This window comes from Nansenia antarctica (genome assembly GCF_963989245.1).
Source record: "Nansenia antarctica genome assembly, chromosome: 16".
Lineage (NCBI taxonomy): Eukaryota > Metazoa > Chordata > Actinopteri > Argentiniformes > Microstomatidae > Nansenia > Nansenia antarctica.
This window is the reverse complement of record NC_137686.1, coordinates 18,843,860-18,915,948: the sequence shown is the minus strand read 5'-3', so window position 1 is coordinate 18,915,948 and position 72,089 is coordinate 18,843,860. Positions and strand designations below refer to the sequence as shown.

General features: G+C 42.8%; 1 protein-coding gene across 1 annotated transcript; it reads left to right on the top strand.

Annotated features, from left to right (window-relative positions):
• Nucleotides 1-30,083: 30,083 nt before the first annotated feature.
• Nucleotides 30,084-42,861, top strand: LOC308172063 (apical endosomal glycoprotein-like; the record flags this gene model as incomplete). Its single annotated transcript, XM_080546974.1, has 23 exons — nt 30,084-30,087; nt 30,550-30,681; nt 30,829-31,038; nt 31,729-31,848; nt 32,230-32,370; nt 32,593-32,672; nt 32,877-33,038; nt 33,230-33,403; nt 33,608-33,740; nt 33,981-34,103; nt 34,384-34,483; nt 34,682-34,853; nt 34,960-35,050; nt 35,155-35,298; nt 35,433-35,614; nt 37,142-37,307; nt 37,606-37,818; nt 38,087-38,268; nt 38,448-38,673; nt 41,031-41,190; nt 41,527-41,641; nt 41,967-42,087; nt 42,719-42,861. 23 exons carry the CDS (start codon nt 30,084-30,086, stop codon nt 42,859-42,861), a joined length of 3,294 nt encoding a protein of 1,097 aa, XP_080403100.1.
• Nucleotides 42,862-72,089: the final 29,228 nt, after the last annotated feature.

The following is a 72,089-nucleotide window of genomic DNA, read 5'->3' as shown; positions in this document are numbered from 1 at the left end:
AATTCGGAAACCTCTGAACCTTGGTGCTGTCTGGCGAACGAGCCCGCGTTCATACCAGTGTAACCTGAACCATCCGCGTCATCAACGCTGGGTGATGAAGGGGCGGGATAAACAAAACAATTCACAACTAGATGGCAGCTACTTCACTGGAAAAGAGGATAATATCTTCCACTACTACAGTATCTGAAATAAACACAATTTTCTGTGAAACAAAACAAAAGACACTTTCTATATGCGTTCTTTTACTAATCAGCTGCTCCATTACTGGAATAGAAATGGCTTACGAAATTCGCGTTCGCGCATGTCCGCGCGCGTGTGCGTGTGTGTGTTTGCTGAGCATGTGAGGAAGATAGAGAGAATAATGACACTTTTGATATTGTTTTTGATCACTAATGATTAGATTTAGATTAGATTACATTTTGTCTACTTCCTCCTTGCTGGTCTCTGCAGCCTAGAATAGGACACACCCACTGACGACGTGACTGTTCTACGTTTTGGTTCGCGCTTGAGAACCACTATTTTTTGGTGCCCGCTGCGAACCAACTTTTCAGGTTCCGAACCAATTGAGCTTCGGTCTGAACGCGCCGGCCGGTTCCAGACTTGCTTCGCGAACGCGAACCGGCACGGTTCTTTGCCGGTGTGAAAGCCCTATGAGAGAAATAGAAACCAGACAGACTTCAAAGCTCCCGGGAGAAGAGTTGAACGCTCGGCCTGAGGCCAGTCTGAATACTCCCTTGATTATAAAGGGGAAGATCTGATTTTCGTTGACTCTCCTGGAATTTTGCGACCATAATAACAGTCAGTGTCAATGTCATCCCACTCATGATTGTGCACACAGAGGGAGGTAGAATGAGTGTCAGGGAGCAATGAATGTGTATTGATTCTTAGTTTATGCGGTTACCAAATAAAAAGAAAGGGTTATGGTCATGTATATGCAATAATGTGCTATTCCTCCTGTCCCTACTCAGGTGAACGTGGACTACACAGAGAAGAATGTTTCCATCAGTAACTACCCACTCTGCTGCTCTGACCTGTGCCAAGATGTGCTCTGCTTTTGAGGAGGTCTGGGGCGTGTTGTGATGAGGGAAGTCGGTACCATAGCGCCGCTCCAGCAGAGACGGCACACAACATGGACACTGTTTTCATGGACAAGGAACGGATTGGACTGTATTATAAAGGAACACTGTTCAGAGACTGTCTTAACTCCAATGATGTCCTGTGGACTATGGTTTGACACCCTACTGTGGGTGTTATTGTCTGCAGTCTTTTGGGTGTAAATGTTGCTAAAACGTTTCAGCCAAGGAAATGTATGAATATGTATACTGTCTGTGTACACAATGTTAGGACATTTCACCAATTATAGACTTCTTCTTCCAAATGCATATGCATTTCCTTTTTTACATGTATTTACTATGTTTCCCATAAATATACAGTGTGATTAAACTGTATAGCCTAGTTATGGTTAAATTGTAATGTTTTGTGGTCCTTGTCAAAGTCGGTTAAGAGTATACAGATTCACATTAGCAGGAAACAATATCATTGAAGGCTCATGGACTATCCTAAAAACAAACTGCAAACATTCAGGGATGAGAATGTGCAAGAGGCAGGGAACACAGAATACTCCAAAACACTCAGAGGAAAGTAAAGTTTAATGTCACAGATAGTAGGTTAAGAGTATACACATTCACATTAGCAGGAAACAATATTGAAAGCTCATGCAAGGGCAGGGTATTTTTTTATTTTTTTGTGTTACAGTGGCTTTGGGGGTTATTTTATTCATTCCTTTCAAGGCCTTTCCTACTGGTTTTGGGGATTTTTTTTGTGTGATTTGGGTGCTGTTTTGCCACCTTTGCCCACTTGTTTTGGTTCATCTCCCATTGCCTTCTTAGCCTTTCCTGCTACTTTTCTGCCTTTGCCTGCTGGTTTTGATGCCTTGCCGACTGGTTTTGATGCTTTGCCCGCTGCTGTAGGTGACTTGCTCACTGGTTTGGCTGATTTCACTCCTGGTTTCAAAGCTTTTGTTGTTGGTTTAGCAGCTTTCACTTGACCTCTCGCTGGCTTCACAATCCGCTTTGGTTTCTCTGCTGCGCGGTCTCTTATCCTCACTCTCTTCTCATCTGTCAGTTTCTTATAATTTTATAAAGACAGGAGAAACATTAATGACATTAACTGTTGAAATATGACAAGATAAGATGTTGATTGCCGGTGTACCTACATCACAAACACATTCAGGCAGCACCACCAATATGGCCAAACATAGAACACACTAGTCTGTGTGTGTGTGTGTGTGTGTGTGTGTGTGTGTGTGTCTCTACCTTCTGGTTGAGTTTATATGACCCAGAAGCTCCAGATCCTGTGGTCTGCACCAGTGTCTCTTTGCTCACAAGACCTTTCACTGCCAAATTGACACGTTTGTTATTCTTGGTGACATCGTAGCCACCAGCGGCCAGGGCACGCTTGAGCTCCACCATGGAGATGCCACCTCGGTGCTTGCACTGTGAGACCACCCGAAGAATGAGGGTACTTCCAGAAGGCTTTGCATCATTGGTCTTTGGTGCAGACGCGGCATCCGCCTGGATCAGGTACTTGAACAGGCGGACTGGTGTCTCTGGATGCAAGATAAAGAGATAGAGGTATTTGGTTAGCCATAATGGAATATGCTTTTTTAAAAATTATTATATTTTTTTTAATATAAAGATCTTCATTTAATAACAAAAAAACAATTTAAAAAAGAAGCTTATTCCACACTAAATGTATGTTTCTTGTAAGCCAGCAAGCAAACAGCATCTATGCAGAGAGGTACAAGTGCAAATCAGAATTTGACAGCTGTCTCTCGTTGCAAACTTAATGATGGTACAAAGGTAGATCTGCTAACTACTAACTTGGCAACAGCACTTTTTCGTTCCCTGTGACATTCTTCTTGTCTTGGATGGCACGCATCAACAGCTGACCCAAACGTTTGGCCCCTGCTTTACCAAGGCCTTGTCCTCCTGGGTTTTTGACTGGTTTCGCTGCCTTCTTCACCACCTTCACTGGCTGTTTCACCGCCTTCACTGGCTGTTTCACCACCTTTATAGCATGAATGAATGGACTTTATTGTCATTGCTACAGTACAGGTACCAAACAACGAAATTTAGGAGGGGTGGCTCCCCTGGTGTTAGGAAAAGAAAAAAAAAGAAAAAAAAAAGCATAGCATAGAGTACAGCACAGTGTTTTATTTGTATAGTATAGTATAGTGGATAGTGTACATAGCCTTTATTTATGTAAACCAGCTATTTTCCCTTCTTGTTTTTAGTAAAATAAATAAATAATCCTAGCACCAGGGGAGCCCCCCCTCCTAAATGTCGTTGTATGGTACCTGTACTGTATCAATGACAATAAAGACCATTCATTCATTATTCATTCACCTTCACTGGCTGTTTCACACGTGGCTTAACCGGCGACTTGACCGGTGATTTTACCGGCCGTTTGCGTTTCTCTGGTTGTGGCCCGTTGATTACTGTTCCTTTAGATTCGATATTTACTTTCTTTTTCACCTGTCGTTTGGCATCTTTCCTGTTGCGACCTTTTCGCGGCATATCGTCAACCTTTTATTAGATATAAACGTTGAGGTCGGCAAGTAGCTAAAGATATTTGGCTGACTAGCACGTTGCTAGGGAAAGCTGCGATGTAAACATTGATTGACCACGTGACGTGTCATCGTATGATCGAAAAATAACAATTCTACTTTTCCAACGGTTGATCGAGAACGTTTGAACTGAGCTGTTCTACGCATGACCCCGGAGGCAACGTGATTGGGCACATTCATATTTACAATGTACATTTCATTTAATTTATTTTTATTTTTATTTTTATTTATTTTTTACAACATACCATGATCAAAAGCCTAGGCTTCATGCAGCATTTTCAATGAGAAATGCTCTCCCATAAGAATGACAGAAAATTACTTTCACCTCAAAATTAACTTTATTTTTGCAGAAATATCAGCCACACGTACAGTTATACAATATTGTACATTGATGTTCATTTACATATTTACACACACACACACAGGGCCGCTGCTGGACATTTGGGTGCCCAAATGGATAGCGCTAGCACTAATGGTGGTCTAAACATTTTCTAATGGTGCCTATTGTAGTTGTGCTTCATCTTAAATGTAAATAATTAATCATTAAGATTATTATGATGATCATTAGGTTGTTTTGGTGCCCCCTCCGGGCACTTGGTGCCTTACGCACAGCGGGTAATCATAGGTGTATTTATGAATGAATGAATGAATGAATGGTCTTTATTGTCATTAATATAGTACAGGTACCATACAACGACATTTGGGAGGGGTGGCTCCCCTGGTGCTAGGAAAAAAACTAAAAACAAGAAGGGAAAAGAGCTGGTTTACATAAATAAAGGTCTCTCACCCTCTTCCTGTTGCTCACAGGAGTTGGTTCATTCCTGATTTGGGCTCTGCGCCTCCTGATAGGGTTAGCTATCCTCCTGCTTCTGCGCTGGGGGGAGCCTCTCCTCCTTCTTTGCTTAGAGGCCCTTGATCTCCTAATGCGGTTGGCCATCCTCCTTTTTCGTAGCTCAGAGGCAGCTGGTGGAGATCTGCGTCTCCTGATAGGGTTGGCCTCTCGCCTTCTACGCTGAGGAGGGTCTCCTCTCCTCTCTCTTGGCTCAGAGGCTGCTGGTGGGCAAGGAGGAGCGTCCCTCCTCCCTCTCCCCTCTCTCCCCCTTCTTAACCTGGTCAGATAGTTTCTGGCCTTGAAGAGACGTCGTTTCCTGCACCCCCTACGCCTCTGACACACTGGGAGGCAAACAGATCAAAACTTGTGTAGATAGATAGATAGATAGATAGATAGATAGATAGATAGATAGATAGATAGATAGATAGATAGATAGATAGATAGATAGATAGATAGATAGATAGATAGATAGATAGATAGATAGATAGATAGATAGATAGATAGATAGATAGATAGATAGATAGATAGATAGATAGATAGATAGATAGATAGATAGATAGATAGATAGATAGATAGATAGATAGATAGATAGATAGATAGATAGATAGATAGATAGATAGATAGATAGATAGATAGATAGATAGATAGATAGATAGATAGATAGATAGATAGATAGATAGATAGATAGATAGATAGATAGATAGATAGATAGATAGATAGATAGATAGATAGATAGATAGATAGATAGATAGATAGATAGATAGATAGATAGATAGATAGATAGATAGATAGATAGATAGATAGATAGATAGATAGATAGATAGATAGATAGATAGATAGATAGATAGATAGATAGATAGATAGATAGATAGATAGATAGATAGATAGATAGATAGATAGATAGATAGATAGATAGATAGATAGATAGATAGATAGATAGATAGATAGATAGATAGATAGATAGATAGATAGATAGATAGATAGATAGATAGATAGATAGATAGATAGATAGATAGATAGATAGATAGATAGATAGATAGATAGATAGATAGATAGATAGATAGATAGATAGATAGATAGATAGATAGATAGATAGATAGATAGATAGATAGATAGATAGATAGATAGATAGATAGATAGATAGATAGATAGATAGATAGATAGATAGATAGATAGATAGATAGATAGATAGATAGATAGATAGATAGATAGATAGATAGATAGATAGATAGATAGATAGATAGATAGATAGATAGATAGATAGATAGATAGATAGATAGATAGATAGATAGATAGATAGATAGATAGATAGATAGATAGATAGATAGATAGATAGATAGATAGATAGATAGATAGATAGATAGATAGATAGATAGATAGATAGATAGATAGATAGATAGATAGATAGATAGATAGATAGATAGATAGATAGATAGATAGATAGATAGATAGATAGATAGATAGATAGATAGATAGATAGATAGATAGATAGATAGATAGATAGATAGATAGATAGATAGATAGATAGATAGATAGATAGATAGATAGATAGATAGATAGATAGATAGATAGATAGATAGATAGATAGATAGATAGATAGATAGATAGATAGATAGATAGATAGATAGATAGATAGATAGATAGATAGATAGATAGATAGATAGATAGATAGATAGATAGATAGATAGATAGATAGATAGATAGATAGATAGATAGATAGATAGATAGATAGATAGATAGATAGATAGATAGATAGATAGATAGATAGATAGATAGATAGATAGATAGATAGATAGATAGATAGATAGATAGATAGATAGATAGATAGATAGATAGATAGATAGATAGATAGATAGATAGATAGATAGATAGATAGATAGATAGATAGATAGATAGATAGATAGATAGATAGATAGATAGATAGATAGATAGATAGATAGATAGATAGATAGATAGATAGATAGATAGATAGATAGATAGATAGATAGATAGATAGATAGATAGATAGATAGATAGATAGATAGATAGATAGATAGATAGATAGATAGATAGATAGATAGATAGATAGATAGATAGATAGATAGATAGATAGATAGATAGATAGATAGATAGATAGATAGATAGATAGATAGATAGATAGATAGATAGATAGATAGATAGATAGATAGATAGATAGATAGATAGATAGATAGATAGATAGATAGATAGATAGATAGATAGATAGATAGATAGATAGATAGATAGATAGATAGATAGATAGATAGATAGATAGATAGATAGATAGATAGATAGATAGATAGATAGATAGATAGATAGATAGATAGATAGATAGATAGATAGATAGATAGATAGATAGATAGATAGATAGATAGATAGATAGATAGATAGATAGATAGATAGATAGATAGATAGATAGATAGATAGATAGATAGATAGATAGATAGATAGATAGATAGATAGATAGATAGATAGATAGATAGATAGATAGATAGATAGATAGATAGATAGATAGATAGATAGATAGATAGATAGATAGATAGATAGATAGATAGATAGATAGATAGATAGATAGATAGATAGATAGATAGATAGATAGATAGATAGATAGATAGATAGATAGATAGATAGATAGATAGATAGATAGATAGATAGATAGATAGATAGATAGATAGATAGATAGATAGATAGATAGATAGATAGATAGATAGATAGATAGATAGATAGATAGATAGATAGATAGATAGATAGATAGATAGATAGATAGATAGATAGATAGATAGATAGATAGATAGATAGATAGATAGATAGATAGATAGATAGATAGATAGATAGATAGATAGATAGATAGATAGATAGATAGATAGATAGATAGATAGATAGATAGATAGATAGATAGATAGATAGATAGATAGAACTGAACACATCAACATTTTGGAGTGGAATGCAGTGATTGAAACAGGAAAAAAGTATTGAACACACTAAGAAAAAGCAGTACACCACCATAAGGAAAGGCAAGGAACCAGCAGAAAACCATAACTAATTAGGAGACAACTCTACCTCCAATATGTGCTAATTAATGTCAGCTGGGTTAGAATATATTGATGGGCTATAAAAGTTTTTTTTTGTTACTAAGGTGCCACACAACAAACATCTAATGATGGGTAAAAGCAAACTGTCTCAAGACCGCAACCAGATTGTTGCAAAACATGAAAATGGAATTGGCTACTATACTATTTCACAACTTCTGAATCTTCCAGTAAGCACCATTGGGGGAATTATCCGTAAGTGGAAGCAACATCACTCCACCATCAACCGGCCACGCACACTGTGTGCACTGTGTGTTCCAACAGTTTACCGCACAGCTGATTAATCAATTAAACCAATAGAGTGAGACAGGATATGTTCATCCCAGTTGCCTTTCAGGAAGTAGGGAGATTGTGCACCTAGTCTATTGGAAGCATCTGAAGATTCACCAGATTCACAAGAGGGCCCCCCGCAATCTTCAAGATTTAAAGACAATCTGTGTAGAGTGTAGAATACTGTAGAATCTGTGTAGAATACTGAGGGCGATTAGTTACTTTATACAGAAAGCGCCTTGAAGTATTGAATTCATTTCAGTTAGTGTGTTCAATACTTTTTTCCTGTTTCATTCCACTTTATTACACATACCTTTATTTACATATGGACTTGAAATGTTTAGTTTTTGTCTGGATTGTTTGAGTTAATAACAACGTCTGGTGTAAATTTCATTTGAATAGGCTCATTGGAAATACATTAACTGGACAAAATGTTGATGTGTTCAATACCTATTTCCCCCACTGTAAATGCTCTGTTTACAGTTTACATTGTAGCAGTTGACGCAGCAAGCATATAGTATGCTTATAATATGCTATGTGTACATGAAAATTCTTATTTGTTTTTCTTCGTTTGAACCTTGGAGTAGATATGTCCATGAGTATCAGTATGTACTTGTTATAATGTAGCTAAAGTATCAATTCTAATTGTTGAGTTTCTATTTGTTGTTTTAATGTTGTTAGCCTCTCAACTTAGAAGCTCATTCAAGCATTCAGGTGCCCTAGGCGAGAGTATGATTTGATGCCCCCCCCCCAAAAAAAATTAGGACAAAAAAGGACCCCAAAAAAAACGGTTTACCATGATTTAGCTAGCTGAAATGAATTAGCTAGCATCAAGTGGGCTAAAACCATCTAAATTAATATCATACAGTAATAGCAAGGTGATTTGTTTGTTGTGAGCAGCAGGGACAAGCTAATATAAAATAAACATCATTATCACATCAACAGAGCTAGCTAGCTATGTTGCAGTGCAGCAGTGGGTAATGGAATGATGCTAGCTAGCTAGCGATTAGCGAATGTTTGCATAGCTTGATATTAACCAAAATAAGAAACGAAAATATTAATAAATGGACATGACATAGCCTACCTCTGTTATGTGTAAGTTTCTCCTTCTCCTTCTCCTTCTTTCTCCGCTTCCTCCCCTGTGCACCCGAGGGCTTAGGCCTCTTCATTCTTGCTGATGTTTAATTTGCTAGCTGCTAGCTTGTTGTAATTATCAATGAACGTTCAGAGAGGGCACACGTTAGTTGCGGGGGGGGGGGGGGGGGGGGGGAGGGGAGGTTCGCACGAGGCGAGTGTCGCGAAGCGTAATAGAGACAGTAGGCTGAGACATGTTTTCATAGAGACATAAAATTCATTTCATCAGAGACTAAATTATTTAAATGAAAATAACTTGGAGCGTTTGGCGCCCCCCGGGCATTTGGCGCCCTAGGCGACCGCCTAGTTCGCCTATGCCTAGGGGCGGCCCTGCATTCAAGTTTACGTTATTCCTGCTATATCCTATGTATCCATACCTTGTTTCAATGTAGCCTACATGTTCTGGTTTACCTACCGGTACTTACCTGGATAATTACACAACATACTACCTGCCACGGACTGTTGGTGAATTCGACGTCCTCCAAGGTGCCGCACCTCACGACTCACTGTCCCAACAGCCTCGGCCTTCTGTCTAGAACCCAGAGACATTCCGGCGTCACAATCAGCTACAGGTGCGATTGTACAATCACCATAGTAACACCTTCATTGTTTTTAGAGGTCCATTCATTGGCTGCGTTCGTAAATTTGATCTGAGAGCGCCGGAGCGCACACTGGGTTCAACGTCATAAAGTGACCAAATAAATTGATTGGACAAGAGGCATTCCATGAGTGCTGATCAGATTTATAGAGCGTATTTACGAACGCAGCCCATTATCAGAATTGGATGTGTAATAGGCTAAAAGGCGCGTGTTTAGACGAAAGTTGAAGGGCCAGTGTTTTTCTAAATAAAACAAGGGTTTTGGGCACGTTATACAAATTCAAAATGCACACGCATGATTATTCCGAAACGAGATGTAGTAGTCAGGTCTACACTTTCCATTGAAATGGTTCACTGTGAACTTTACGTCGTGGATGGAGTCGGACGCTCGGTCGAATTTCACTGTCCGTATTTTCAAATATCGTACGGAATCGATCAAATGCAACATTACGATATACTCGTGTTCATGCGCAGCTGTGTACATCGTGCAACATAGGCGTAGGCCACTGTGATTTAGACAGTAGCTTATATAGTTTATATACTGCAAGGTTTACCTCTTGTGTGTAATTCAGTGTGCATTGTGCACTCAATAAATAATGATACAATGTCCTAATCAGAGAATTAATGGTCATGATGACTGTGACTTTACTTAAGTTATCCTACACCTACAGTATATTAAAATAATATTACATTTGCATTTACAATATTCGAAATTATATTTGACTGGCATCTTTTGCTTACACATGGCTGCATTTGTGTCCATACAAGTTAGTCTCCTCTACATTCAGCACGCCATCAATACACGGCCCAAACCTTCTACAGAAAATCTATCAATGACTGCTGTTCAGTGTATGTTGCTGGGGGCATTTAACTTGGATCAAAAACAGTTCCTGCGCTGTTTTAAATCAACATATTTACGATCAAACTCTAGGAAAGTGCATGATGAAGATAAACAGATGGGATATCAAGGAGCAGACTCTACGGTTATGTAGTCCATACTGTAGTGATGGCATGCATGATAAGATATGCACGTAATACACTGTGGACCATAAAGCCAAGAAAAGGAAGTGCACTGTAAGTTGTAAGTGCAAGGTGTCACTGAGTTGACTAAGTGCACAGTGGACTTTACATGGTACATGTTGTTGTTGATAAGAACAAGCTGGGGCCTTGAGCTGCCATTCATCATCAGAGTTCATTCTGTCAGTAGAGTTCATTCTGTTAAGCAGCTTACCCCTTAAGCCTCTTTTTCTTTTTCTTGTTTTCATGTTTTGCTCAAAATGAGAAGATTACTGGTTCTCCTATCAGGTAAGGGATGAAATACCTTTCCTTAATGATTCGCCATATTAATCTGTTTGTACTGTCCTTGACCAGCTGATCATACGCACACATACACACATGGTGATGTGAAGGAAATGGTATTCAAGGGTCATCAGTGAAAGGGGCTTTATTTGATTGACAGGTGCATAGTGGGAAGTCCTGTGTGATTAAAGGAGGGAGGGTGGAGGGGCTTTCAGTATTCAGGAGATTTGAATGGATACAACTGTAATGCATTGATGGACTTTCCTTGGTTGGTTATAAGGGTACATTGTTTTTCTTCTCAATGTTTCATGTTGACATAATAGAATTATGAAAGAGCCATAATGGTGGAAAGATCCACACCCCAACACAAACTTCCAGTAATTATGAGATTTGAATGGCTACAACTTTTAATGTGGTGCCCTTGGTAGAGGTGCAGCAGTACAGTATAATACATGTGTGTACAGTATGTTGGGAGGGCAGCATTCAACAGTATGCACATTCATTTTTATTCTTTGCATATTAATGTTTCTAGAAGACATACAGTAATACCGTTGTGAAATAGCCATAATGGTGGAAAGATCCACATCCTTACACAAACCTTTCTAACAAGCATCACTCTGTTTTCAGTCTCTTTGGTCATTGTGTCCCCTTGTCCTGCTGGACAATTCCAGTGTGGGACTGAGAAATGTGTCCCCAATGACGTTGTCTGTGATTTCAAGAACGACTGTGACGATGGCTCAGATGAGGACTTTTGTGGTACGTCAGTGTCCCTGGAATTGATTTCTAAAGCATATCTGTAACTCTATATCTGACTCTAATACGACACACTATTAATTCAATTCCAAAAGACTTTCTGTCTGGTAATCAAGGACATTCCCATTCCTTTCAGTCTCTTTTGTGTCTCTAATGTATGTGACTCTCTGCTTGTCCCTCTCAGGATCTTGCAACTTTGAGCATCACACCTGTGGCTGGAACGACACCAGTAAGGGAGATTACCGTTGGAGACTGGAGAAGGCTAACGTCAGTTTAATACCTGACCATACCACAGGATCTCCCTCGGGTAAGTCACTCTCATAGCGGCATAGGCACTCTCTTCAATCAATCTGTCAATAAAATGTTATCTATATGGCATATTTCATACATCAATGCAATGCAATGTGCTTTAAACTGTTAAAGTAAGGTTCATACACGATGGTAAAGTATAGTCATAGTCATAGATATGAAAGTACAAAGCAACTGAAAATGTATTCAGGGAAGAAAGGGTTCTGTTCTGGTTCTACGGGCGAGAGTAGGGTTCTACTTAGGATTCTATATCTGAAGATCCCTTTTTGGTTCCATAGAGTAAACCACCTTTTTTGACACTGAACCAGGCTGAGTGTGCATAACCTGGTTGTGGTAGGATGTTACTGTCGCTGGCTCATATCTCCAGTGTTCCAACTGCCCATGTGCTGCCTTGTTGATACTGTATGTGTCTGATTCTGATTCAGATTCAGGAACTTGCTTTGGCATTACAGTAAGTGCGTTTATGCTTTTTTTTGTGTATACAAAAACAAATGCAAAAAACAGGACAACACAGGACAGACAACAGTGCATTGGATAGTGATTGATTGATTGATTGAAAACTTTATTAGAAGATTTGCAGAAGTAGGTACATGAAAGTACATATTACATATAAGGTCAACTAAAAGGATAAAAAACCCAAGAAAGCCACTGGCTTATTTCAATTGGGGTCCTTGATTCTCAATTCATCGTTACATGTAAGACAGACAAAAAAACTAGTACTATCTACAAGATAATACAGACAAATAACTATTACTATCTACAAGATAAACATACATCCATCATGGGAAGAACAATACAACAAAACATAAGGTATGTACAGCGGGTAGGACAGGTGGGGACATACACCACAGGTGGGGGCGGGGGACAAAACACAAAGTATGTACAGTGGGTAGTTCGGGTCTTTTAATCAGATTTTTGATTTAGAGGGTCCAGTTACGGATTGCAGCCTCCTGTAAATGTGTTTTGAGAGTGGTTTTGAAGGTGGGCAGTGTTTTGCACTCCTTTAAGATTATAGGAAGGGCGTTCCACATTTTTACTGCATAGTTTGCAAACGAGTTTAACCCCTTGTTTGTGGTGCAACGCGGTTGAACGTGGTTCGTGGAGCTTCCTCTGGTGTTGTATGTGTGGACGTTGTTCACTTTTTGGAAGTATGTTGACAGGTACTTGGGTGTCTTTGTGGTGTAGCGTATCTTGAAGACCAGGCCCAGTGCAAGCTGCTGCACTCTGTCAACTACTCGTAGCCAATCAAGGCTCAAAAAATGAGCAGCGGTTAGATGTGTCCTAGGGTTGAGGCCTAGCAGAAGCCTAACCAGTTTATTTTGGGCTGTCTGGAGTCTTGTTTTATGGGCCTTTGTGGTTCTATAGTACCATGATGTTACGGCATAGTCGAAGTGACATTGAATGAGAGCTCCTGATAGGGTCCTCAGTGTGTTTTTACTGACAAGTGAGGATATCCTGTACAAGAATCTAGTTCTATGGTTCACTTTTTTGATTACTTTTGCTGCCATTTTATCTCCGGAAAGATTTGCCTCTAAGATGGAGCCCAGGTATGTAATATCCTCTTTTCTTGTGATATTAATGTTACCCACTTTTATTTTAAAATGTTCAGCCTTTCTGAGTTTAGATGGGGATCCGTATAGGATGGTTTCAGTTTTACCTAGGTGTATTGATGTATTGATGTATTGATGTATTTATTTATAGGTGTATTGATAGTTTATTGATACATATATAAAGTGCAGTGCAGAGTTTTTACAGTGAGTCCAGTGCATATTCAGTCCTGGGCAGACTTGGGGGCGGGGGGGGGGGGGGGGAGCCAGAGTCATTTATCAGCCTGGCGGCTGAGGGGAAGAAACTGAGCCTGTGGCGGGCCTTTGCAGTTTTAGGCAGCCACAACCTTCTTCCAGAGGGAAGCAGGGTGAGGAGGCCGTGGCCGGGGTGGGAGGGGTCGGCCATGATCTTCCTTGCCCTCCTCAGAGCCCTGGTGTCGTGCAGGGAGTTGAGGGAGGGCAAGGGACAGCCGATCACCCTCTCCGCTGAACGTATCACCCGCTGCAACTTGGTCTGTTTGTATATCACAGGTCAGGTAATGCATGTGGAAGGAGAGGGATCTCATATGATGTCAGAAGCCATCTTGGAACATTTTGTTGACAAGCCTGTTGCCCTGGGATGCCAGATCAGGTAATGGGGCATCCATTGTCTAGTGATTTATGGCATCAATGTCTCTCTTAGTAATATCGTGAGCTTAGAGTTATTAGGTTCTATCTCCGGTTAGGGTAGGTCAGAGATATTGAGCGTCAAAGTTTTTACATTCCATTATGTTTTGTGAGATGGAAGCTTTGTATTTTATTAAGTACTAACTAAAAAATGTAATCATTTTAAAAATAACACCACACAGGCATTAATAAATACCTAATGGATCAGATTATGTAAAAAACTAAATTTTGACAAAAATGTAGATAGAACCTTATAATTCTAACGTCACAATATCTCTCTTAGTGAATAAATAACATACCTACCTTTGTCAAAGGTGGGTGTCAAGGGTCAATAACCTTATGTTGAAACAGATTAATAATGTTTACTGTGATGTAAACACATTTTCTATTAATTTTTTTATTTTTCCCTATGGGATAGCTTTCCATGAGGTTTTTCTTTTTTAACAAAAGTTATCTTGTGGTAATTGATGTGTTTCAGCTTCTGGTTCCACCTCCCTGATGACACATCACCATCTGATCTTTATCTGACTATCGTCAAAGGCAGTTCCACCAACCGGCTTCTGCACATCTCAAAGTTCACTAATGGGTGGGAAAATGCCACGGCATTCATTGGTAATCGTCCAGGAGGTTTCAAGGTTAGCATTATGGCATTACAAACTATACTTGTAAAAAGCACATTCATGTATTCTACATATTGGCACTTCCCAACACTAACTATTCTAATGTTGAACAAATATGGCTGTAATGTTAAGAAATAGTTTTGACCTGTAATAAATAATAATTTTAAGTCATAGTGAATGAAACTATTAGACACTACTAGACACTCTATGTGTCTATCTGTCTTTGCAGTCACTCATCTAAACATATCAACATCTCTCTCTCTAGCTGGTGTTTTCTGCGGAAGCTTCATTCTTTGGAGAACAGGACATCATGCTGGATGACATCAGTTTTGAAAACTGCGGGGAAGGGGACGTCCCTGCAGGGTCCGACCTACTTACCTGTGACTTTGAGAAGGACACCTGTGCATGGTACCCAGACCACACTGCTGCCCTCATGTGGGGACGAGGCAATAAGTACGACGGACCAGGATATGACCACACTACTGGTTCTGGTGAGTGTTCGCTAACCTGAGAAAGATGACTCAATGTCTCTTGATGTACTTTGTTGTTGTTCCGCTCGTCAGAACGCTACATAGCTTAAGTAGTACTGAATGTCTCCTGACAACCAGGCCGCAAAGCTGTGACAAAAAATTGTTAAAATAAGGATTTCTCTGGTCCAGGAGAGGAGTGGGCCTGTCTTTTCAAAAGAGATAGTACTACTTTAGCTAAGAAACGTTCGGGAAATTCACCCCAGGTCTATCCATTGTTCCCACTTTACAAAAAAAAAATGTATTAGTCATAGGAGCATTTGTGTGATTTCTCCTTACCTTTTATGTTTGTGTTATACTGGTAGGTTACTTTATGTTCATTTCTGCAAACCAAAACCTGGACCCCTCTTCAACCGCCAGACTCATCAGCATCCCCCAGCCAGCAGACACAGTGCTATGTGTCAGCTTCTGGTATCACATCTATGGCAGCAGTATCGGTGAGAGAGAACCTTGATATGTCTATCCCTGCTCAGAGCCCTAAATACAGAGAGTTTAGCCACCAAGGTTTTGGCCAGAAGCATTGTGGTGCATTTACATGACACCACATGATTCCATGGCAGCCATGTTAGCTCCCCGTGGGGAATGTTGGCCAATAGCAGTATATTGTATTGTGGCTCTGGCCCTGCTCTGGCTAACCTTCATTATCATTAGTCCTATGATGGTTATTCCTGTCAGGGCTAGGCCTAAGGAGACCTAATGAGATCTTGCGGAGATGCCACGTGCAGTACTGCTATTATGTTCTGATTCAGGCTCTCTGAAGTTAATCACCAAGCATGCAGAAGGGCCGGAGACGGTCGTGTGGATGAGGAACAGGACACAGGGGAACAAATGGCGCTTTGCAGACTTCACCTTCACCAGTGACCAGCCACTACAGGTACTGAGACGAAAACACCTCCACCATTACAGCTGCTCATCTAAATGTGACTGCAGCTGGTGAAAGCAGGATCAAGTCGGCAACCGACCATTATGTTCAGACTTTTTCAGAAAAAAAAATGAATAAACACATCTTTGAAACCGTGCCATTGTACAGAAACTGGAACTATATAGAGATGTGTTTAACCATGCGGCATGTGTGTTTTCCAGTTCATACTGGAGGCTGTGGTGGGTGGTAAGAAGGGGAGCATTGCCATAGATGACGTGGTGGTGTTCAGCAGTGTGAACAACTCCTGTCCGGCTGAGAGAGAGTGCACCTTCCAGGGCTCACTCTGTGGCCTGCATGCTGACCCCTCTGCAGACTTCAGCTGGAACAGGACTACCGGGACCCAGGCTAACACCACGTCCAGCCCAGCCGTGGACCACACCCTGGGGACTGAGCTGGGTGAGAGCCCTGGAGGTCTAGCATGGGAGTCAAATACTGTAGGCCTCTGACATTAGGCTGACGTTTATATATATAGGAATGTAGCACGCCAAGCCAACACACACACACACACACACACACACACACACACACACACACACACAGCATTCACCGTATGATGATGCCTCCTCTGCCTCATTCTCAGGGTACTACCTCAGTGCCCAGCTGTGGAGGCACCCCATGGGCAGCACGGGGCGCATGGTGACGGGGGTGAATGAGCCCACCCCTCACAATGGAGAGTGCTGGATGTTCTGGTACCACATGGAAGGGAGGGGTGTGGGTGAACTCAGTATCTACCTCTGCAGCACCAAGAACAGCACCAGGACCAGGAGCCAGCTGTGGACCAAGACAGGAGATCAGGGAGAGCACTGGAGACATGGCCGAGCTACTGTCCTCAGTCCTGATGCTCCTTACCAGGTAGGGTAAGAGGGTCTCACTACCACTGCAAAACTACTGTTACTACTGTACTACTACTACTGACTGCTAGCATTTATTACTACTACTACTACTACTACTACTACTACTACTACTACTACTACTACTACTACTACTGACTGCTAGCATTTACTACTACTACTACTACTACTACTACTACTACTACTACTACTACTACTACTGACTGCTAGCTTTTATTTCTACTATTACTACTGCTACTACTACTACTACTACTACTACTACTACTACTACTACTACTACTATTACTACTACTACTACTGACTGCTAGCTTTTATTTCTACTATTACTACTGCTACTACTACTACTACTACTACTACTACTACTACTACTGACTGTTAGCTTTTATTACTACTATTACTACTGCTACTACTACTACTACTACTACTACTGACTGCTAGCTTTTATTTCTACTATTACTACTGCTACTACTACTACTACTACTACTACTACTACTACTACTACTACTGACTGTTAGCTTTTATTACTACTATTACTACTGCTACTACTACTACTACTGACTGCTAGCTTTTATTTCTACTATTACTACTGCTACTACTACTACTACTACTACTACTACTACTACTACTACTGACTGTTAGCTTTTATTACTACTATTACTACTGCTATTACTACTACTACTACTACTACTACTACTACTACTACTACTACTACTACTGACTGTTAGCTTTTATTACTACTATTACTACTGCTACTACTACTACTACTGACTGCTAGCTTTTATTTCTACTATTACTACTGCTACTACTACTACTACTACTACTACTACTACTACTACTACTACTACTACTACTACTACTGACTGTTAGCTTTTATTACTACTATTACTACTGCTATTACTACTAATACTACTACTACTACTACTGACTGCTAGCTTTTATTATTACTACTACTACTACTGCAATTACTACTGTTACTACTACTACTACTGCTATTACTACTACAACTACTACTACTACTACTACTGACTGCTAGCTTTTATTATTACTACTACTACTACTACTACTACTACTACTACTACTACTACTACTACTAGCTGCCATTATTACTATTACTACTACTTTAATACTACTGCTAGTGCATGTAACGACAGACATTTACTGCAGTTCCTTTTTCTTTGTGTTGTGTTTTATCACAGTGGCTGTATGCTACAGCCAAATTGCATAGAACAGCCAAAGACACATACAGTACCTCATACTTGTTGTCAATCATACAACATAAAGTCGATCCAATGATCCACACGCTATATTTATATTTCAAGAATGACATGTTTATCTGATTGAGCAATGTTCATCTACCAATGAAAAGATGAGAACAGCATGTTGCCTATCTATGCATGGTAGACATCAAACAGTCACAGAGTTGCCACAGAGTGAACTTTGACATGAGATATGATCTTTTTGATAATGCATCGTAAACATACATCTACCCTTACGTACCCTTAACATAATCAGATACATTTTCTGCAAGCAGTCAGTGAACGCTGACATGTAAAGTAGTCTGCAGTAAGATCTTACCACTCCTCAATAGGCCAATCAAGGTGTACCAACTACGTAGCAGTCAGTGATAGGTGGAATCCTGTCTGGGAGATGTCATAATCTGACTGCTCTGGAGTGATCTAAGGAGGCTGTCTTCATTCGTGACAGCAGCTGGTGAAACCGGGAACAAGTTGGCTTGACTATGCTGAAATGTATTTAAAATGTTCTCAATAAAAGTCTGAACATTTTGATTGGTTGGCGACTTGTTCCCGGTTTCACCAGCTGCTGTCACATATGGCTATTGACTATTTATGAGACTGGCAGTCTGCACTCTCACCTCCCTCCTGTGCTTATCCAGCATCTGAACACCATTCTCTGATCTACCATTCTGATTTAGTGATCATCAGGTCATTGTCAGACATGATCAAATACAGTTCAGTACACACCACCACCAATAGATTCAATCTGACACGAAAGTCAGAGAATGTTTTTTTTCCTGATTGACAGATCGTTTTTGAAGCGGTGGTGGGAGATGGCTGGGAGAGTGACATAGCCATCGATGACCTCACTCTTTTGAGTGGCACTTGTCCACCCCAAGGTTGGTACGGTAACCTTTGTGTGTCTGTGCGTTCGTGTGGGAATGCATTCTTGCGATCCTGTGTGTGTGTGCATTAACAAGTGTGTTCTTGCGCAGGATTCTGTGACTTTGAGCTGGACTTCTGTGGGTGGGTGGACAGCCCACCAGCAGTCAATGGCGTGGATTGGGACTGGTGGTCAGGGTCCAGTGGGGGCCGCTTTTCTCCATCTGTGGACCACACCACCGGCACTGGATTGGGTAGACTGCCTTACCCCATACACATGAATGCTGTATCTTATACACTCACTGAACACTTTATTAGGAACACATGTACACCTGTCAACAGTCCAAGCTGGTGGAGGTGGTGTAATGGTGTGGGGAATGTTTTCTTGGCACACTTTGGGCCCGTTAATACCAATCAATCGTCGCTTCGAATGCTACACCCTATTTGAGTATTGTTGCTGACCATGTGCATGTTTGATACCATTCCTCATTCCATTCCATGCATTACAATGAGCCCGTCCTCTGATTTCTACCTCCACCGGCCTACCTTGATTTATACTGAATGGAGGTTGTTGTGGCTCTTACCTCCAGGGCACTATATCCTCTTCTTACCGTCTGAAAGTGAAGTGGAGATCGCCCATCTCTGGAGCGAGCCTATGGAGGCCGTGGACAGTGCGTGTCTGGAGTTCTGGTTCTTTATGGAGATGTGGTCCGGCACTTGTGAGTATTTGATCCAATGAGCCCATCATCCGAATTCTGCTTCCACCAGCCTCCTCTGTTATCAAGATAATTATCCAGCTACACAGCATTTAAGTCTGTTACATGTCACATCGTTTATAAAACGTCACCCTGAAGAGAGGGATGGTCACCATGGGTCGATCTTTAAGATGTTGATGCTGTGCATTGTGAAGATATAAGCACATAGCATAAGCACCCTAACTGTTGCATTGAACTATGTGGTGATGCGAAAATTAAGCTTTATAACAAACAAACATCAGAATCAGAACAGAACAGAACAGAGTAAAGGGTGAGAGAGTGCATGTCATGAGGATTTCTTTTTCTTTCAGACGAGATGGAGCTGGCAGTGTTTATTGTGAATGAGACAGGCGCTCTGCATTCTGTGTGGAGCAAAAACGGTGACAAAGGTGATGAGTGGCATCCGGCCAGGGTGGATTACAGCGCAACAGGACGACACCAGGTGAGCCAATTTCACACAGCGTTTTTTTACAAGAAAATGTTTTGCGAACTGTGTCACAATACTAATGTTTCCAGTGCTATCTTTTTTTATGAGTGTGAAGTGTTTAAGTGACTGAATGTTTTATTGAGTGCTATGTAAGTGAATGAGAAAGTCAGCCATCAGTTGACAATGTCCGTCGACCATGTGTTTGTGTCAGATCCTATTTGTAGTGAAGAATCCAAATAAGGATGAGGGAGGCATCGCCCTGGATGATATCTACATCAGGATGAACACGACCTGTGTCTCCCCCATGGACTGCACCTTTGAACAGGGTGGGTTACAGAGAAGGCTTGCAGTGGGGGGGTCGGAAACTGATCGAATCAAATCAAACTTTATTTATATAGCACATATCAGAAACAAATGTAATGTACAATACTAGGGGATCAGCTTCAAAGAGTGAGAAATAAAGCTTTGTAACCGATACAATGTGCCTTGTTGATTTTCCAAAGCCATATTATTATCAACAGTTATATCATGGACATTTACCTCACCATTTTTCTCCTCTTCACACACTGTTGTAGGGAGGATTTACCGGTTGTTGAGCGTATAGAAATAATCCTAATCTGATTATTCTTAATGTGTTTTCCACCTTAAAATGTCTCCGTCGGGGGCGCCTGGGTGGGGTAGCTCACTAAGGCTCATGCCACGTAATCGCAGGGTCCCTGGTTCCAGCCATCGACCTATCCTGCATGTCATCCCTCCTCTCTCTCACTCATCCTTCCTCAATCTCTACTGTCTCTATCCCAATAAAGCAGAAATGCCCTAAAACTTTGGTTTTTTAATGTCTCCGTCACCTCTGTTCTGCCCTTAGGACTGTGTAACTGGGTCCAGGACAGTAACGACACCTTGGACTGGGTCCACTACAGTGGCAGTCAGGTGGACCACGCCTGGAATGGACCACTGTACGACCACACTCTCGGAAACAACCATGGTATAGTATGAACCAGAACCACTGTGTTTCATTCTGTTAAAAAGACAAGGGCTTCCAGACCAGGACAACTCACAATACACTATTCATTCAATCATTCAGGTATTATCCATCTATTCATCCATCCAGCCATTCATTCATTCATTCATTCATTCATTCTTGGCAGGTTTCTACCTGATGTTGAATGGGCCCGGTGATGAGGACGGTGAGACCGCGGTCGTCTCTGTTCCAGTCCAGGCCCAAGCATCTGAACTGATCTGTGTTGGATTCTGGTATTACATGTTGGGGCCCTCGGTGTCCAACCTGGACCTGCTGATACAGACAGTATGTAGATCCCTACCAGGAGAGGCTGCCGGAGGTAGAAATAGCAGGACGGTCTCATTGTAATGCACAGAATGAAAATGAGGAATGGCAAAGAGCCGGTCCTCCGATTTCTACCTCCACTAGCCTCTACTGATAACGTCTATGTTTTACACATACACCTATAGTTAACAATAGGTCAAATGATTATGATATGACCTATTCATGTTTTTGCTCAAATGATTGCCAGTTTAATCGTTGGCAGACGGGTTTAGAATAACATGCGTTTTAAATGAATCACGTGTCATAGTTTTGTCGCTTATACTGTAACACGGAACAATAACATTTCCTTGTAGAAATCGTCGTCGCCCACTGTGGCCTGGACACGTCAAGGTACCCAGGATTCAGAGTGGATGAACGCACAGGTTACCATCAATAAGGACCATAAGGACTTACAGAAAGTAAGGTTCTTTTTGAACTGAGTCTTCTATTCATGCACGCACCCATGCACGTACACACACATTATGTAAACATGACTTCACACACACACACACCCGATGATTATGACCATCTGTTTAATAGGTTATGCTCTCAGGGAGCAGGAAGGCCAGTGGAAGCGGATTCATAGCCGTAGATGATGTCACAGTGAAGGAGGGAGCCTGTCTGGAAAAGCGTAAGAGAACCAAGTCATTCTGCTTCCCAAGGTCACTTCCTTTTTAACTTATTTTGATTGTGAAATATGGGTGTATGTGGTACATGAATGTTGTGGTGTGGTAGTGTGTGTATGCAGGTATCGTTTTTTTTAGGTGATGCATAAACAAATGTCGTTGTACTGACAATAAAGCTTTCTGATTCTGATCTGATCTGACGAACACATACCCCCAAAAACACACTCCTGTTGAATGTTAGGAGGTTATCACACACAGCAGTTTGGAGGTTAACACACTGGCATCGTATGTCCATACTGATGTTTTTTTTTCGTACATGTCGATGGAGATGGTCAAAAGATGCTACAGTGTGATCCTCATGTTTCCCATACTGTAGAACCATGTGGCTTTGACACTTCCTGGTGTGGCTTTGAGCCAGGTGTACACTGGGATCGGGCCAAAGGCAGCAAGGACCGCTTGGATCACACCTACAGGTCTGAGCATGGTGAGTGTGTAGTGAGAGGCAATGATTGTGTTTCTCGAGATGGGGTTGAGGGGGGGGGGGGGTAGAGGGGCATATGGTTGTACATTTCTTTTATTAGGATAAAACCCCTTGAGATGAACCATCTCGTTTTCGAGGGGGGTCCTATTTATTTTTTATTTTTTTAAAGATATACTGTATGTAGGTCAAGGTAATTCATGTCTTCATATATTTTTCAGAGCATATGTGTTGAGTGTGTGTCCTCCCTGTCTCTGCCTCAGGGTTCTACCTGAGTGTGTCCCCTGGGGTGACGGAGGTTGCAGAGCTGCTCTCACCTGAGCTCAGCTCCGCTACAGGGATGTGTCTGCGCTTCTGGTGAGCGCAGTCCTTCTCTACTCCCTACTACTAACTCTACTCACCCATCACCCCTCACCAGTGGAGGCTGGTAACAATGAACCGTGCTCATTGTCATGGATGGAATGGAATGAGAATGGGCCTCGAACATGCGTGTTTGACACCATGTTTTTTTCCCCGTTCCATGTGTTGCAATGAGCACCGTCCTCTGATTTCTGCCTCGACCAGCCTCCCCTGTCCCTCACCTTTCGTCTCTCTACCCCACGCCCCTGACCTCTGTACGGATGTACTGGGTGTGGAGCTAATCACCTAGTCATTGCTCTTTAACTGGATCGTTCATGTGTATGGGAATGTATGAGCTCATCCATGCACTGGGTTATGTGTATGGCTGTGTGTGTATGTTAAGTTGGACCTGCCTCTTGCTCTGTGTAGGTACTGGTTGCCTGCAGGCTCTGCTGACTCTCTGTCTGTGCATGTCCTGGGGAGTGGGGAGCAGGGTGCTGCTCTGTGGGAGCGCTCTGGAGCTCCCTCTACAGGCTGGGAGGTGGCAGAGCTCACTGTGTCCTCACTAAACGAGTTTCAGGTCAGCGAACGTTACACACACACACGCATGCACACACACACACATAATTTAAAATGACAGTTAATACAGGAATCAACAATTCAGCAAAGAAATCTCAACATTCTTTAACTTATTAAATTAAGACTTGAACAACACAAGGACAAAAGTATAATTAAATGAAGATAATACTGTCAGGATTAGATCAATGAAGAATTACAGCAGAGATATTTACTGACTCAGCATTGCTTGTTTCACAAGCATTGCAGCATTGCTTGTCTTATACAAGAGGGAGCAACACAGAAATTTTGCCAGCGAAATTGAATAGTGAAATGGGAAAGAGGTCATTTTTACACATTGCGGCAGTACTGTGGAATAGTATACCTGGAGAGCTCAAAACTATATCTAGCCTATTGCACAACGATTCAAGATAGGAGTAAAGAGATCAAATCAAATCAAATCAAAGCTAAACGCTGGGCCTTGTTAGTAGCAAAATCTTTAATAAGATCCTTGAAATCTAGTGATAAAGCCAACTTGCTGTGCGGCTGTCATTGTCCTTTGTTACTTCTTGCTCCTCTTCTTCTGCCTCTTTACCTCTGCTCTCCTCTCTGGCTGCCTTGCTTGAAGAGGGCCCTGGCAGTGGCGATTCTAGAGATTTATACATGGGGTGGCAAGCAGATATTTTAGTGTGGCCTGTGGCCATCTTAATATGTGATTAATATATGTATATTTATCATCCAGTGAGAGACCTTTTTCGGAGGGCGGCCATATTGATTTGGCCGCCATGGCGACCCCAGTGGTCGCTGGCTCGGGCGCCCTGGCTAAATCATTAGAGCATACTCTGAGCTACATCTGGGCCAAATTCGGTGCTTTTGAACCATGCAATGAATAAATAGAGGGGTAAATAATAAGGCTTAATTTTGTCAAACATTTTTTTAATACATAGAATTATAATTTGAAGTCGGCTACATTAATGTCCTTATGATAATAATAATAATATTATTATAAATATAATATATTAAAAAATAAGATTATTTTGGGCCCCTGTCAGTGCTGGGCCCTTAGAATCGTCCTAACTTACCCCCCCCTAGCGGCGCCCCACACACACTCTATCACTATCTCTGTCACTATCTCTCTCCTTATCTCTCTCTCCCTCTCTCTCTCTCTCTCTCTCAGGTGGTGTTCAGAGCAATACACAATGGCACTAGCTCCACAGCGCAGATAGATGATGTGTCGATGAGGGACGGAGCCTGCGAGCCGACGGGAAGCTGTGACTTTGAGTCAGGACAGTGCACCTGGGTTAACATGGCCACAGGGGACAGTCATGACTGGATTCAGGCAGACGGACGTTTCCAGGGCCCAGCCACAGACCACACCACTCAGACACCCGAGGGTAAGGCCCAGTCACCACACACACCAAGAGAGCCACGTCCTTTAAACTTTGGATGGGGTGCTTAGGTGGCGTAGCGGGTTAAGTGTTGACCATGTAACCGCAGGTTACCCCGGTTCGATTCCGGCCGGGAACATGTCCTGCATGTCATCCCTCCTCTCTCTCTCACCCATCCTTCCTGTCTGAATCTCTACTGTATCTGTCAATACAATTAAAAATATGAGTGGGACTGCCCCACTCAGAAAAAATAACTTTAAAAAAAAAAACTAACGTTGGATAAGATAAGATTAGATTTGGATAAGAAAAAAAAAGTATTGGCTGTAACATAGTATCTTACTCACCTTTCAATATTGAATATGTTTACGTGTAGATACATGTAGATTACACTGTAGAAGTACACTCTCAAATTCAGTGGCTTTCAGGCAGGATATACAAAATAACCTTTTAGTGAAAACATTTGATTTTCTATACTATACTCTTGGCTTGCACCATAGCATTTTCATGAGTCATGAAGTATCTGCAAATCAATGGAGAAAGTAGCCTACAGTTACTGTCCTGTCCACATTCTCAGCTGCATCAAGACGTTTGTCTCAGGCTGACTGAGTAGCTCTCCTCTCTACTCTGGTTCTCTATTAGGACGTTTCTTACTGAGCCCGGCCCAGCCCCAGAACAGTCGGGCTGTAGTGGTCTCAGAGTGGATCCTGCACAGGAACACCACCTGCCTCTCCTTCTGGTACCACACTAACAACAGGTCAGAATCAAGTCCTCTGTGGCTCAGTTGGTCCAGCATGGTGCTGACAATGTTTAGGTTGTGGGTTCAAATTCCCACTGGGACCGTGTATACTGGCTGTATACTGTGTGTCGCTTTAGCCTCTTTTATACATCTGTACATTACATACTGCACATAAGCTACCTTAACTGTACACAGCTCATAAATGTACTGTATATACCTCTAAACTACCGTACTTGCCATACTGTACCTATCACTATCATTGTCATGTTTTTATATCGTGTTTTTATATCACTATTTGCACTTCTGGTTAGATGCTAAACTGCATTTCGTTGTCTGGTACTTGTACTCTGCAATGTCAATAAAGTTGAAACTAATCAGATAATCTAATCTTCGGATAAAAGTGTCAGCTAAACAATATAATTAGCAATATTATTGTTATATGACCTCCGGATGGAGTCATCACTCACAGAATTGTTAGCCTGGTTAGGCAGGCCTGGCCAGATTGTCTTGGTAATGGAAAGCGCTGTACACGTTGAAGCGGTTCTCACAGCTGAGTAGACACAGTAGAGGAGGCTGTTGGGTGCGCCTGTGTATTTATTAGGTTAACACTGAGGCATCATGGTAGCTTTTATTTATTTATTTTCTTTTGACAATATTGTCCCGTCTGTTGCAGTGAGTCAGGGACCCTGCGTGTGTTTGTGCGCTCCGGGCCAGCCGAGCAGGAGTTACTGTTCGAAACCACAGCTGGTGGACCCAGCTGGACCCAGTTCTCTGAGTCGGTGGGGAAAACCGAACCATTCCAGGTACAGTGAGACAGAGTAAATAGTCTAAATATCAATGTTTCCACCTTTCAGTAGAGGCCATTGTTTGCCCTACATTGGTAAAGTATCCCTTTGGTGAAGGTAAGACACAATGCAACCATGTGTCAGGTGATATGTGACAGCAGATGGTGAAAGCAGGAACAAGTCGGCAACCAATCAAAATGTTCCGATTTGTATTCTGAAAAAAGTAAATACATTTGAAATGTGTTTACTTTTTTCTGAATAAAAGTCTGAACATTTTGCTCAAATCCCGATGTGTTCCCGCTTTCCCCAGCTGCCACTGTCACTATGCTTGTATGAAGTCAGCTCACTCTGCCCCTGGTCCTGCTGCCCCAGGTGCTGATAGAAGCAGAGTCTGGAGACAGTGGGTTCATTGCTATAGACGACATCATGTTTACACCAGGGCACTGTCAAGGTACAGTGAGAGATATGTGTTATGACATTTTTCAGTTCTGTCAATTGGTGTTATGGGTATTACCGGTACTGTATTATTATTATTTCATAATCGTACATATCATATTGATAATTGTCTCATAACTGTATATATTATACTCATGTTACATGTATATTCACTTTATATTCATTCTTCATACTCACTGTAATACCTATACTGTAATTGTTGCATAATACTACTATTTGCAGGTTCTGGTTAGATGCTAAACTGCATTTCGTTGTCTAAGTACGTGTACGTGCAATGCTGATAAAGTTGAATCTAATCTAATCTAATTGCTGTACTATGCCAAGCAATACAGACGATCCACATGTCCAACCTCTGCCTTTCCTTTCCTCTGGCCCTGTGTCCCTGTCCCTCCCCGGGCCGACAGTCAGCGGGTTTGTGGGCTGCTCGTTTGAGAATGGTACCTGCTCCTGGAAGGACACCAGTGTGGGCCAGTTGAAATGGAGGCGGGGCAGGAATGGCACTATCGCAGAGAATAAAGGGCCCTCTGTCGACAACACCCTGGGCACTGAGCTGGGTAAGACACACACACACACACACACACACACACACACACACACACATACAGACACTACATACAGATGTCTACCAGTTGGCTGCTTTCAGTGAATCTGTAGGTGTATAGTGTAGGTAAGAAGTCCAATAGAGTGGAGTTTGACTCCCTTGACTGTTTCAAGATTCCACATTTGTGACAGCAGCTGGTGAAACCGGGAACAAGTCTGCAACCAACTATATGTTCAGACTTTTATTCAGAAAAATATAAATACATTTCAACGTTGTTGAAAATCAATAGATAGATAGATAGATAGATAGATAAATACTTTATTTATCCCCGTGGGGAAATTCATTTTGCCGCGCCACTCCACTAAAAACCACACATAACAACACAACACAACATAAAGGACAGACAACAACACTGGGCCAGCCATGTACAGTATATAAAAAACAGTGAGATCTGATATAAAAGTGGATTAAAAGGATGGCTATAGTTATTTATATTAAAATACTAAAAAAGTGATGATGGTGATTAAAATAAATAATAAATACAGATTCAGGAGCCTTGACCCCGACTGCTACTTTAGTTGCCATTGAACAGTCTTAGTGCAGCCGGGATAAATGATTTTTTATATCGCTCCGTCCGGGAGCGGATCGTAATGAACCGCCCTCTGCGGCGGCTGCTGGTTTGCCCAGCGAGGACATGATGGAGGGGGTGGTTGGGGTTGTCCCTGATGGACAGCAGCTTACTCCTAGTCCTTCTCTCCACCACCGTCCCCAGAGAGTCCAGGCTCCTTCCCACCACTGAACCCGCCTTTTTTACGAGCTTGTCCAGCCGTCCGGTATCCCTCTTGGTGATGTTTCCCCCCCAGCAGACTGCAGCGTAGAAGAGAATGCTGGCCATGACAGACTGGTAAAACATGGCCAGCATCTCTCCACACACTTCAAAAGACCTAAGTCTTCTTAAGAAGTACAGCCTGCTCTGACCCTTCTTATAAAGTGCCTCTGTGTTGGTGGACCAGTCCAGTTTGTCGTCCAGATGCACCCCCAGGTACTTGTAGGTCTTCACCACCTCGATATCCTCGCCCCGGATGTTAATGGGCAACCGAGGTGGCTTAGACCTACGGAAGTCTATAACTAGCTCCTTGGTCTTGGTTTGGTTGAGGAGCAGACCATTCCTCTCGCTCCAGACGCTGAAGGCTCCTATCAGATCCCTGTACTCCCCCTCCCGTCCATCCCTCACGCACGCCACTATGGCTGTATCGTCAGAGTACTTCTGTACGTGGCAGGACTCAGAGTTGTGTTTGAAGTCTGATGTGTACAGGGTGAACAGGAAGGGAGCCAGCACAGTTCCCTGCGGAGCCCCGGTGTTGCTCACTACTGTGTCCGAGACACAGTTCCCCAGCCTGACTGACTGTGGCCGTCCAGTGAGGTAGTCCATGATCCAGGATGTAGTGGAGGGATCAACCCCCATACCTGAGAGCTTCTCTCGGAGTAGAAGAGGCTGGATGGTGTTAAAGGCACTAGAAAAGTCAAAGAACATTATCCTCACCTGACTTCCCGGCTCATCCAGGTAGGAGTAAGCACGATGGAGGAGGTAGAGGACAGCGTCATCCACACCAACTTTTTCCTGGTACCCGAACTGCAGGGGATCACGTGCATGTTCAGTCTGTGGTCTCAGATGTCTCAGAAACAGCCGCTCCAGTGTCTTCATACTATGTGAAGTGAGGGCAACCGGTCTGTAGTCGTTGAGCTCGGCCGGGCGCCCAGTTTTGGGTACTGGCACGAGACATGATGTTTTCCACAGAACCGGCACCGTCCCTGACTGTAAACTCAGGTTGAAGAGCTTCTGGAGGGGCTCAGCCAGTTGGTCTGCACAGACCTTCAGCAGCCGCGAGCACACCCCATCAGGACCCGCCGCCTTTCCAGGGTGCAGCCTCTTCAGCTCCGCCCTTACCTCCTCCACTGTGAGGGACAAGGGGGGGGGGCTTGGTGGGAGAGGGGGGGAGAGGAGGGGAAGGGGAGGGGAGGGGAGGGGGGGGGGGGAGGGAGGGGGGAGGGGAGGGGAAGGGGGCCCAGCCGTGCTGCCGAGCCTGTAGCTGTGGGATGTGGGGGAGGCTGATGAAGCGGGAGAGGTAGTGGGAGGGGCAGCAGGGACAGAGTAGGCACCGGCCGCTGAGTCAAACCTGTTAAAAAAGTGGTTGAGCTCATTGGCCTTAGCCAAGTCTGGGACCGCTGCCTGACTGTTCTTCCGTTTGTAGCCGGTGATGGTCTTCATCCCCTTCCACACCTCTCTGGTGTTGCTGTGTTGCAGCTTCCTCTCCACCTTGTTCTTATAGTCCACCTTGGCCTGTTTCATACTCCTCTTCAGCTCTTGTTGTATCAGCCTGCGCTTGTCTCTGTCCCCCTCTCTATAGGCAGCCTTTTTTTGGTTCAGTAGTAGCTTGATGTTAGAGGTAATCCATGGTTTATTGTTTGGAAAGCAACGCACCGTCCTCGTCGGAACAATCATGTCCCTGCACCATGAGTGAGTAATCCCCACTACTACCGAGTTGGTGATTACTCACCGAATCCATTGCTCTGCAGTGTTTTGGCTTGACTACCGAGTGTGTCATTGATTTCTAACAACGTTGACATTTATTTGTATTTTTTTATTTGTACTTGTTCCCGCTTTCACCAGCTGGTGTCACATTTGTGTCACGTTCTAATGCTTTGGTCCGCATAACGGGATCTGATGTAATGATCGGAATTTTCTTTCGAAAAATGTGAATACATTTCCGTGTTGTTGAAAACCAATGACACATCACTAGTCAACTAACACAGTTCTTGCATTGCAGTATTTTGGCTTGACTAGCGAATTTGTTTTGTGATTCTCGTTGAAACGTAGTTCCGTGTTTCAAAAGAAAAGTCACAACATTTTGATCGGTTGCCGATATGAGGACCAAAAGACTAAAACGTGTCACATTTGGTCCTTCTTTGGTTCTTCCAGGCTGGTACATGGCGGTGGAGGTGGACGAGGGCGGTAAGGAGCAGAACCAGGATGCGGCACTGCAGAGTCCTGCTATGGAGGAGGCCAGCGCCACCTGTCTGCTGGAGTTCTATTACCACATGTTTGGGACAGGTAAGTATTAAATAGACACAGGATGCAGTATGGATCATATATGTGTCTTAGATTTTGGGTCACGTATGTGTGCGTGTGTGTGTGTGTGTGTGTGTGTGTGTGTGTGTGTGGGTGTGGGTGTGTGTGGGTGTACTGTGTCAGGTATAGGAGATCTGAAGGTGTTCCTAAAGGAAGGCCACAGGGCCACTCCGCTGTGGTGGCTGTCAGATGACCAGGGGGACGTGTGGCAGCGGGGGGAGGTCATCGTGGGCCGCACCCCTCAGGTCTTCACCCTCCTCTTCCAGTCCAGCAGGAACGTCAGCCAGCCGGGTGACATCGCCATCGATGACATCGCCTTCCTCAACTGTTCTCTGCCTGGTAAGCAGCAAAGCCACAAACTGCTCATTGAACTACATTTTTGTTTTATTTTAGTATGGAAATTCCAATACAAGCGTTGCTATGGTTGTTTCCAGAGAGCTTGTTGTTATGTGACAGCAGCTGGTGAAACCGGGAACAAGTCGGCAGCCGATCAAATGTTCAGACTTTTATTAAAATGAATGACACACTCACTAGTCAACTAACACAGCTTGTTTTGTGAGTCTGCTAACAATGTAAAGTGGTGTTGTTATAGTTAACTAGGAAGTTAACTTGGTTGCCGACTTGTTCCTGGTGTCACCAGCTGTCGTCACATATTGCTGATTCACTTTATATTCATATGTTTATACTCACTGTAATACACTATACTGTAATACCATGCACTGTCTACATTATCATGTCTTTGGCACCATGCTCTGTTTGTTTATATCGGGTTAAATGCCAAACTACATTTTGTTATCTCAGCACTGTTTGTTATCTCAGCACAGTACTCTGTGCCATGACGACAAAGTTGAAGCTAATTTAATCTAATCTGTGTCACATCCGTGTCCAGTCTAATCTGTAATGTAATTGCTGTTGTTATCATGGTTATTATGATGGAATCACTTTACCAGCATATTTGGTAGCATGCCGGCATTGGGTAGAGAGGGTAGAGTCTCGGTTACAGGTTGTTCCTCTTTCCCCCTCTGACAGAAGCCCAGGTCTCATGTCCATCTGGAATGTTCGCCTGCTCCAACCAGGTGTGTGTGGAGCAGAGGCGCGTGTGTGACTACAGCGATGACTGTGGAGACGGGACTGATGAATCCAACTGTGGTTGGTAACAAAGACAGTCTGTCTGAACGGACGTGTGTGTGTGTGTGTGTGTGTGTGTGTGTGTGTGTGTATGTGTGTGTGTGAGAGATTATACTGGCTAAGGATTGGTAGTATCCTTAAAACAAAGCACATCACCAACATGTATAATGTGCAGTATATACATACATACTGTATATCATACACTGTATTCTGTATGGTATAGCCTATGGATGTCGTTATGGTTTCTTGTGTTTGCATGTTTACGTGTGTGTGTTTTTGACGAGGGCTCATAAAACCTCCTGGAATCAATGGTTTAGGAATCTTGAAATGAGCCCCCTCTCTCTTTCTCCCTTCCTCCCTCCCTCTCTCCCTCCCTCCCTCCCTCCCTCCCTCCTTCCCTAGAGGAGCAGGGTTACGGGGAGCGCTGCAGCTTTGAGCAGGACCTGTGTTCCTGGGAGTCTGGTGAGTGGACCCTCCAGAGGGGGCAGGCCGTCTGGCCCGACCACGGACCCCCCAGGGACCACACACAGAACACTGCAGCAGGTAGGGCAGCTGAAACGGTAGCAGGATTACAGTGTCAGGAGGTCTGATTAGACATTTCTTTAGTAAAGAGCCCGGGGGATAACACATGATAACATTATACTGTTGTAATGTTATTATAATGGTATTTAATGTTATTTTCTTGGGTCCAATTGCAATATGTGCCACGTCATTGATTGTGTAGATCTGGGGTCTAACATCCCTTTAATGCTGGCCATGTTTTAGGTTACTATATCATTCCTGGGACTCAGGAACAGACATCAGAGATCCTCTCCAACACTCTACTACCCAGCTCCAACTGCACAGTGAGTCTTCATTCCAAACCAGTCTGTGAAATGTGTATTTATATGGTTTGAGAGTGTCATTCTCCCCCACTAGTTTGTGCCCACGGGCAGCTATTCTTGCAGAACCAGACAGTGCCTCAGGGTATTGCATACTCTATACTCCAACCTCTGGGTTCGAGGATGGGGAACATGCAGCAATGCGGTGTTCTCTGTCTCCCCCTACAGGTGAGGTTCTACTACTACACCAAGGATGAAGACGAGACGTCCAGTCTGTCTGTGAGGCTGCGGACAGGGAGTGATGACACGGTGCTGTGGGTCAGGGACACGCCATCGAGCTTCAGCTGGCAGAGGGCAGAGGTCACCTACTCCTCCTCCGTCAACAGCAAGGTCAGGGGGGGGACTGTTTATGATGTAGTTCTGTATAGATCAGTTTATATGTTATAGATCAATGGTGCATAACAGATTAGAGACAGTTAATGATTTGAAATCAGTTAATGATTGAAATCAGTTAAGGATTTGAAACAGTGTGTGTGTGTGTTTGTGTGTGTGCGTGTGCACGCACGTGTGTGTGTTTATAGATTGTGTTCCAGTATGAGAGAGGAGAGGGAGGGCAAGAAGGGCTGGTTGCCGTGGACGATACCTCCTTCTCCAAGGAGTGTCTCCACACACCCCAGACCACACCCTCACCCCAGACCACACCCTCACCCCAGACCACACCGGCACCCTCAACCTCTCCCCCCAGTCCCTGTAAGGTGAGTTCTTCCATGCCATAGCAGTATGATAGACATAACTGACACTAACCAATCAGAGATCAAAATGAGTATGTGAATGAATATGTTAGTTCTCCTCTAGAGTTAGTTAGTTCCAACCTCCTCTCTAGTTGACATAGTAACTCTTGACAGAGTTGTTTTTTGCTGTTATAAGAGACACATAATGAGGTTTGTGTTGTCCTAAAGCCTGAGTGTTTGTTTTCCTTGGAGGCTGAGGAGTTTCTCTGCTGGAGGTCAGAGGGTGTGGTGTGTGTTTATGCCGACCGTCAGTGTGACTACCGTCTAGACTGCCCCCTAGGGGAGGACGAGGAGAACTGCGGTGAGCTGCCTCTCACATCTCTATCACAGTGCAGGAAAAACAGTAGAGAAACCTTCCCTCATGTCCTGACCTGATCTTCTTACAGTTTGTGGTAGTACAGTAGCACCACTTGAAAACCAAACAAACATTAACCAAACAAACCAAACAAACATAAACATTTTTTTAAAAAAGCCTTCACTCTGACTGTGGTAAATTTGATGTGATCTGATGTCATGTGACTCATGCCCTGTAACCCTCCAGGCCCGTGCACGTTTGAGAGAGGACAGTGCATGTGGAGTGACATCAGCCAAGGGGACAACAGGTGGCAGAGACAGAGAGCCAGTAGCAACACAGTACCAGAGACTGACCATACTACAAGCACAGGTAACACAACTACACCACCATGAGTTCAAATAGTACTTCAAATAATAAAACAATAAAATAAACGTTGTTGTGTTTGATTGAGATTCCATTGGAACCAATGGAATAGTCTCAAAAGTGTGAATCCTGCCAATCTGGCACTCAAAATGAACCTGACCCCGGGTCTGGTCAATCGACAATGGGCCAAACACTGACCCCATAGATGACCGCAACCACACAACATCTGAACATCAGGGTTCTACAGGTCAAACCATAGCGAACCGTGTCTTCCCCTTTTCCTCAGGTTACTACATGCATGTGAATTTAAGCCAAGAGCAGTCACAGAGTGAAGCTCGCCTCCAGAGTCCCGCCCTCCCACCCTCATCCCCGTACTGCCAGATTCAGTGAGTGACAGCTTGGTTAGCCAGTGTGCTACTGTCTGACTTCTAAAATGTCTTTATTAGAATTTATCAGACTATACTTTAGAAACATATCTAAAGGCCTCATAGACAATGTATCCCGCTTACTGTCTCCCTCCCTCCTTCCGTCCACCCCTCCCTCCCTCCCTCCCTCCCCCCATCTACATGTTTTCACAACACCAGGTTTCACTTCCATGTAAGTGGAGGTCTTGTTCGGTCACTGAATGTGCTCATGCAGGAGGGTCAGGAGGAGGGTCAGGAGAGCGAGACCGTGCTGTGGTCAATCAATCACAACAGCGCCTCCCAGTGGACATCAGAGCAACTGCCTCTTGGCGATCACCAACAGTCGTACCGGGTATGTGCTTCCGTTGAATTACAGATTGAAGTGATGTTATAGTGTTTGAATGGTGTCACAGACTGCAAGGCTAACTCACTGATAACTGATGTTGTTTTTCACTCAGGTAGTGTTTAGTGGTCAGACTGGCGCCATGCAGAGGAGCTCTTCAGCTGTCCCACCTGCCATCGCTGTGGATGACATCTCCTTCCTGAACTGTGAGACATCCTACAAACCACCAGGTGTGTGTGTGTGTGTGTGTGCGTGTGCGAGATCAATATTAACTAAGGCAAATTAAGTGTATTTCTCTCTCCTTCCTCAGCTCTGTCCGCCTATGGCTGCTCCTTCGAGGCAGACCTGTGTGGATGGGTCCAGGGAGCTGCAGAGGAGATGGACTGGAAGAGGTGGTCTGGACCCACAAGTACCCCCAACACTGGACCTGCTTCTGACCACACTAGCACCACTGGTCAGTCTCAGTCATAATCCAAATCAGGCCAAATAATCTTGAGCAATTATAATCCTGTATAATAAATACATTAGAAATACAATCCCATATATGTAATACTCAATGATGATATGTTGCTCTATGTTGCTTCACAGGGTATTATCTCTACATTGAAAGCTCTCCTCCCAGCAAAGTCAGTAGTGTTGCTCAGTTGAAGTCCTTGCTGCTGCCCCCTGCTGACAACCAGGGGTACTGTCTCACATTCTGGTACCACATGTTTGGAGCCACGGTGGGCTCACTGAGGATGGCTGTACAAACAGTCCAGCAGAGAACACTGGTAATATAATACATATAATATGAAATAAATATAAATAATAAACATACAGAACACCATAGCACTGTACCTACAATGTTGGATATAGAGTGGTAGCAGTCACAGCTTGGGCCATACACATACCATTATACCCATTGATAGGCATGTTTGTAAAACATTATTGTCTATACTATAAAGAAGAGTGATGGAGTCCCCCTCTATCTTGTTTGTAGTCATTAAGGATGGCCTACCTTTCCTGCTAGACTTTGATTGCTGATTTTATGATATGGTTATATACTGTATATATATATATATATATATATATATATATATATAATAACGGTTTATGCTGGCATTTCCCGGGACATACCAGCATAAACCGCCGACTTGGTACATGTTTTCCCACGTTTTTCCACATGTACCGTAACATATACATATATATATATATACACATACATATATATATATATACAGGGGCGGCTGTGGCGCAGGAGGTAGAGTCGCCGCCTAATGATCACAAGGTTGGCAGATCGGCGGTTCGAGCCCCGGCTGGCCACATGTCGAAGTGTCCTTGGGCAAGACACTGAACCCCAAATTGCTCCCAGTGAGCGGGCCGGCGCCTTGCATGGTAGCTTGCCGCCATTGGTGTGTGAATGGGTGAATGAGAGGCCGTTGTAAAGCGCTTTGGATAAAGGCGCTATATAAGTCAGACCATTTACCATTTATATACATAAATGTAAATATATAAATTATTATTATTTTATTTCTTTTACTTTTTAAATGTTATTGTCATAAAATATTTTATTTTATGTATAATGTACGTTATACATTTACGTTATAAATTGATGTTATAAATGTGATATGTTATTATTGGGGCGGCTGTGGCACAGGAGGGAGAGCCGGCGTCTAATGATCGCAAGGTTGGCAGATCAGCGGTTCGAGCCCCGGCTGGCCACATGTCGAGGTGTCCTTGGGCAAGACACTAAACCCCAAATTGCTCCCAATGAGCGTGCCGGCACCTTGCATGGTAGCTTACCGCCATGTGTGTGTGAATGGGTGAATAAGAGCCCTTTGGAATAAGGTGCTATATAAGTCAGTCCATTTACCATTATTGTTTATTATTATTATTAGTAGTAGTAGTAGTAGTAGTAGTAGTAGTAGTAGTAGGGGTAGTGGTGGTCTAGTGGATAGTGAGTTGGACTTGTGATCGGAAGGTTGTGAGTTCAAATCCCGCCTGAAGCCACACCACTACTAGTGTGCCCTTGGGTAAGGCACTTAGCCCTCAGTTACTCCAGGGGGAATGTCCCTGTAATTCGTAATTGTAAGTCGCTTTGGATAAAAGCGTCTGCTAAATGGCAAAATTAAATTTAAATTTAAATTATAGTAGTATTACTACTACTAATAATAATAATACAAATAATAATAATAATATAACAACTTTAAGTATAATAATACAAATAATAATAATAATAATAATAATAATAATAACAATAATAATAATATAATGACTAGTAGAGAGAGTCCAGAGTAAAGACTTGTGTTCATCCATAGGTGTGGGAGAGGTCAGGCTCCCAGGGGGACGAGTGGCGGCAGGCCCAGAGTCATGTGACCCTGCAGGAAGTCCACCAGGTGGTCCTGGAGGCCACAGTGGGGGGAGAGGCAGGGGACATCGCCATCGATGACATCTCCCTCACCGCAGGACAATGTCCGGCCTCAGGTACGCAGTATAGTACATCCAGGGTGACAGATAACATGTGACAATAAATGATGTAATAATTATGCCTAAGCTTAATGCTCACTGGTGAGTCACCATCAGGGGTGTGATGCATTTGAACAGTCACGAGAGCTCAGCAACCACAAGAGGAGTTGTGAAACATATTATTATTCCAGATATAATTAACATGTGTATGTGTACGTGTGTGTGTGTGTGTGTGTGCGTGCGTGCGTGTGTGTACGTGTGTGTGTGTGTGTGTGTGTGTGTGTGTGTGTGTGTACATGTGTGTTTTGTCCTCCAGCTCTGTGTGACTTTGAGGAGGGTAACTGTAACTGGACCCAGCAGACTGATGATGACTCTGACTGGGTCCGAGGTTCTGGGTCCACCACTGACCCAAACACAGGACCTGTCCTCGACCACACCACCAACACTCCCAGTGGACACTACTTCTACCTCCCATCCTCTGACCAGCCGGGCCAGAGAGCCAGAATGGTCTCCCCATGGCTTCCTGGAGGTGAGAGAGCCAGAAAGGTGACCATCCCCTACAGACAAAGACGGAATTCTGGAAGTAGAATTGCCCGTTGTTGTATTCATAAAATGGCGTGGATGCCACTGTTATTCGACCACAGCAGCACCATCTAAGCCTGTATATTGTTAACAGTACACCAGCCTTTTGTCTCCTTATCTCCTTCACTATGGCCCAATAAATGAGTAATCTTTCATCCTTTAGTCCAAAGTGATATGAAAGAGTATGGAAATGTTTTTCTTCCTCTGTCTGTAAGCATGGGGTGGACAGTGTCTTCAGCTGTGGTACTACATGTTTGAGAGCGGCAGTGGGACCCTGAAGGTGTACCAGCAGGATGAGCAGGGGAACATGGTGCTCCGGTTCTCCCAGACAGGGGACCAGGGGAATGTGTGGAGGTTTGCCCAGGCCGATCTGCTGCTGGGCGGGTCAGCTACCAGGGTAAGGGACCCTCCTTGGGCCACACTTTAACTACCGTCCTCCTATAAGCTTTCAGCTTTCTGTCGACTGTGACTCACAAAGTTACAATGCCAATGTTCTTTGCTTCATCCACTATGAGATTCTGCCTTCTCTGCACCGTAGCCAATAACCAATATCTATTTTTCTTTTCTTTTTTTCAGATCGTGGTGGAGGGGGTGAAGGGGTCCGGCCAGGTCATGGCGTTTGATGACGTGCTGGTGACCAACGACTGGTGCCAGGAGCCTGGAGACTGTGACTTCCAGGCCAACCTGTGTGGCTGGACTAACCTGGGGGGGGTGGACCAGGACGACTGGCTGAGGGGCCGAGGGGCCTCTACTAACCCCAACACGGGCCCCAGCGTGGACCACACCACCAACTCATCACTGGGTGAGCCTAGCGTAGCTTGGCGGCTGTGGAGAGACTACTATAGGATGAGCTGGGTTCATTGAGTCATACGTTGAGTCAGGGTACAACATTAGGTTGTATTGAGGTCAAACTGTCATGTGATGGCTGACTGATCTATACCAGAAGCAACTAAGCCAGTATTTTAAATGCAGCTGATACTCCTCACTGTTGTCAATGCAACACTAATACACTTCACCTCATCCTAACCCTAACCCTTATGCAACTGTTTGGACTGAATCATGACAATCTCCCATGAACCTCAACTGAAGTTGAACCCATGCAAATGTATTTGGTCTAGCTCAGCATGTAATCGGTCAAGTCAGCATGTTTTATGTGCAATGCATACAGAACCTACAGTATGCTAGGATAGGTTCCCTAAGTTGGGTTCCCATAAGTTAGGGTAATGACCCTCCGTAAACTTTGAAGATGTTTCCTCAGACACGTGGAGTCTCCATGTTTCACTGCAGCATAGCTCAGCAAAAACATGTCAGACGAGCACACGGACGTTCAGCAACTGCTCTGGGTGTATAACCACACCGGCCACTTCAGCTCTGTAGTTTGCATTAGGATTCGGTGACTGTGTTCGGTGGGGTGCAGTGTTGCCACAGTTACTTTGAAAAAGTATTCTGATTACTGATTACTGATTACTCCTTTAAAAAGTAATCTAGTTACTTTACTGATTACTTGATTTTAAAAGTAACTAAGTTAGATTACTAGTTACTTTTTTAGTTACTATTGGCAGCTGCCTAGGCACCCGACCCCCCCCCCCCCCCCCCGCAACATAAAAATGAAAACTGGTTTTGCCAAAACTCACTTTATTTTAACAGTAACTTAAATTACATAATTAAACTTTAAACAATAACTTAAAACAACAAAATAAAGAGTCTTTCTTTGCCTCACCCAACATAAATACTTGTTTTTAAACAATAAAATAAATATGATCTTTATTTAACAGTAACTAGCAAGGAGTGGTTTCACAAAACCTAAAACCTACCCTGACCATTCAGATATGATCCTAATATAATCCTAATCCTAAACTGGGTGAGTCTGAGTTTATCAATGATCAACATTTATGTTCTTGTCATCCTTTGCTGACACAAACTCAAAATAATCCTTATATTTCCAGCTATTTAACGCATATCTCTGTTCTCGCTCCATTGTGTAGGCTACGCTTCTGTTTACACTGTGCAATCAGCGTGGTGATACACGTGAGCGATTCTGCTGCAATCTCGCGATAGTCGAGAGCCGTTTTTTGCGGGCATGGCCTTCCATAGTAACCTCGTGTTGAAAACGTGAGCACTGACGTCACTCCCCAAGATGCGAGAAATGTTTGTTTACTATCGAACATTACAAAGAAATACTGCATTTAGCCTAAATTATGAGGTAGTAACGCAATAGTAGCGCACAGCCACTTGAATAAGTAACTTTAATCCGATTACTGATTTGGAAATAGTATCGCGATAGAATACTTCGTTACCGGGAAAAGTATTCAGATTAGAGTAACGTGTTACTTAGTAACGCGTTACCGGCATCACTGGTGGGGTGTAATTCAGTGGAGGCTCCTCCATAGAGGTGGAGGAGGCCTGGCCTCCCCAATAATTTGAGAGAAGAGAGAGAGATTTAAAAAAGCAATAATTATATTTTTTATCAGACACACAACATACAATTCAGAACAATACTTCATCCATTTCTAATATTTATCCTGCAGAACAGCACTCATACACGCGTGTGGCGGAAAAAGGTACTACACGGAGGCCAGGCCTCCTGTCGGAAAGTGGTTTCTCATAGAAGTCAATGTAATGCAATTTTTTTCATGGCATGATTGGCCAAATCACTGAAAATGGGTGGGCACAGGAGGCCTGGCCTCCGTGTAGTACCTTTTTCCGCCACACGCGTATGAGTGCTGTTCTGCAGGATAAATATTAGAAATGGATGAAGTATTGTTCTGAATTGTATGTTGTGTGTCTGATTGACATAGTGTTTGAGTGCTTTTGACATGTCATTGATTGTATGTAGTATGTTGTGGTGAATGTTGTGAGCCTGAGCAGAAGGGACAATAGCTGCTGCAGGCGGACCAGAGATTCATGCCAATTGTTTTGTTTATTTGATGACCCATTGTGCAGGCAATAAAAGCTGCTTCATCCACCATCCTGAGAGTGTCCCAATCCCTTCAGTACCGCCAAACACAAATTAATAATTTTTAACAAAGACAGATAAGAAGAACAGGGAACATTCCATCGCGAGTGAAGCGAGCAAGCGGAAAATTTTTTGGCCTCCTCAATTCTGGAAGTCACCAGCCTCCACTGGTGTAATGTGACCCTGTTTAATGCCACCTCCAGGTTACTACCTCTATGTGGACAGCTCTGTCGGCATGTTGGGAGACAGGGCCATGCTGCTCAGTGACATACTCCAGCCCACCAGCAGGGAGCACTGTGTCACATTCTGGTACCACATGTATGGCCCTCACGTCGGAACTCTGAACCTCTACAGAAACAACAGGTACGCCGGGCGTTAACACTGTCGATGGAACGCTCTAGACCGTGTATCATAGTAGATCGGACGTGCTTATTGTGGAAAATGACACCGGACATTTGGAGTAGGCTGACACTGGTCCTCTGTGGTTCACTTGGTAGAACATGATGCTAATAACACTTAGCTTGTGGGTTCGATTCCTGCTGGGACCATATATACTGGAAAACGTATGCACTCACTGCTATGTAAGTCGCTTTGGATAAAAGCATCAGCCAAAAGGCATAGATGTTATATTATTAGTGACCAAACACAGTGTAATGAAGGAGACCGTCTGTCTTCCCCTCCTCTGTTCCGGACACACAGGGAACTGCAGGCCAGCGGAGATGATGGAGGGATCCTGCTGTGGACGCAGTCAGGCAGCCAGGGGGACGTCTGGTTGGAGGGGAGTGTGACGGTGGACACAGAGGAGCCGTTCTGGGTAAAGTGTCTGCTTGTGGTCCTAGAATGAGAAGGGTATTGATCGATTGATTTTTTTCACAACTTTGTTTATTGAAGTTTTTATGACAATACAAAATGAGCAGCAGGTCAAACTGTACACATATACGCTAGACATATTGCACATACCTACATATATGTAGTCAAAATAGAAGTCTATGATTGGCTTTCCTTAGGACATAGAATGATCACTAGATATAAAACCATAACTATACCTACGCATTGTTCCTCTATGTTTTGTTCCTGGTTTTATGTTTATGAGTTGTGTGATGTGTAGTTGTGACCTCTGACCTCTTCATCCTCCACAGTTTGTGTTTGTGTACCAGAAGGGCCGCGGTCCCGGTCGGGACGTGGCTCTGGATGACATCAAAGTCCGACCGGGCCCCTGTCTGTCTCCCACTCTGTCTCCCCCTCCCCCTGCAATAGACGGTAGGCATCCCCCTTTCTCTTCTGTGCTACCTCAAGCTTGAACTAATTCATCCACAGTATTCATATTTTAGTATCAAATGTTGTCACTATGAATGGGAATTTGATGGCGGTGTTGACGTTGGTACTGCTAGTGTTGTTTCACACTCAGGTGGGCTCCTCTGTGTACAGTTAAGCTGGCTGTGGGGTTAGGAGTGTGTCTCCCTCTGCTGCTGGGATGTATCATCGTCGCGGTCTTCTATGTCCTTCGGAAATATTCAATCACGTACGTGATGATGATGACGATGATGATGATGAAGCAGCTCTTACTTATGTTTTTAGTAATGTTTTTCATGATGATGATGATGATGCTGATGGTAATGTCGTTGTTGATGACGATGATGATATTTTTGTTTGCAAAGTACTAATGGTTATTCTGATGTATGCAGTGATGGTGATGGAGGTAATAATAGATCATGTATCAATGTATCCACAGCAGCAGCGAACCTGAACTAATTGACAATGAAGTGAAGAACGAAAATAATGTTTTTCATCTTTTTGACAGAACAGATGTAAGTAAAACAAGTGATTAGTTAGAGTTCAGAATGACATTATGAAATCAGTATTTTTCTACTGTAAATGGTTGTCTAAATAGTGTCTGAGACTGTAGAGACACTAAGCTTCTACATCCTTTTCCAGAGTTCAGAACACATAGGAGAAGACGACATGTCGTTCTTCAACCACGTGTATAATCCCTCTGGACCTACAGCATCAGGAGTGGAAACCTCTGCTGCTTAAAGACTAATATAATAATATAATATAAAGCAGGTTTTTTTTTCTTCAGGAAAAACAAAACACACTCACAGTACCACAGTGTAAACCGAAGCTTATTATGTGGAATATGTACTGTACTACTGTAGTTTGCAATCTCCATATGATGGACATAGTGATAACTATTCATTTAGGTTCATAACCATGAAAATAACAAATAACATATAGAATAAATTGTCATTTAGCAAAAATTAACCATAGATCATATCTGTGGTATTATCTTTGTAGATATTTGTTTGTATTCCCATTTGTGTATAATAAAGTCAGGCTACATTGTCACATGTTTAAATTAGGGATAGGGTTAATTGATTTATTTATATTTCTGGTACATGAACTAAGCATTCATCATGCAGTAACAGATCACTTTCTCATTGGCCTGTCATTCGTAGAGGTTACTATAGTATTACTACGGTACCATGCAGACAAAGGCCAGCCGGTGTAGAGAGAGGACTGACCCCAACCAGGCGATGGCAGATCGAGGCCAGGAGGGACAGAGGTCAAAGGAGCTGCAGGAATGTAGGAAGTGTATGGGAAGGGAATGGTTCGGAGACGCCATGAGAGGAGAGTGATGTATTGCAGAATTGATGAATTAGTGCAGTGTGGTGTGCATTAACAAGGAAGGAAGCTGAAAGGAACAAACGTCTTCATAAACGAACATCTGACAAAACGAAATGGCGACATCGCCAGAAAAGCACGCTACCTGAGAAAACAGGGTAAAATTCAAAATACCTGGACCACAAACTGCAAAATCTTCATTAAACTAAACGGAACACCGGAGCAAGCCAAAATATTGGTCATCAGAAGCATCGAGGAGCTGGACAATTACTAACGATCATCATAAACCGGACTGTAAGGTATGAATTCACAACACACAACCATGACACTGCCTGACTTAACTCATTCATCTACATCTGGAGACACTAATGACATAACTCAATGTATTACTGATCATGGGGAACTGGAACTGAGAACATTTCAATACACGGACCATAATTTACTAGACTTGGAAAATGACATAGATCCGGAGAATAATTTCTTCTACAACATCAACGACAACTGCAGCTACTACACAGATGAACAGTACAACCAGACCATTAAAACGGACAGCAAATTATCAATAATCCATTTCAATAGCAGAAGCCTGTATGCCAACTTTAATTACATCAAGGAATATTTAAATCAATTCACAAAACCATTCAAAATAATTGCCATCTCGGAAACATGGATCAATGCTGATAAAGGAATGGATTTTGAACTGGATGGGTATGAAGTTAACTGTATAAATAGAAAGAATAAGAGTGGAGGAGGAGTGGCTTTGTATGTGGACAATAACTTGAATTACAAGGTGGTAGAAAGTATGACAACTGTGATTGACAACATATTAGAATGCATAACAATTGAAATATGTAAAGAAAAAAAGAAAAATGTAATAATTAGCTGTATATATAGAGCACCAGGCTCTAGTGTTGAAGCATTTAACGACTGGATAGAAAAAATGTTTTCAAAAACTAATCAAAAAGTTATCTTCATCTGTGGTGATTTCAACATTGATCTGCTAAATCCAAACAAGCACAAAATGACAGATGAATTTATTAATACAATGCACAGTATGAGTTTATATCCCAAAATCACCAGACCCAGCAGAATCACACCCCATTGTGCCACTTTAATCGATAACATATTCACCAATGACATTGAAAACAATACAGTGAGCGGTCTATTAATCAACGATATTAGTGACCACCTACCAGTTTTTTCAGTCTATGACTGCAATTACAAGAGAAATCAGCCAGATGAAAAACTAAAATACAGACGAGTGAGGACAGAGGAAACCATGAATGCATTAAAGAATGACTTACTAGCACAGCATTGGGAAATTGTATATAAAGAAAATGATACTGACAATGCATATGAATCATTTTTAAGAATATTCACTTCATTATATGAGAAAAACTGTCCATTAAAACAATATAGCAGAAAACAAAAATACACAGACCGACCATGGATCATAAAGGGACTACAAAATGCCTGTAAAAAGAAAAATACACTTTACAGAGAATTCATTAAACAAAGAACTAAAGAGACAGAAAATAAATATAAAAAATATAAAAATAAGTTAACAAATATTATAAGGGTATGTAGGAAGGAATATTATAGCAAAATATTGAATATTAACAAAAACAATATTAAGGGAATATGGGACATATTAAATAGTATTATTAAAAATGGTTCTAGACAACAGAGTTACCCTCAATATTTTATTGATAACAACATTATAAAGGATAATATGCATGATGTGGTTAATAGCTTTAATGATTTTTTTGTAAGTGTTGGACCAAACCTGGCAGAAAAAATTCCTGATCCATTGTCATCTGAGGATAGGGATGACAACCTTATAGATAGGAACCCTAGCTCAATGTTCCTTACACCAGTAGAAGAAAAGGAAATAATAGATATTGTTAATAAATGCAAATACAAAACATCTAGTGATTGCAATGAAATTGATATGAAAATTGTGAAAAAGGTAATTGAGGGGATTTCAGAACCACTGGCATATATCTGTAACTTATCGTTCCAAACCAGTACATTTCCTAACAAAATGAAAATAGCTAAAGTTGTACCGCTGTATAAAACTGGGGATAGACACCACTTCACAAATTATAGGCCTATTTCTTTACTTCCACAATTCTCCAAAATTCTAGAAAAACTATTCAATAACAGATTAGACAAATTCATAGATAAACATAAATTACTTTCTGACAGTCAATACGGATTCAGATCAAACAGTTCAACATCACTGGCATTAATTGAATCAATCGAGGGAATTACAAACGCTATAGACCACAAACAGTATGCAGTTGGAGTATTCATTGATCTTAAAAAAGCTTTCGACACAATCAATCACAACATATTAATCAGTAAACTGGAACGGTATGGGATCAGGGGGGTAGCATTGCACTGGGTAAGAAGTTATTTAAGAGACAGGAAACAATTTGTGAAGTTGGGAGAGTATTCATCGTCATGCTTGGACATTGCTTGTGGCGTCCCCCAAGGGTCAGTATTGGGTCCGAAATTGTTTATTCTTTATATAAATGATATTTGCAAGGTATCAAAAACATTAAAATTAGTACTATTCGCAGATGATACAAATATGTTTTGTTCTGGGGGGAATTTAAAGGAGCTAATGGAGATGATTACTTCAGAAATGTGCAAATTAAAAAGATGGTTTGACATAAACAAATTATCATTAAACCTAAGCAAAACTAACTACATGTTATTTGGTAATTATAAAATGAATACTCAAGTACAGATACAGGTAGATGGTGTGGACATTGAAAGAGTTCATGAAATTAAGTTTCTTGGTGTGATAATTGATGATAGAATAAGCTGGTCATCTCATATAAAAAATGTCCGAAATAAACTGTCAAGAAGCATTTCAGTATTGAGTAAGGCAAGACACATTCTGGACCATAAATCACTCCACACTCTCTACTGCTCACTGCTTTTACCATATTTAAATTATTGTGCGGAGGTTTGGGGCAACACTTATAAATGTAGACTACAATCACTATTAGTATTACAAAAAAGAGCCATAAGGTTAATTCATAATTCCGGTTATAGAGATCACACAAATTCATTATTCTTAAAATCAAAAACATTAAAATTCACGGATCTGGTCCACCTTCTAACAGCACAAATAATGTATAAAGCAAATAACAACCTACTCCCTAGGAATATTCAAAAATTGTTTTTTGATAGAGATGGGAGTTATAATTTGAGGGGGGAGTTAAATTTAAAACATATTTATGTACGTACAACGTTAAAACGTTTTTGTATTTCTATATGTGGAGTGAAGCTGTGGAACGGATTGAGTGTGGAGCTAAAGCGGTGTCCAAGCATGACCCAGTTCAAAAAGCGGTATAAAAAAATGGTTTTCACCAGGTACGAGGAGGAAGAAGGGCTTTGATAGTTGTTGTTTCCACAGATTATTTGTTTATTTACATGATCTGTTTTCTATTGTTGGTCAATATGTAAATATGTAAATAAATGTGATTTAATTTAAAATATATATATTATATTTATATTGAAGTCAACTGCTGTTTATTAATTATTCATCTCTGTTTATTGGAGAAGGGGTAGGATTAAATAAGCTTATGCTTCTTCCTACTCCTTTTCGGACATGTGAAGTAAATAGTGTTTTTTTTTTTGTTTTTTTTTGTTTTGTTTAGTTTTTTCTTGTTTTTGTTTTGTTTTGTTTTTTCTTGTTTTTGTTTTGTCTTTTGTTGTTATAACTATTTCTCTCTGCACATGTTCGAAATAAATGCTTTCATTCATTCATTCATTCATTCATTCATTCATTCATTCATTAAAGATGGTAGAAAATAGAAAATAATTAATTGTCTGTGCAATGTGGGAATTTTCCTTTGGCTTCACCGTTGCATAGACAATCACACAGGCATATTTCATAATATAAGTAAGTAAGTAAAACTTTATTTATATAGCACCCTTCTCAGCACGAATGCACAGGGTGCTTTACATATAATTTGAAACATCAATGATTAGACAATGACAAACAGAAAGGAGAGACAAGGCGACTAGCTGCTGAACAGAGGCGCGGCCATCTTGCTCTCGTCAGAGAACGGAGGAAAAAGGGTGGGGAGAGGAAACAGTTTAACACGAGACATAGCTGGGGGGGGGGGGGGGGTGCGTGTCCATAGATTGTGAGCTTTTAGATTGGGTAAGCATAAGATATAGAAATACACAATTACACATACACGCTATCAGTGAATGCAGTTTCAAGGAAATGCAATTTTGATGCCCTAGAACACGCTAATAAACTGTAGTGTCACTTTGTGATCAGATTATCAAAAACCAAAAAAACAGTTGCCAGTTTCGACTATATCAGGGGTGCTCATTGTTCAATCTTTTTTGAACTAAGATCTTTTCAAGTAGCCAAACTGCTGAAATCTACAAGTCCAGTTTCAACATCGCAAACGCATACACGCACAACACAGACACATACCGTTTCCATCCTCCATAGTAAACTCACAACACACTTTCTTTTCACACTTTTGTCACACAAGCACTTGACATCACATCACAAACCCTCCCTCTCTATCTCTCTCAAACACTTTTGGTCCAGAACAGGGACGCGGGAAGGGGGGTGCTGCAGCACCCCCTAGCGGCAGGCAGAAGGAGCTCCTCCTGCCTGAATTAAAAAAATAAAAATATTATTCAAACAATAATTTAAAACAATATAATAACTATTGTTGCTTTTGGGAATAAAAATAAATGTGTTTTTTGTAATAAATGTAAAAATGTGTTTGTTAGTTTTAATGTTAGTGATCACATGGTCATATCTTGCTAGGGACTTGACATCCGAGTTAGCTAACTATCAGGTGCAGGTGCAACTTGGCGCAAAAACGAATCTCTGAGTTCTTTAGCAAAAATGCTAAATCAGCCAGAACAATTGAAGTGGAGTTGGAAGAAGATGCTGATGCAGGGGCAGGGCCTTCTTCCACAGACCACCACCAGGCTGTTACCCCATCCAGTGTAGCAGCAGGACCTAGCAGGTCTGAGGCTTACGTTAGCCCTAGCCAACACAGACCAGGGGTCCCGCCACCCCCACCCCCGTTTGACGAGCCGTGTCGACCAGACATACGTTTTCCTGGGAGGCAAATTGGAACAGAGACATTCGAGTTTCATTTCATTTAAGAAAAGCTGGTTTACCAGATGGAAATGGTTGCATTATGTCACTGAAAGAGACCCTGTTCTTTGCTTCTCTTGCAGTAAAGCTATATAGAGAAGGGGTTAAGGCACCACGACAGAAAGACAAGTGCATTTACAGTAGGAGGCTTTTGTAAGTTTAGCCAACACGAGATGTCTGACATACATTCAGAATCGGTGAGATTGCTTGCTTCGCTTAACAACACTCCCATTAATGCTCTACTGTCGGACGTTGTTGAGAAAGAGCAACAGACGGCCAGAAACGTATTAGAACTGATATTCAGATCCATCCGATTCTTCGGCAGCGAAGGGCTTCCGTTAAGAGGCAATAACAATCGACATGGAGTGCTGTCTGTAATAATGGTCAACATCATGTTTGTGGACATTGTGGGACACTGTGAGCTGAGTGGAAATTACTGTAAATTCCAACACATTGTTGGTAAAATATTTAACGTTACGTCTTTGTAGTGTGTGGGTGCGTGCGTGCTTAACTATTATTGCCCGTGCATTGGGGCCCGTCGTTATGCCACTGTGTGCGTGTGAGCGAACGAGCAATCAGCGAGAGGGAGGGAGGGAGGGAGAGAAATCGTAAAAAAAAAAATCCCTGTAGCGTATATAGACAGCACCTCAGCACCCCCAGTCAAAATACCTTCCCGCGTGCCTGGTCCAGAACCACTGGCACGGACAGCGACATTAGGCCAATCTCAGCGAGGAAAAGCATAAAGGAGCAGAAGAGGAGGAGGAGGAGATGGATCAGGCCTGTGTTTCTACAGTGAGTTCAGTGTCAAGAGACAGAGAGCTCTCTCAGGAGTGTGAGTGTGAGACAGAGGCGCAAGCGTTTCCATACTCGTTGAGATTGAGGACTAACAGAATAGCCTATTACCCAAGGGGGAGAGCAGCAAAAGGTAGATCGAGACCTCGATCCAGTGAAGGACCCACAACCGGAAACACTGCGGGTCCATCCAGAGCCCAAACCAGAGAAAAGAGGCTGAACATCAAAGACAGATCCAGAGAGAGAGGCAATGAGGACGATGACGGTGGAGACGAAGAGCCCAGAGCCAAAAAGAGTCGGAGCCAAAGCGAAAGGTCCAGCACCGGGATTAAATACAGACTCAGAGCCACGCCAGCAGCTCCTCACGGACAGCCTGTGCATAAGACCAATAGAGATGCTGTCACCTCCACCACCCCCACCACCAGAGAGAGAGGGAGGAGAGGAAAGCATAAAGGAGCAGAAAAGGAGGAGGAGGAGGAGATGGATCAGGCCTGTGTTTCTACAGTGAGTTCAGTGTCAAGAGACAGAGAGCTCTCTCAGGAGTGTGAGTGTGAGACAGAGGCGCAAGCGTTTCCATGCTCGTTGAGATTGAGGACTAACAGAATAGCCTATTACCCAAGGGGGAGAGCAGCAAAAGGTAGATCGAGACCTCGATCCAGTGAAGGACCCACAACCGGAAACACTGCGGGTCCATCCAGAGCCCAAACCAGACAAAAGAGGCTGAACATCAAAGACAGATCCAGAGAGAGAGGCAATGAGGACGATGACGGTGGAGACGAAGAGCCCAGAGCCAAAAAGAGTCGGAGCCAAAGCGAAACGTCCAGCACCGGGATTAAATACAGACTCACGCCAGCAGCTCCTCCTCAAGCGTTTCCATACTCGTTGAGATTGAGGACTAACAGAATAGCCTATTACCCAAGGGGGAGAGCAGCAAAAGGTAGATCGAGACCTCGATCCAGTGAAGGACCCACAACCGGAAACACTGCCGGTCCATCCAGAGCCCAAACCAGACAAAAGAGGCTGAACATCAAAGACAGATCCAGAGAGAGAGGCAATGAGGACGATGACGGTGGAGACGAAGAGCCCAGAGCCAAAAAGAGTCGGCGCCAAAGCGAAAGGTCCAGCACCGGGATTAAATACAGACTCAGAGCCACGCCAGCAGCTCCTCACGGACAGCCTGTGCATAAGACCAATAGAGATGCTGTCACCTCCACCACCCCCACCACCAGAGAGAGAGGGAGGAGAGGAAAGCATAAAGGAGCAGAAAAGGAGGAGGAGGAGGAGATGGTTCAGGCCTGTGTTTCTACAGTGAGTTCAGTGTCAAGAGACAGAGAGCTCTCTCAGGAGTGTGAGTGTGAGACAGAGGCGCAAGCGTTTCCATACTCGTTGAGATTGAGGACTAACAGAATAGCCTATTACCCAAGGGGGAGAGCAGCAAAAGGTAGATCGAGACCTCGATCCAGTGAAGGACCCACAACCGGAAACACTGCGGGTCCATCCAGAGCCCAAACCAGAGAAAAGAGGCTGAACATCAAAGACAGATCCAGAGAGAGAGGCAATGAGGACGATGACGGTGGAGACGAAGAGCCCAGAGCCAAAAAGAGTCGGCGCCAAAGCGAAAGGTCCAGCACCGGGATTAAATACAGACTCAGAGCCACGCCAGCAGCTCCTCACGGACAGCCTGTGCATAAGACCAATAGAGATGCTGTCACCTCCACCACCCCCACCACCAGAGAGAGAAGGATGCCCCCCCAACCCCTCATTCCCCAATAATTTTCCTAACAACATAGAGTGTGAGGAGCTCATTGGCTGGTGTCTGCAGCGAGATCCCACCAAGAGGCCTGTTTTGGAGCAGATACTCCTTCATGATTGGATGACAGAGAGAGACATGGCTCCAGAGGACCAGTGTTAGGTGAGTGGATGAAAGCCCTCCCTCTCCTATTGGACAATGGAAGTCAGTGTATTATCAAGGCATCAGTCACTCAGTCAGGAGTAAGTCTATCATTCTTTGTTTTGTTTTTTTTCTTCTTTTTTAAGAGTACCGACACATGGCACCTCCTCAGCTGATCCTCTCCCCTTCCCCTAATCTCTCGCCCGTGTTGAGATCATCCAAGCCTCCCGTCCAACAGGTCTGAGTTTGCCTCTCCTCTGGAGGCTCTCTCTGGCTTCTAGGCTGCCTGTCTGTGGTTAAGCTGCCTGTCTGTGGTTAAGAAGATCCTTGCCACAAGGAAAACCAGAAAAGTAATAAAGAATGTGATGTGTAAAGATGTGCGTGGCAAAAACATTTATGTGGCAGTTTTCTAAAACGTTTAATTCACAATAGAATGTATCACCTGTTAAAGAGGGATGCTGAATCCCAGCAGGAAAGAGGTAAAACACCAGCTAATCCTCCATGGAAGAGAGGAGAAACTACAGGTATGTAAAAAATAAAATAAAAACTGTGAGAACTGTTTATGAGAGGAACATTGGTCTAAAGGTGGTGAAGAAGGCAGCGAAACCAGTCAAAAACCCAGGAGGACAAGGCCTTGGTAAAGCAGGGGCCAAACGTTTGGGTCAGCTGTTGATGCGTGCCATCCAAGACAAGAAGAATGTCACAGGGAACGAAAAAGTGCTGTTGCCAAGTTAGTAGTTAGCAGATCTACCTTTGTACCATCATTAAGTTTGCAACGAGAGACAGCTGTCAAATTCTGATTTGCACTTGTACCTCTCTGCATAGATGCTGTTTGCTTGCTGGCTTACAAGAAACATACATTTAGTGTGGAATAAGCTTCTTTTTTAAATTGTTTTTTTGTTATTAAATGAAGATCTTTATATAAAAAAATATATAATAATTTAAAAAAAAAGCATATTCCATTATGGCTAACCAAATACCTCTATCTCTTTATCTTGCATCCAGAGACACCAGTCCGCCTGTTCAAGTACCAGATCCAGGCGGATGCCGCGTCTGCACCAAAGACCAATGATGCAAAGCCTTCTGGAAGTACCCTCATTCTTCGGGTGGTCTCACAGTGCAAGCACCGAGGTGGCATCTCCATGGTGGAGCTCAAGCGTGCCCTGGCCGCTGGTGGCTACGATGTCACCAAGAATAACAAACGTGTCAATTCGGCAGTGAAAGGTCTTGTGAGCAAAGAGACACTGGTGCAGACCACAGGATGTGGAGCTTCTGGGTCATATAAACTCAACCAGAAGGTAGAGACCAGTGTGTTCTATGTTTGGCCATATTGGTGGTGCTGCCTGAATGTGTTTGTGATGTAGGTACACTGGCAATCAACATCTTATCTTATCATATTTCAACAGTTAATGTCATTAATGTTTCTCCTGTCTTTATACAATTATAAGAAACTGACAGATGAGAAGAGAGTGAGGATAAGAGACCGTGCAGCAGAGAAACCAAAGCGGATTGTGAAGCCAGCGAGAGGTCAAGTGAAAGCTGCTAAACCAACAACAAAAGCTTTGAAACCAGGAGTGAAATCAGCCAAACCAGTGAGCAAGTCACCTACAGCAGCGGGCAAAGCATCAAAACCAGTCGGCAAGGCATCAAAACCAGCAGGCAAAGGCAGAAAAGTAGCAGGAAAGGCTAAGAAGGCAATGGGAGATGAACCAAAACGATGACACGTCACGTGGTCAATCAATGTTTACATCGCAGCTTTCCCTAGCAACGTGCTAGTCAGCCAAATATCTTTAGCTACTTGCCGACCTCAACGTTTATATCTAATAAAAGGTTGACGATATGCCGCGAAAAGGTCGCAACAGGAAAGATGCCAAACGACAGGTGAAAAAGAAAGTAAATATCGAATCTAAAGGAACAGTAATCAACGGGCCACAACCAGAGAAACGCAAACGGCCGGTAAAATCACCGGTCAAGTCGCCGGTTAAGCCACGTGTGAAACAGCCAGTGAAGGTGAATGAATAATGAATGAATGGTCTTTATTGTCATTGATACAGTACAGGTACCATACAACGACATTTAGGAGGGGGGGCTCCCCTGGTGCTAGGATTATTTATTTATTTTACTAAAAACAAGAAGGGAAAATAGCTGGTTTACATAAATAAAGGCTATGTACACTATCCACTATACTATACTATACTATACAAATAAAACACTGTGCTGTACTCTATGCTATGCTTTTTTTTTTTTTTTTTTTTCTTTTCCTAACACCAGGGGAGCCACCCCTCCTAAATTTCGTTGTTTGGTACCTGTACTGTAGCAATGACAATAAAGTCCATTCATTCATGCTATAAAGGTGGTGAAACAGCCAGTGAAGGCGGTGAAACAGCCAGTGAAGGTGGTGAAGAAGGCAGCGAAACCAGTCAAAAACCCAGGAGGACAAGGCCTTGGTAAAGCAGGGGCCAAACGTTTGGGTCAGCTGTTGATGCGTGCCATCCAAGACAAGAAGAATGTCACAGGGAACGAAAAAGTGCTGTTGCCAAGTTAGTAGTTAGCAGATCTACCTTTGTACCATCATTAAGTTTGCAACGAGAGACAGCTGTCAAATTCTGATTTGCACTTGTACCTCTCTGCATAGATGCTGTTTGCTTGCTGGCTTACAAGAAACATACATTTAGTGTGGAATAAGCTTCTTTTTTAAATTGTTTTTTTGTTATTAAATGAAGATCTTTATATAAAAAAATATATAATAATTTAAAAAAAAGCATATTCCATTATGGCTAACCAAATACCTCTATCTCTTTATCTTGCATCCAGAGACACCAGTCCGCCTGTTCAAGTACCTGATCCAGGCGGATGCCGCGTCTGCACCAAAGACCAATGATGCAAAGCCTTCTGGAAGTACCCTCATTCTTCGGGTGGTCTCACAGTGCAAGCACCGAGGTGGCATCTCCATGGTGGAGCTCAAGCGTGCCCTGGCCGCTGGTGGCTACGATGTCACCAAGAATAACAAACGTGTCAATTTGGCAGTGAAAGGTCTTGTGAGCAAAGAGACACTGGTGCAGACCACAGGATCTGGAGCTTCTGGGTCATATAAACTCAACCAGAAGGTAGAGACACACACACACACACACACACACACACACACACACACACACACAGACTAGTGGGTTCTATGTTTGGCCATATTGGTGGTGCTGCCTGAATGTGTTTGTGATGTAGGTACACTGGCAATCAACATCTTATCTGATCATATTTCAACAGTTAATGTCATTAATGTTTCTCCTGTCTTTATACAATTATAAGAAACTGACAGATGAGAAGAGAGTGAGGATAAGATAAGGAAGAGTTGTGACAAACTGTCTGCAAGATCCAATACCTCTGCTCAAAAACAGAATATTGCACGCCATGTCATTTGCTTGATCAGCAACTTCAGAATGCCAGAAACATTGACTCATTGCAACACCTTTTTTCCAGATCAGAACACAGTGAATATAGCTGTATAATGACATCATATAATATATATTGAAAACACACATTTCCCCCCAAAATACACTTTGACCACCACCAACAAAATCAAGGCCTTTCCAAATATTTAAACTTAATCAAAAGTAGTTCTATTGGATCTTAGGAGTCTATACATCCTACATTTGCACCCCCTCTATCAGATTCCTGTTGGATCCTATAGGTTTTTGGTAAGTCTTGAAGGATTTTGTTACTCCAATCACAGTAAGGTGTTCAATGGCGCACCACCCGCGTGCGCAGCTGTTCATGCATTCTATGAGAAACGACTATTAAAACCATTAGACATTGCCATTTGAAACAAACATCAACATCTCAGTCTGCCAACACAGTCTCATAAAACCAACTAAAACCAACGTATAACAAATACCAAAAACAAAAGGCATTCTCCCTTAAAAGGGTTAGAAAATAACTTAGAAATATCATGGACATGACAACTAGCTCTCTCAACTTCGTCATTTAAAATGTTTAACCAGCTAGCTAACTGTGAATAATAACTTTGATAGCTATTACTATAATGTCAGTAGACTTGGACGTTGCAGGATATCCGCTGTCGTGTCTGTCGTGTGCACATACTTAACGTCATGCCAGTTGAGTTTAATTTTCCTTAGCCAATCACGGCCCAAAAGACTTGGTCCCCTGCCCTTAGCTATCACCAACCTGGCTTTTGCCTTCTGGTTCTCTGCTGAAATGTCCACATATAGCACTCCTATATGTGGTATGGGCTGACCTGTATACTATGTCCTGAGTCTCAGCTTTGATGGGCTGATGGGCGGTAGGTTAGACCCCCATGTCTTCCTGTAGGTCTCCTCACTGATGACCGATGCAGTAGCCCCTGAGTCAATCTCAAACTTTACGTCCTGTCCCCTGACAGTGACAGTGGCATAATAGGGTTCAGGTGGCTCCTCATCTGTCTCCACTCCGAACATGTTGTATGCACACGCTGCCTCTTCGTCTGCTTCTTCCAGGTGGTGTGTGTCTGCCTGAGCCTGTCTAGGTTTCCCCTGCCAAGGCTTGCCCTTGCTCATTTTATGGTCTTTTGAACTCCTGCACTTCTTTGCTAGGTCTCTTTTTATTACAATTATGGCAAACAGTCTCTTTAAATCTGCAGTCATTTGCATAATGTGATCCTCCACACCGAAAACATTCCACCCTTTTTGCGAAACTCTCATTTTTACCAGTCTCTTTATGGGTATGATCCCTCCTGACTTGGTGCACTGTCGCTGTCTGCGACAACCCACTCCCTCTCTGTATGTCTTTAGCATTGTTAGCAGCCATCTCCATACCTTGGGAAATCTCCAGGGCCTTTTTGAAAGTCAGTGGTGGGGCTTCCCCCAGCAGGCGGCGCTGTATGGGGTCATTACTAATGCCGCAAACTAACCTGTCACGGAGCATGTCATCCAACACTGCCCCGAATTCACAATGCTCCGACAGCTGCCGTAGCTCGGCTACAAAATTGGCTACAGACTGACCTGTCTTCCTGAACAGACTGTGAAATTTAAAACGTTGAACTATCACAGAAGGTCGTGGATTGTGGTGGTTCCCCACGAGCTTGACTAGGTCCACGTATGGAATTTCCCCCGGTTTCTGTGGTGTGGCTAAATTCCTTATTAGCTTATAAGTCTTTGCCCCACACACACTCAGGAGAATGGAGCGCTTCCTAGCCTCCTCATTAATTCCGTTTGCAGAGAAAAAGTGTCCCAGCCTTTCCTCATACTCTGTCCAGTCTTCGTTTGCCTCCACAAACTCACTGATGGTCCCGAACGTAGCCATCTGAGCGCGAGGCTCCTCTTCCTCACTCAGCTCTTCCTCCGATGCTCCCCCGTCCACGAGCGAATCCTCTGCAGTACCACTGCCGGTTAGCTGCCCAGCTAGCTACCGTTAGCCTAGCTCACACTAACAAAAACAAAACCGGGACGACTCGTCGAAAATCCAGTTTATCCCATCCTTGTCGCCAAAAATATGTGGTAAGCTTTAAACGTAATAAAGCCACATGACGTTTGATGTCCTTTCGGTTTGTACTTTATATAGAACGGGAGCATGGAGTCATACCTACATGTCTGTGCGTCTTACACTGCGCACCTATAATGATATATCTGAATACCGGATACGGAAACACATCCTGCCTGCATCTCAGTGTAGTCCTAGAAATAATATCCCTTAACCCATAACTCCCCCTGGTGGGAAAACATAGATATTGCATCTCAATATAAATCCTAGGTATAATGGTCACATTATAACAATACGTTTCCGATGACACAGTATACCTAGGCTCTGTTACATTGACTGTGGCAATTAGCTGCAGTGTAATGCTGCAGTGTAAACTAGAAGACGTATTTAACAGTGTGTTTACTTGCATATGAAATATCAAGAGCTACACAATAAAAGTGTGAAATTAAGTTGGTTTGGAAAATGACAATGTTTTCCGCAAACTCTGTGAAACACAACTTGTTTACAGACATTCAACTAGTTCAATGTTAAATCATATAAATCTGAAACATCCGCAAGTATCGGTCTTTGAGAAAGCCCCACTGGAACAGCATAGGCAATCGACGTTATCCCAGCTGCTAGTGCACGTAAATGCGACTCAGCTCGGGCAGAAACATAACGAACTAGGCCGCCGGGATGTTTTAAGACAGGTGAGAGCTTCTCTTAAAGTTGAGAAGAAATTTGAGAAGAAATCTAAGAACTTTGTTTTTGAGAATCTCATTTGTTCTTAAGTTCTATCTTAGGACAAATCTTAAGAAGAAAGTTAAGAAAAAACAAAAGAAAAGATTTTTTTCATGAATACCAAATCTTCTTACACTTTGTCTTAAGAACAAATTTTGTTCTTAAGAACATTTTTTTTCTTAAGAACGCTTTGTGAATCCGGGCCCAGATTACCAAAGGACTGAAACTTACATTCGACACCACATTCTCACCAAATAGTGGCAAGAAGAGTGGCAAGGTGAAGGGCCAATCCCAATTCACCCCTATGACTTCGTTTTCACCCCTATGGCTTGATTTGCGCGTTCACGTTTAGGGGGAGAGCTGTCCCAATTCATATCTCATCGAGCCATGGCTTCATTTCGAGGGCTAACAATGACTTCGTTTCGAGCGATTCCAGGACCATACTAGCTTTGAAGCCGTTGGGGTACGCTACCCCTTGATTCCAGGATGCATTGCGAATCATCTACAGAAATCTTATGTCGCTCTATTCAATGCGGAAATGTCATTTTACTTTCTCTGTAATTACTTATTAATAAAGATTTAAAAAATTATGAGAACCATCTTATTATCTTAGTTTAATGTCATTACAATGCATTATAGACCTTTTATTTATAACAAGCATAACCCAAAAAAAAATCGCTTTTATGTTGGTGCTGTGTCTAACGTTACAGTAACGCAACGCTGCATGCCAGTCGAGCATTTCAGAGATGTACAATCATAAATCAATTATTACCTGTGGCGTTTGACAGCGGATGATGGTACACATATGTAAAGTTATCTGTCAAACGTTCGGCTGACTTGTACATGATGCGTATTTTTACCTATTTCCATGTAGAGGCACCCGCAATCTAATCTGAGCAGTTGTTATTATGTAATATTATTAATGGGTTGTATCATTCATTTAAATGCATTATAGACCTTTTCTTTAACAAGCACAACAACAACAAAACGTTATTATGCCGATGTGCTGTGTGTCTAACGTTACAGGCTGCATGACAGTCGAGCATTTCAGAGATGTACAATCATAAATCAATTATTACCTGTGGCGTTTGACAGCGGATGATGGTACACATATGTAAAGTTATCTATCAAACGTTAGTTTAATGTCATTACAATGCATTATAGACCTTTTCTTTATAACAAGCATAACAAAAAAATTGTTATGCCTGATCACTTCCATTAGACTACTAAAGCAAGACACCGGAGCAATCATATCTGCGCGTTTGTCACAGGCTGACAGTCACCCAGGGGGCCATTCCACTAAAGGTGGATCAGTATAGCGGCGATTGAAATAAATGCGGCGATCAGGCAACTCGAGATTGGAATTCAAGCCTCAGGTGATTCCTCGAACGAGGATCAGCCTTGTGTCATCAGTGTTCACAGAAGACCGGCTTACAAATCTTCGATATGGGCGCGTGCACGCAGACATAAAGAGCCCCGAAGAGTCGATCTGTCGAAATGAAGATACTCCACTCTGCAGGGGTTCTACATTTGCGCAGCATTCCGAATTATAGATTTTTATGAAGACGGAAAAACAAGATGTAAAATAGTGCAATACTGCCGCAATTAACAAGGCGAGGGAAATGGTTTGGCAAGAAATTGCTGACCGATTAAATGCGTAGGTCATACTAGCCCCAGTTATTGTTATATGTTCATATTTTAATAAATGAATATTTACTACTGTGGTGATATCAGCAGCAGGCTACAAACCGTCATATCACCACAATGGCCTAGTGGTATCGACCGCTGCCATAGGATTTATTCGTCATTTTATATCGGTGGTTCAAATCCCTCTTCAGACGCACTATTTACTGCATTTCGTTGTCTGAATCTAATCTAAAATCTCATCTAAAAAAGTATGTAGGCTATAAAATTATGGTGCAGGCTAATTTACAAGAACTGACACGATTACAATGGTGTTTGAAACCTTTGCATGAAATCTTCGGTAAAATGTAAAAAAAAAGAAAAAAGAATCACTTAGTCAAGTCTCGAACTCGCAACCTTTGGAACTCCAGCCGGCTGCCTTAACCACTGCGCCAGCCAGACCGCTGTGATGACAGCAATGCAAGTTGAGACAATTACTTTTTTTTTTTACACTCTTTTCTTTATTGATCTATCGATCTATCTATCACACTTTCCAAATATCAAGTTATCTATCACACAATCAAACTATCTATCGATCGATCACACTTTCAACATATCAAATTATCTATCTATCACACAGTCAAACTATCTCATCTATCTATCTCGTGTGAAGTGGGAACTAATATTTCCTAAAAGACACGAGGAACTGTCGTTCGGGGATGTAGTTTCCGCCTGTGAGCCTTTTTTTGACGCACGTCTTACTTTAGCCTGTGTTTTAGCCTGGTCGCGACCAGGCTAATTATATCGGACTCAGAAGGAGCTCAACCAAGCAGCGAATTATTTGAGCCACATTGATGGAACCGAACGCAAGCTAACATTATCGAGGCTTAGAACTTTATCGAGCTTCGTGGAATAGCCCCCTGGTGTTCCTCTGCCCCGACAACTGACCCATAGAAATGTGCGCGATTAACATTTCAGAGATGTACAATCATGAAATAAATTGTGGTGTTTGACAGCGGATGATGGTAGACATATTTAATGTAAAGTTATCTCTCTAAAGTTTTCTATCCACAGGCTGATATGTGCATGATAGGCGCGAATCCCCCCCCCCCCCCACCATGGTGGTATAAATTGTATTGCGGCATACCAAAACAACTCGCAATCTAATCCGAGCAGTTGTTATTATGTAATATTATTGATGGATGTGAAACTTTTAACTAAAGTTCAGCCGCGAAGTTGTTGCACTGTTGTCCTAATCAGTGCAGACTGGCAGGGTAGGAGCACAGGTTTCATACAGGTTAGAGCGCGTTATTCTGTCATGGTCTGACAATGAAGCATTGTTCTTTTTTATTTGATGACTTGTTTGATCGATTGATAGCGTAAAAATTAAGTTGTGAATGAGTCGCGAGCGTCAATGCTTTTCTATGATATTCCTGATGACGTATCAGTCTTGAAGGGTTGTCCCTCTTCCATGATTTCTCAGGTGTGTTGATAATAAACGAAAAAAGATGCTTATAGCACACGCAACAGAAATAAACACAGCTGAAGAGGGCATTGCGAGATGTGAGAATTCGCCGGCAACATAACGCGTCACCCGTACCGCGTCTATTTAAACCACTGCTGACGTAGACGTCGTGAAGGGCTGTCCCAATTCATAGGGGTAGATTTGCTGCATGAGCTAACTACAGCTACATTCATGTCAGTGTACTGTATCCAAGTCTACTGACATTATAGTAATAGCTATCAAAGTTCTTATTCACAGTTAGCTAGCTGGTTAAACATTTTAAATGACGAAGTTGAGAGAGCTAGTTGTCATGTCCATGATATTTCTAAGTTATTTTCTAACCCTTTTAAGGGAGAATGCCTTTTGTTTTTGGTATTTGTTATAAGTTGGTTTTAGGTGTTTTTTATTGGTTTTTATAAAAACACAACACCATGTATACAATCAATTAATCAATCATCAATCAATCAGACATTTAAGACATTACATTCAACAACGACCAACATTAACCTAACTAAAGTGCTCAGTGTTCAGTGTATTGTCCAGTGTAGTGTAATGTTCAGTGTTCAGTGTTCAGTGTCCAGGTTCCAGTGTCGGTAGGAGGCAGGGGTAAAAAACCTGTTCGCTGTGCATCCGGGGAAAAATTCCCCTGCAGCCCTCTAGTTGTAGAGCGACTACTATCCAGTTTGCCCACCAGTGCAAAGCCGTGGCTCCCCCACCTCCCTCCCCCGAGGGACCCCACACACCCGACTCACCCGACCCACCACCGGCGCATCCGGCCCAGCCCACCAGGCTCAGGCTCCTGTAGCCCTTCACGAGGCTAGCCGGACCAGGCGCCCCAGCGGCGGAGCAGATCGAGCACGCAGGCCGACCGGAGGCCCCCGAGGAGAGGCCCAGAGAGCTCGGCGCATGGCAGGCAAGCAGAGGCGAAAAACCTGTACACAGCTTATCCAGGAAAAAAGCTCCCTGGCTCTTCTCAGCTTGTTCCGGGCTGGGGGTTGGGGGTTGGCGGGTAGGGGCCTGGAGTTGGGGGGGGGGGGGGGGGGGGCCCGGAACAGGGGGTTTGGGGTCGCTGAGTTGGAACCTGGGGTTGGTGCTGGGGTGACGTGGTGGTTCCAGCCGGTCTCTGCTCCTGGGTCTGGAAGCCTGGGTAGGTGTCAGAGCTGGATATGACCTGAAAAGATAGGCGAGTGAGAGAAGGGAGGTGTGCATGGTTTGTGTAGTGTGCATTTTGGTGTCAGGCGGGTGATCAGTACTTCCCTGTGACCCAGTGGTGTTGGTCATCCTGGTGCTGGTGGTGCTGGCAGAGACGGCTGGTTCGGCTGTGGGTTGTGTGTGGTGATATTCTGGTGAGGGTAGGAAGTGGGTCAGTGCTGTGTACATGTGTAGGTGGTGGAAGGTGCAGTAAACTTCCCTGTTGGTGTTGTGCGCTGCTCCTCTCCTGGTCCTTGTGATGGTGATACTGCTGACCAGGGCTTGTGCTGGAACGGTGGTGAAGGTGATAGTGCAGGAACTGGTGGTGTAGTGAGGTAGGCCCGGGGTGGGGGGGGGTTGGGCGATGCGGCGCGGCATGGGGGGCGGTTTAGAGGATGACGTCCTTCCATCTCTCCACCCCCCACACCTCTCTTGCTTGATCCGGGTTATTTTTAAAGTCAATAATAGCATGGTCCCTGAGGAAGAGGGTGATTCTCCTCCTCAGGGTTGTCAGGTCGACGCTCTGTTTCTGATAGACCCTGATGTTCCTCGTCTCCCAGAGTACCTGCTTGACGGCGCTGATGATCCTCCACTGTTGTTGTAGTTGGGGGGTTGTGCACCCCCCGGGAGGACCATACAGGATGTTCTCGGCCGTCAAGCGGGGCAGGGTCAGCAGGCTGTTTAGGGAGACAGAGGGAACAAACAGGGCCCAGACCCGCCTGGCCACGGAGCACTCACAGAACAGGTGGTTAATGTGTTCTGTGTCCGTGCATCCGTGGGGGCATTTCTCAGTCTTTGCGATGTGCCGCCTATGCAAGAATTCCCTAGTGGGGAGACAACCATGAGCAGCCATCCAGGCAATGTCTTTTTGTTTATTGTTAGTACATTTATGATTAATGTTTTTCCATACCTGTTTGGAGTCCACGGCTGTGCTGGCCTTGGGGTGAGTAATGGTTTCCTTCGACCTTATGAAGGTCATAATGTCTTTGTATTTCCATGAGGCCAGCCCAGCCGTGGACAATCCTGTCCTGAAGGCAAAGTCCCTCCATATCTTGTAGACTGGAGGGGGGTCCCAGCTGTAGGGCACAGTGTGATTTATTAATGCGGTCACCCTGAGTGTCCGGAGGATGGGTGTGGCATAGAATATTTCAAAGAAACTGGCTTTCCTATCGTTGTTGATGTTGTTGATGAGGTTGGAGAGTCCCTGTGCCCTAATGATGTTTAGGATGTCTGGGACCTCTTTCCCCCCATTCTCCACTGTTTTGTACAGGGTGGTGCGTTTTAGTTTTTCCATCTGGCTCCCCCAGACAAAGGTAAACATGATCCTTTCGATGGTTTTGGATACTGCTCTGTCTGGGGGAAACACCCTGCCCAGGTAAAGGAGAATGGGAAGAACAATAGCCTTCAGGACCAGGATCTTGCCTGTCATTGTGAGGGGCCGTGCACTCCACTCACAGATCTTCTTTTGGACCTGGCGGATGGTCTCCTTCCAGCTGCCGGAGGCCCTTCCATCTTTCTGGTAGGTGATCCCCAGCAGCTTAATGTTTTCCGTCTTTACAGGGAAGGAGGTTGCCAGGTTCTCCTGCCAGTGCTGCAGGTTGCAGTGCTATAAGTTGGTTTTAGTTGGTTTTATGAGACTGTGTTGGCAGACTGAGATGTTGATGTTTGTTTCAAATGGCAATGTCTAATGGTTTTAATAGTCGTTTCTCATAGAATGCATGAACAGCTGCGCACGCGGGTGGTGCGCCATTGAACACCTTACTGTGATTGGAGTAACAAAATCCTTCAAGACTTACCAAAAACCTATAGGATCCAACAGGAATCTGATAGAGGGGGTGCAAATGTAGGATGTATAGACTCCTAAGATCCAATAGAACTACTTTTGATTAAGTTTAAATATTTTGAAAGGCCTTGATTTTGTTGGTGGTGGTCAAAGTGTATTTTGGGGGGAAATGTGTGTTTTCAATATATATTATATGATGTCATTATACAGCTATATTCACTGTGTTCTGATCTGGAAAAAAGGTGTTGCAATGAGTCAATGTTTCTGGCATTCTGAAGTTGCTGATCAAGCAAATGACATGGCGTGCAATATTCTGTTTTTGAGCAGAGGTATTGGATCTTGCAGACAGTTTGTCACAACTCTTCCTTTCCAATGCAGTCCTTTCATTTCCTCTTTTCTTCTTGTTTTCTGGTCTCTATTCCCCAAAACTCACCTCAACATTAGTCATCTCAAGTTAGACCAATGTTCCTCTCATAAACAGTTCTCACAGTTTTTTTTTTTACATACCTGTAGTTTCTCCTCTCTTCCATGGAGGATTAGCTGGTGTTTTACCTCTTTCCTGCTGGGATTCAGCATCCCTCTTTAACAGGTGATACATTCTATTGTGAATGAAACGTTTTAGAAAACTGCCACATAAATGTTTTTGCCACGCACATCTTTACACATCACATTCTTTATTACTTTTCTGGTTTTCCTTGTGGCAAGGATCTTCTTAACCACAGACAGGCAGCTTAACCACAGACAGGCAGCCTAGAAGCCAGAGAGAGCCTCCAGAGGAGAGGCAAACTCAGACCTGTTGGACGGGAGGCTTGGATGATCTCAACACGGACGAGAGATTAGGGGAGGGGGAGAGGATCAGCTGAGGAGGTGCCATGTGTCGGTACTCTTAAAAAAGAAGAAAAAAAAAGATACAAAGAATGATAGACTTACTCCTGACTGAGTGACTGATGCATTGATAATACACTGACTTCCATTGTCCAATAGGAGAGGGAGGGCTTTCATCCACTCACCTAACACTGGTCCTCTGGAGCCATGTCTCTCTCTGTCATCCAATCATGAAGGAGTATCTGCTCCAAAACAGGCCTCTTGGTGGGATCTCGCTGCAGACACCAGCCAATGAGCTCCTCACACTCTATGTTGTTAGGAAAATTATTGGGGAATGAGGGGTTAGGGGGGGCATCCTTGCTGACCCCGTATATGTTTTGTACATCATAGAAACCGAGAGGGGAGGCACAAAACTATCAAAGTCAATGCAACGTAATATAACAATTCAGAGCTAGCAAACTACAACATAAACAAAATCGCACCATTAACCATGAAGCCTCATTATGTAGCCTCACTTGGCTGTGTATACGCGGGGAGTGAGTATTTGGCACGTCACTGGCGGGGACATGGACTGAGTATCACAACAAAAATAAGAAATGTTTCGCTTATAGCCAACAATTACAATGAGCCCACAAACTGAAACATATGTCACTCAAGCATAGCCTACAAGGAAAACACTCATAGAAGTTGGGCATTGAAAGTTGGCTTGTGCTAGCATTAGCTATGGTGCATCCATAGTCAACATGACGTTACAGATGGGATGAACCGGGGTTCTTTCTATCGTAGCATAGTATTGCAATTTCTGCACTGTACATGAACTGTCAAGATTCTTCTACAATGCAGCTTACCCATAGGGCTTTCACACCAGCAAAGAACCGTGCCGGTTCGCGTTCAAATTCGGAAACCTCTGAACCTTGGTGCTGTCTGGCGAACGAGCCCGCGTTCATACCAGTGTAACCTGAACCATCCGCGTCATCAACGCTGGGTGATGAAGGGCCGGGATAAACAAAACAATTCACAACTAGATGGCAGCTACTTCACTGGAAAAGAGGATAATATCTTCCACTACTACAGTATCTGAAATAAACACAATTTTCTGTGAAACAAAACAAAAGACACTTTCTATATGCGTTCTTTTACTAATCAGCTGCTCCATTACTGGAATAGAAATGGCTTACTTTTTTTTTGATTGAAAACTTTATTAGAAGATTTGCAGAAGTAGGTACATGAAAGTACATATTACATACAAGGTCAACTAACAGGATAAAAACCCAAGAAAGCCACTGGCTTATTTCAATTGGGGTCCTTGATTACGAAATTCGCGTTCGCGCATGTCCGCGCGCGTGTGCGTGTGTGTGTTTGCTGAGCATGTGAGGAAGATAGAGAGAATAATGACACTTTTGATATTGTTTTTGATCACTAATGATTAGATTTAGATTAGATTACATTTTGTCTACTTCCTCCTTGCTGGTCTCTGCAGCCTAGAATAGGACACACCCACTGACGACGTGACTGTTCTACGTTTTGGTTCGCGCTTGAGAACCACTATTTTTTGGTGCCCGCTGCGAACCAACTTTTCAGGTTCCGAACCAATTGAGCTTCGGTCTGAACGCGCCGGCCGGTTCCAGACTTGCTTCGCGAACGCGAACCGGCACGGTTCTTTGCCGGTGTGAAAGCCCTATGAGAGAAATAGAAACCAGACAGACTTCAAAGCTCCCGGGAGAAGAGTTGAACGCTCGGCCTGAGGCCAGTCTGAATACTCCCTTGATTATAAAGGGGAAGATCTGATTTTCGTTGACTCTCCTGGAATTTTGCGACCATAATAACAGTCAGTGTCAATGTCATCCCACTCATGATTGTGCACACAGAGGGAGGTAGAATGAGTGTCAGGGAGCAATGAATTTGTATTGATTCTTAGTTTATGCGGTTACCAAATAAAAAGAAAGGGTTATGGTCATGTATATGCAATAATGTGCTATTCCTCCTGTCCCTACTCAGGTGAACGTGGACTACACAGAGAAGAATGTTTCCATCAGTAACTACCCACTCTCTGCTGCTCTGACCTGTGCCAAGATGTGCTCTGCTTTTGAGGAGGTCTGGGGCGTGTTGTGATGAGGGAAGTCGGTACCATAGCGCCGCTCCAGCAGAGACGGCACACAACATGGACACTGTTTTCATGGACAAGGAACGGATTGGACTGTATTATAAAGGAACACTGTTCAGAGACTGTCTTAACTCCAATGATGTCCTGTGGACTATGGTTTGACACCCTACTGTGGGTGTTATTGTCTGCAGTCTTTTGGGTGTAAATGTTGCTAAAACGTTTCAGCCAAGGAAATGTATGAATATGTATACTGTCTGTGTACACAATGTTAGGACATTTCACCAATTATAGACTTCTTCTTCCAAATGCATATGCATTTCCTTTTTTACATGTATTTACTATGTTTCCCATAAATATACAGTGTGATTAAACTGTATAGCCTAGTTATGGTTAAATTGTAATGTTTTGTGGTCCTTGTCAAAGTCGGTTAAGAGTATACAGATTCACATTAGCAGGAAACAATATCATTGAAGGCTCATGGACTATCCTAAAAACAAACTGCAAACATTCAGGGATGAGAATGTGCAAGAGGCAGGGAACACAGAATACTCCAAAACACTCAGAGGAAAGTAAAGTTTAATGTCACAGATAGTAGGTTAAGAGTATACACATTCACATTAGCAGGAAACAATATTGAAAGCTCATGCAAGGGCAGGGTATTTTTTTATTTTTTTGTGTTACAGTGGCTTTGGGGATTATTTTATTCATTCCTTTCAAGGCCTTTCCTACTGGTTTTGGGGATTTTTTTTGTGTGATTTGGGTGCTGTTTTGCCACCTTTGCCCACTTGTTTTGGTTCATCTCCCATTGCCTTCTTAGCCTTTCCTGCTACTTTTCTGCCTTTGCCTGCTGGTTTTGATGCCTTGCCGACTGGTTTTGATGCTTTGCCCGCTGCTGTAGGTGACTTGCTCACTGGTTTGGCTGATTTCACTCCTGGTTTCAAAGCTTTTGTTGTTGGTTTAGCAGCTTTCACTTGACCTCTCGCTGGCTTCACAATCCGCTTTGGTTTCTCTGCTGCGCGGTCTCTTATCCTCACTCTCTTCTCATCTGTCAGTTTCTTATAATTTTATAAAGACAGGAGAAACATTAATGACATTAACTGTTGAAATATGACAAGATAAGATGTTGATTGCCGGTGTACCTACATCACAAACACATTCAGGCAGCACCACCAATATGGCCAAACATAGAACACACTAGTCTGTGTGTGTGTGTGTGTGTGTGTGTGTGTGTGTGTCTCTACCTTCTGGTTGAGTTTATATGACCCAGAAGCTCCACATCCTGTGGTCTGCACCAGTGTCTCTTTGCTCACAAGACCTTTCACTGCCGAATTGACACGTTTGTTATTCTTGGTGACATCGTAGCCACCAGCGGCCAGGGCACGCTTGAGCTCCACCATGGAGATGCCACCTCGGTGCTTGCACTGTGAGACCACCCGAAGAATGAGGGTACTTCCAGAAGGCTTTGCATCATTGGTCTTTGGTGCAGACGCGGCATCCGCCTGGATCAGGTACTTGAACAGGCGGACTGGTGTCTCTGGATGCAAGATAAAGAGATAGAGGTATTTGGTTAGCCATAATGGAATATGCTTTTTTAAAAATTATTATATATATTTTTATATAAAGATCTTCATTTAATAACAAAAAAACAATTTTAAAAAGAAGCTTATTCCACACTAAATGTATGTTTCTTGTAAGCCAGCAAGCAAACAGCATCTATGCAGAGAGGTACAAGTGCAAATCAGAATTTGACAGCTGTCTCTCGTTGCAAACTTAATGATGGTACAAAGGTAGATCTGCTAACTACTAACTTGGCAACAGCACTTTTTCGTTCCCTGTGACATTCTTCTTGTCTTGGATGGCACGCATCAACAGCTGACCCAAACGTTTGGCCCCTGCTTTACCAAGGCCTTGTCCTCCTGGGTTTTTGACTGGTTTCGCTGCCTTCTTCACCACCTTCACTGGCTGTTTCACCGCCTTCACTGGCTGTTTCACCACCTTTATAGCATGAATGAATGGACTTTATTGTCATTGCTACAGTACAGGTACCAAACAACGAAATTTAGGAGGGGTGGCTCCCCTGGTGTTAGGAAAAGAAAAAAAAAGAAAAAAAAAAGCATAGCATAGAGTACAGCACAGTGTTTTATTTGTATAGTATAGTATAGTGGATAGTGTACATAGCCTTTATTTATGTAAACCAGCTATTTTCCCTTCTTGTTTTTAGTAAAATAAATAAATAATCCTAGCACCAGGGGAGCCCCCCCTCCTAAATGTCGTTGTATGGTACCTGTACTGTATCAATGACAATAAAGACCATTCATTCATTATTCATTCACCTTCACTGGCTGTTTCACACGTGGCTTAACCGGCGACTTGACCGGTGATTTTACCGGCCGTTTGCGTTTCTCTGGTTGTGGCCCGTTGATTACTGTTCCTTTAGATTCGATATTTACTTTCTTTTTCACCTGTCGTTTGGCATCTTTCCTGTTGCGACCTTTTCGCGGCATATCGTCAACCTTTTATTAGATATAAACGTTGAGGTCGGCAAGTAGCTAAAGATATTTGGCTGACTAGCACGTTGCTAGGGAAAGCTGCGATGTAAACATTGATTGACCACGTGACGTGTCATCGTATGATCGAAAAATAACAATTCTACTTTTCCAACGGTTGATCGAGAACGTTTGAACTGAGCTGTTCTACGCATGACCCCGGAGGCAACGTGATTGGGCACATTCATATTTACAATGTACATTTCATTTCATTTATTTTTATTTTTATTTTTATTTATTTTTTACAACATACCATGATCAAAAGCCTAGGCTTCATGCAGCATTTTCAATGAGAAATGCTCTCCCATAAGAATGACAGAAAATTACTTTCACCTCAAAATTAACTTTATTTTTGCAGAAATATCAGCCACACGTACAGTTATACAATATTGTACATTGATGTTCATTTACATATTTACACACACACACAGGGCCGCTGCTGGACATTTGGGTGCCCAAATGGATAGCGCTAGCACTAATGGTGGTCTAAACATTTTCTAATGGTGCCTATTGTAGTTGTGCTTCATCTTAAATGTAAATAATTAATCATTAAGATTATTATGATGATCATTAGGTTGTTTTGGTGCCCCCTCCGGGCACTTGGTGCCTTACGCACAGCGGGTAATCATAGGTGTATTTATGAATGAATGAATGAATGAATGAATGAATGGTCTTTATTGTCATTAATATAGTACAGGTACCATACAACGACATTTGGGAGGGGTGGCTCCCCTGGTGCTAGGAAAAAAACTAAAAACAAGAAGGGAAAAGAGCTGGTTTACATAAATAAAGGTCTCTCACCCTCTTCCTGTTGCTCACAGGAGTTGGTTCATTCCTGATTTGGGCTCTGCGCCTCCTGATAGGGTTAGCTATCCTCCTGCTTCTGCGCTGGGGGGAGCCTCTCCTCCTTCTTTGCTTAGAGGCCCTTGATCTCCTAATGCGGTTGGCCATCCTCCTTTTTCGTAGCTCAGAGGCAGCTGGTGGAGATCTGCGTCTCCTGATAGGGTTGGCCTCTCGCCTTCTACGCTGAGGAGGGTCTCCTCTCCTCTCTCTTGGCTCAGAGGCTGCTGGTGGGCAAGGAGGAGCGTCCCTCCTCCCTCTCCCCTCTCTCCCCCTTCTTAACCTGGTCAGATAGTTTCTGGCCTTGAAGAGACGTCGTTTCCTGCACCCCCTACGCCTCTGACACACTGGGAGGCAAACAGATCAAAACTTGTGTGGATAGATATACTGCATAGATAGATAGATAGATAGATAGATAGATAGATAGATAGATAGATAGATAGATAGAACTGAACACATCAACATTTTGGAGTGGAATGCAGTGATTGAAACAGGAAAAAAGTATTGAACACACTAAGAAAAAGCAGTACACCACCATAAGGAAAGGCAAGGAACCAGCAGAAAACCATAACTAATTAGGAGACAACTCTACCTCCAATATGTGCTAATTAATGTCAGCTGGGTTAGAATATATTGATGGGCTATAAAAGTTTTTTTTTGTTACTAAGGTGCCACACAACAAACATCTAATGATGGGTAAAAGCAAACTGTCTCAAGACCGCAACCAGATTGTTGCAAAACATGAAAATGGAATTGGCTACTATACTATTTCACAACTTCTGAATCTTCCAGTAAGCACCATTGGGGGAATTATCCGTAAGTGGAAGCAACATCACTCCACCATCAACCGGCCACGCACTGTGTGCACTGTGTGTTCCAACAGTTTACCGCACAGCTGATTAATCAATTAAACCAATAGAGTGAGACAGGATATGTTCATCCCAGTTGCCTTTCAGGAAGTAGGGAGATTGTGCACCTAGTCTATTGGAAGCATCTGAAGATTCACCAGATTCACAAGAGGGCCCCCCGCAATCTTCAAGATTTAAAGACAATCTGTGTAGAGGAATGGGCCACAATCACACCTGAATACTGAGGGCGATTAGTTACTTTATACAGAAAGCGCCTTGAAGTATTGAATTCATTTCAGTTAGTGTGTTCAATACTTTTTTCCTGTTTCATTCCACTTTATTACACATACCTTTATTTACATATGGACTTGAAATGTTTAGTTTTTGTCTGGATTGTTTGAGTTAATAACAACGTCTGGTGTAAATTTCATTTGAATAGGCTCATTGGAAATACATTAACTGGACAAAATGTTGATGTGTTCAATACCTATTTCCCCCACTGTAAATGCTCTGTTTACAGTTTACATTGTAGCAGTTGACGCAGCAAGCATATAGTATGCTTATAATATGCTATGTGTACATGAAAATTCTTATTTGTTTTTCTTCGTTTGAACCTTGGAGTAGATATGTCCATGAGTATCAGTATGTACTTGTTATAATGTAGCTAAAGTATCAATTCTAATTGTTGAGTTTCTATTTGTTGTTTTAATGTTGTTAGCCTCTCAACTTAGAAGCTCATTCAAGCATTCAGGTGCCCTAGGCGAGAGTATGATTTGATGCCCCCCCCCCAAAAAAAATTAGGACAAAAAAGGACCCCAAAAAAAACGGTTTACCATGATTTAGCTAGCTGAAATGAATTAGCTAGCATCAAGTGGGCTAAAACCATCTAAATTAATATCATACAGTAATAGCAAGGTGATTTGTTTGTTGTGAGCAGCAGGGACAAGCTAATATAAAGTAAACATCATTATTATCACATCAACAGAGCTAGCTAGCTATGTTGCAGTGCAGCAGTGGGTAATGGAATGATGCTAGCTAGCTAGCGATTAGCGAATGTTTGCATAGCTTGATATTAACCAAAATAAGAAACGAAAATATTAATAAATGGACATGACAGCCTACCTCTGTTATGTGTACGTTTCTCCTTCTCCTTCTTTCTCCGCTTCCTCCCCTGTGCACCCGAGGGCTTAGGCCTCTTCATTCTTGCTGATGTTTAATTTGCTAGCTGCTAGCTTGTTGTAATTATCAATGAACGTTCAGAGAGGGCACACGTTAGTTGCGGGAGGGGGAGGGGATGGGAGGGGAGGTTCGCACGAGGCGAGTGTCGCGAAGCGTAATAGAGACAGTAGGCT